This window comes from Buteo buteo, chromosome 1, assembly GCF_964188355.1.
Source record: "Buteo buteo chromosome 1, bButBut1.hap1.1, whole genome shotgun sequence".
Taxonomy (NCBI): Eukaryota; Metazoa; Chordata; class Aves; order Accipitriformes; family Accipitridae; genus Buteo; species Buteo buteo.
This window is the reverse complement of record NC_134171.1, coordinates 34,664,379-34,736,467: the sequence shown is the minus strand read 5'-3', so window position 1 is coordinate 34,736,467 and position 72,089 is coordinate 34,664,379. Positions and strand designations below refer to the sequence as shown.

The following is a 72,089-nucleotide window of genomic DNA, read 5'->3' as shown; positions in this document are numbered from 1 at the left end:
AGAAGAAATCCCCAGAAAACTGTGCAAGCACTGAAGAGCAGATGCCCGTGCTAGCAAGGAGTTAACCCACAGCCAGGAGACAACAGGACAGCTAGCAACAAGCCAAAGCTGTCAACAACTTAGTTTTTCTGTTCATGTGCTGGTTTTGGCTGGGATAGAGTTAATTTTCTTCATAGTAGCTAGTATGGGGCTGTTTTGGATTTGTGCTGAAAACAGTGTTGGTAACACAGGGATCTTTTCGTTACTGCCGAGAGTGCTTACACAGAGCCAAGGCCTTTTCTGCTTCTCCCACCACCCCACTAGCAAGGAGGCTGGGGGGGCACAAGAAGTTGAGAGGGGACACAGCTGGGACAGCTGACCCCAACTGACCAAAGGGATATTCCAGACCATATGACGTCATGCTCAGCGCACAAAGCTGGGGGAAAGAGAAGGAAGGGGGGACATTTGGAGTGATGGCGTTTGTCTTCCCAAGTAACCATTAGACTTGATGGAGCCCTGGTTTCCTGGAGATGGCTGAACACCTGCCTGCCCATGGGAAGCGGTGCTTGCTTGTGCAGCTTTTGTGTTACCTATTAAATTGTCTTTATCTCAACCCATGAGTTTTCTCACTTCTACTCTTCCAATTCTCTCCCCCATCCCACCGAGGGGGAGTGAGAGAGTGGCTGGGTGGTGCTTAGCTGCCAGCTGGAGTTAAATCGTGACAGTTCATTAAGAGGGTTGTGTCCAAATCATGCAACATCTAAATATTTAGTAACAGCCTTGAAAAATGTCAACTATACTGTACAAAAATGCATGAGAGAGCGTGATCTAATTAGCCAAGATTTTTCTGATTTTACTGCCTTCTTGATAAAGGAATATAATCAATGTTTGAGTATATTGTGACCACAGCTATAAAATGACCAATGTAATCTTGAAGGCTAGTTCTTCTGACAAACCTGAAAACTTCAAAGGCATGGAGCTGGCATGAAGACTTGAGCCATTCCCGTATTTAAGATGCTTCAGATCCGTGTTTACGTGTAGGGGTCGGCGTTCGGAAGATCTCGCGTTGTCACGGAAAGTTAGAGGGTTAGTCGCAGCCTTGTGATGTACCTGTAACCCCACCTCCCCTTGTTAGTATAAAAGGAATTAACTGTGCAATAAAAGGCAGAAGTTGGCGCTCACACTGCGTGTGTTATCTGTCTCTTTCCCTGGTCCGGGCCGACCAGTGATCTAAGCGTGGCACCTTGATATGTAGCGAATGCTACATAGTGGTGACCCCGACGTGATCGGTTGCCATGGCGACGATGGAACTTGCGCAAGTGATTAGGGGGTTGAAAGAGTTGGCTAATGAGGTGGGTGCCCGCAGAACGATTAGGAGGGGCCCCACGGGCGAATGCATCCAGTGGGTGCTGCGCCGGGGAGGGATGAGTTCTCCCACAGAAGTCTTTAGTCCCCCAAATTGGGGAGTGGTTCGGGAGATGTTGCTTCAGTCGGCGCTCGAGGGTGAGCACGGAGCTGCGGAACGATTACGAGCTTGGGACATGGTGGAGGGGGTAGTTACGGTAGGACTAAAGGCTAGGGAGTGCAGGTCGGCGGTGCGAGCTATCCTGTTTGCGGATGAAGCGCTGGTTCAAAAACGACGGGGGATAGTGCCCCCAGGGACGGTGGGACAAGATCAGATGGAGTGGGTGGTTGTGGAGCGGGGCTCACGGAGCTGTTCCTCTCTGACTGATAGCGTGGACTCAGAGGGTGCGGCGGAGCTGGGGGTTTTTCCGGTAGAGATGGTACCAGCGAGACTGGATGGGCCCTCTCTGCGGCGGGCATGGGAGGAGTTACGGCAGGATCTTCTGAAGGAGTTGCGGGAATGCCTCCTGGACTGGGTTCCCGGCAGGGATGTTAAGGGGGAATTGTACTGTCAGGTGAAGGAATGGGAGGAAAGAACGCCCCCGGAGGGGGAGCTCAGGAAGCTGAGAGAGTTAAAAACTGTAGTAGCGGGGGAACCACCCCCCGGCAAGGGAAACCAGGCGCCTTTGCCGGAAGAGCAGGCTGAGTTTTTGCCTGCCGAGCCTATGCAGGTTGAGCCTTTGCCTGTGGCGGCCGAGCCTTTGCCTGCGCAGGCTGCGCCAGTGCCTGTGGCAGCTGAGCCTATGCCTGCGGCGGTCGGGCCCGTGCCTGTACGGGCCGAGCCTTTGCCTGTGAGGGCCGGGCCCGTGCCTGTACGGGCCGGGCCGTTGCCTGTGCGGGCCGAGCCTTTGCCTGTGCGGGCCGGGCCTACTGAGCCTGTGCTGGCTGCGCCTTTGCCTGCGGGGCCTGGCCCTGTTGTGCCTATTCTTGCTGCGCCATCAACTGCGCCATCTGCCGCTCCTGGGCCGGAACGGGTTAATCCTTCGGCTGGGCCCTTCCGAAACTGGCGCGCGGTACCAGCAGCTATAGACTCCGATTATTCCGATGAGGAGAGGATGGATAGCGTGATACGGCAGCCATCGAGAAGCGCGCCACAGAGACAGGCAAGGGAGGGACAGGACGCCTTACAGAGGCATTGGAGGGGAGTAAAAAAAAAAAAAAAAAAAAAAAAATGAGGGAGAGAGGCGTTTCACTGGAAAGTCCTTGAGAACTTAAGGAATGCTGTGAGTCAGTGCGGAATCCACTTATTGATACAGCCAGTACTTGTATGTAGTACTTGCTTTAGGTAAAAAGTGTGTTAAGCATACTTTGATTAAACATAGCGCGGGCGAGGGTATGCCTGTTTACAGACACCTGAAGGGGTCCTGAAATGGGCTCCTAGTCGTATGATGCGTCCTGCTTTAACCTCGTAGTGTTTGAGTTTTCTTACAGATTGCTGTTATCCTGTCCTGGCTTATGACACCTTGGGTATCCGGATGACATCCCTCTCAGAGTCCGTCAATACGTGCCTTTATGGGATCTGACTGTCGGAACTCGCGGCCAGGAATCTAGGTGCCTTGGACATTAAGCCTTAACATCAGCACACCAACGATAAGCCTTATAGAGTAATAGAAGTAACTCTTTCCAAGTCTTAACTTTCAATCTACCTCTTGTGTGAATTTCTATAAAGGAGCTTTTTGCTCTGCAGGGTAAATGGGATATTTACGGGTGTTTAAGATAGAGTGTTTTAAAGTAGTTGTAGAGATATGTTTCTGCTCATGGCACTTTATATAGTTATTTCTTTGTGTGGAATTGTTCATAACAATAGAAGCCAACTCATCATGGGGAGGGGAGAGATGTAGGGGTCGGCGTTCGGAAGATCTCGCGTTGTCATGGAAAGTTAGAGGGTTAGTCGCAGCCTTGTGATGTACCTGTAACCCCACCTCCCCTTGTTAGTATAAAAGGAATTAACTGTGCAATAAAAGGCGGAAGTTGGCGCTCACACTGCGTGTGTTATCTGTCTCTTTCCCTGGTCCGGGCCGACCAGTGATCTAAGCGTGGCACCTTGATATGTAGCGAATGCTACATTTATGCTTTACACTTATTAATAAAAAAGTTTTGTTTCCCTTAAATAGATGCACTTGTGATTGCCAAAATCTGTCAAAATCAAAGTTTCATGAAAACTGAAGCAGGGGGGCAGCTAATGGAATGACCATAAAGAAGGATTTCCTGGTTCTGTGCTGCTTTTTTTTTCCTTTAATTTGAAAACTATTTTTGTGCAGCATTTCAAATAACAAAATCAATATTCACATTCACTGGAATAGCTAACTTGTAAGAGATATGTATTGTTTGTATACCTTTTTGTGTGAGGTCAATAGGTTAATTACACAAGTAAAAACTCTAAATTGTCTAGAGACTACTGAACTGTATAAATAAACAAAGTATTCTGCAAAGTGTATTTAACATCCCTGCAATTTATTCTGTTTCATTCAGTGGTATTGTTGAAAGAGCAGTGGGGATTTTTCTAGCAATTTTCTGTGCTTTCTGCTTGAGAAAGTCTGCAGCCTCAGTCATTTGTATTTGAAGTTGATTAGGATGAAGTCAGAGTGCTCGCATTTTTTTAACCGCTTCTGAGAGTTTTTAGCTCAGGGGCAGGAAGAAGAAAAACAAATATTCCTTACAAATATTTTGTCTTGAAAGCATTTCCCTAAAAGTACAACTGTGTGTGTGGTCAGATGGAAAAGGCATACTCAAGTCTACTGACAGACACATCTTTAGACACCCGGTAGTGAATGCAGTCCTTGATAGAAGTTGCTCTGATCAAAGCATCACTTAAAAAGTCTACCTGAGAATTTAGATTAAACTTCTGTAGAAGCTTATAATTTGTGCTAAAAAGGTTAGAAAATTACTAAGTAATGCAGATATTAACTGAATGAGGAGAAACTAAGTTTAAAAATTATATAAAAACATCACTGATTTCCAGGGGGAGGGTTGTCCATTTAAACAAAATGTATTCTCAAATCACAGTATAACATAGACTGTATTTTCTTATTGGTAGCAGCAGTGATGCTTAAAATATGCTTGCACTGACAGTAATTGTAGTTTCAGTTTGCCATAGGAATTACCTTAACTAAACTCAGGTCATCTGTGTGCAGGACTGTGATCTTAAAGCAAAACTTGAAACTGAGTTCATTTGGTATACATGAAGCCCGCAGTTAAGCAACTGCTTATTCAACAAATGCCATACTTGTTTTTTGTCTTCAAAAAGATCATGCGTGGAAACACAAAGTTTTCAGGCAAGAGAATAGAAACCCATGGCCAGTTCATGCAAAGAATGTATGAACTCCTGCATTAACAGACTCTAAAATGAAAATGTCCAGGCCAGGACAACAAGGGTTGTCTGCACAGAGAAACTCAAGAAAATCATTACATTTAGCTTCTCTCCAGTTAATTCTTTACCTTATGTATATTCAAAATGTCTCGGTGGAGGAAGACATTTTCATTTCTAAGAAATGTAAAAAACCATTGCTCTAGGAAATTAGATTTGTTATTGTAAGCGCTTTAATTCTGAAAATTCCCCCCCCTCTTTTTTTTTATTTTGTGGGATGATATTGAAAATCATAGCTTTATTTTTTGTCCAGCATCTGTTATGACTCCTGTGTCACAAGGGTAAACTGTAGTCATCATTAAACTTACAGTAACTTGCAATTTTTATTTGAATATATATGATGACTGTTATTTTAGAGGCTGTGTTTTGGTAAGACTGATCTCCACCTGAATTGTTACTTCACCTATGTTTGCAATTGTTACTTTATCAGAAAGACAAAAAGTGAAATTTCACTTTAAAAAAAAGTCTGACCAGTGGCAACGTGGTGTCCCTCATGTATAGTGTCTTTCTTGTTTTATTCATCAAAGATGGAACAACAGTATTTCACAAATAAATTACATTCTGAGGAACACAGAATCTATACTGGAATATAACAATATAACCCACCATTAAAAAAAGTCTTCCCTCCCCCTTATATTTTTTTACCTGTATGACTTTATCGTAGTGCATTTTCATTTTCTACACTTGATACATTTTCAGCAATCTGATACCTGTCATGACTGATAACTATGCAATTTTGAAGATTTAGTGCTTATGAAACTAAAAACTAGGTAGTCTACTGGACTGGTTTGTGGCAATACAAGCCAGGAGAGAAGGCAATCTCTGGGTCTTCTGACAGCGTGAGCACAATGAGGTTAAATACCATATTTTTTACACATGCATTAAAAACTTAACTGAAGTAGAATGAGTACTATAAATCTGAACATACCCAACTGATGTGTTGAAAGTGGTCACTTTTCAAAACAAATGACACTCAAGAATTTGTAAATTTTCACTTTCCTAGTTTAAACTTCTGTTGCATTTATTACTCAAACAAGGGACTCTTGTTAATTACTGTGATATATGTAGATTGGCACCAGACGCATATGCATGTTCCCCAGCTTCTCATAGACATTTATTGTTATATGTCTACTAATTGCACAGCTGTCACTCTCTTTTATGGTTTGAGCCATATTGTTTGTGCTATTTATATCAAGTAAGCATCTTGTCTTGTTCAAAGGGAAACAGTGAAATCTTTTGTGCTAAGATACCACATCTTCAAAGCTCTGTGTTTGCATATGGAAATTATCCAAACTAGGACTGCAATGATTACGGGCAAGTCCAGTAGCATGCTAAGGCACCTAACCAAAACTTAAAAAAACCTGAAGCACATCAGCCTGAAGTTGTGACCTTAACCAAACACGCATGTCACAAGTGCACATATACATCTCTTCTGCCTTCACTTCCTACACAACTTCCTCTCACACTACCTCTCCCTTTTACACAAAGTGTTGCAAGTACTTGGAGTCCTGCTCCTTTGCAGGTGTAAGACACCCCCGCCTTAGGCAAGTCCACACATTTCTCCTACAAAAGTCCTATTTGGATCCTGGAAAGAGGCATGATTCTGCTGAAGTCATCAGGTGCATTTAACAAGTGTTTTTTAAAACATTTTACAGCTGTAAAATTGGCCTGACTGCAATCACAGCAGTAGCTGTTTAAAATTAAAACCAGGAAGACTGTGTGTACCTTTTAAATGCTTAGGATTGAAAGCCTTTCCTATGAGAAAGCTGAATTCATTGTTTCTTTTGGCCTGAATGTCTCCTGGAAGATTGTCCTGGTTAGCAGGACAGCAATATTTCAGTTCAGTTCTCCTCTTGAATCTTAGAAAATGGACAGCTTTGTCTGATCAAAGTTACTTAAATCACTTTTAAAACTATAAAGAACATAAAACAAGGCTTTGCTTTGAAAAATTGAAATCAGCAACAAAAAAATTAAAAATGTAATTTACTTCATATATTACAGTTGACAATTTGGTTTTGCAAAATGATTTTTTTTTTCCGTCTAAGGTCGTTGCATGAGGTACTGAAAGATGAAATTGAATAATTGCTTTTTGTTGGCTTTGTAATCAAACTGAATTACTAAAGAATAATTAATAGTACCTGTGTAATCTGAACATATCAATTGACACCTAAAATCCTGTATTATCATCATGATGGTGTTATTGAACCTGTACAAAACCTTGAAAAACTTATTGTAATTTCCACTTCAATAAAATAACAGTGAATCATTAATTTAATTTGATTTCTATCTCCCTTATCATAGATTTTAGTATGTTAAGCCTCTTGTAACAAAATTAGAAAAATCCACAATTGCAATAATCACTTTTATTAGTACAATGATAAAGAAACAGCAGTTGAGTTTGCCTTATTTGGAACTAGTCAAATGCTAAACTTTGCCCAGTATCATCAGTTGTCCTTTAATCAGGAGTCTTCTGTTCTTTAAATAGATCTGACTAAATGCCTTGATTCTACTGCCAAGAAAACTCAGTCTATATTTTTTTTCTTTTCTTGAAAAACTACTGATTTTACTTTTCAAAATCCATTTATTTTATTGTCTGTACAAAATACTGCAAAGATATTCTCATTAATAATATTGTAATTTCATGCAGATGACAGAAAATAGGGTAGTCATAATGAGTCTTATTATAAAAGAACAAGTGGGGTACTCTATGTTTCCTTTAATATCATGTGGGGGATGTTCCTTTTCCCCTCGCTCAGCTTAAAAAAAAGTCCAATTACTTTCTTTCTTCTTCCCACAGCAAAACAAATGATATAGTATACAGCAGCCTCCCCTGTCATAGCCATCACCAGCTGATAGGCATTCCTCCTTGATACTGACTTTGATCCTCTATCACTAAGCAGCTGGTGTCATAGGAGTGGTATCTGGCAAGCTTCACTCTGGAAGTATCTTCTCTGATTTGTTTCTGTGCGTGTTCTTCCTCTGCCATGAATATTTCTCCCACCTTGTACAACAGAAATATACCTAGTATACCTTCCCCTGACTCCCTATTTGGTCACTTATGAGCAAACTTTCTGATTCACCAGCTGAAACACTCATCAAGTCTTTTCCACATATGATATCAACAATGTTTTTGCCATCTTGCTTTTGAGATTCCTGTTCCACGCAGATTTAGAGAATATATTGGCCCCTTCACACTTCTTAATGTCAATTTTTGTATGCTCCCATTGGATACCAGCAGCCACTTTTGTTTCACTGAAATCTTCTGTCAGATGCTTCCAAAACTTAACCTCATATATATTCTTTGTACTGAAAAACCTTTTCCTGGAAACCTTCCTTGAAATTAAAAAAAAAAAACAACTAGTTATGTCTATTTATGATTTTTCAGTTTGTTCACCATATGTAATCATTCAGGAAATATTTTTTCCAAGAAAAGCAGTTAGTGAATTGATTTAAAATTGTTCACTTACTGTTTTTCGAAGTAGCTGGCCATCTAAAGCACCTGAAAATTTCTCTTCAAGTGAGTGATACAACACTTACATTAAACTCAATTAAATGCAGAAACAAAGTGAATTTCATTCATGGTAGAAGTTTCTAATTATGCTTTATCTTTTTCAGAGCACATATTTGTGGGTGGAGAGATTGAAAGATCATTAATTTTATAGTTTCACAACTTTCATTCCCAAAGGATACTGTGCTGACCTGCAGGTAAACTAGGATAGCTCAGTGAACCACTTTTGCCATACACACTTCTTCACTTAGACTTGAGTTCATGAAAAGTCTGATCTACTGAAACAAATATTCCTGTTGCAGAGTATAGATATAAATCACAGGCTATTGTGACTGTTCCTTATTTTGAGATTGGACTAACAGTATTTCTGAAAGTAGAGGAACCAAAACCAGTACGGGACTCTAGCAGTTCACTCAGAACCAATGCATTTCTCAGCCAGGAAAAAGCATATGAAGCAATAGAATCATATCTAAATGCTGGTAATATTCAGACTAAATAGTGTACTGCTGCTATATTTACATGTAAGGTAATCTAGAATATTAATTGTTTCTAACTGTATTAAAAAAAAAAAAAGCTATAAAGTTAACGTCATTTGGAAAATTAACAACAATTTAAAGGGCCATTTCCTAAGAGTACCTGCATGAGTAAAGAAATGCAGTGACCTTTGCATATGTATTTTGCTGCACTAGAACAATTAATTGCTGTCTCTCCATTCCCATTAATCTCCAGACTACATTCAAATACAATGATGATGAGACTGAATAAACACCCTGAAGCTGTAAATCATCTTAAAATTCCTGAATCAGTTGAATTACACAATGAAGTGTTAAATCTCCTATTTCAATTCCCAGCTACTTTTTATGAACATTCGGTTAAATGTCTTCAGTAGCAATCAATTAAACAGCACTTTTATCTTTGTAACGGTTGAGGATTAACATGAATTATGTAGATCTCAAAAATTAGATGCAAAGAATTAAGTATTTTTATGCTTAGTATTATCTTTAGCAGAAGTTAGAGCTATTCTAAAGAACCTGACAAATGACAGATACAACAAGATACAGAGCACACAAGGGATCATCGTGTTGGCTATGCAAATCAACATCAAAACTGATATTGCAAATGTCTTCAATATATATTTTCTCTTCTCTTTTCATTACTTTTTCAAGTCTGCATGACAAAGCTAGTATGTCAAAGTTAATTCCCAATATAATTTGTAACAGAGATATCAGGAAAACTGCTTCAAACTCTCTCAGCAACGCAAATCCCTAACTTGAAAATGCTTAAAAAAAACTTCCTGACAATGCACACACAAAGGTGTATAAGGGTATTCAGTGAGTGAAAAACATTTCAACAGGCCCAGTAGCTATGTCCACTGCAGACTAGAAAACCCCTTTGAGAGCCTACTGGCTACTCAATAAAAATCCCAGCAGGAGCCCAACTAATTTTAAAATTTGAAACATAGGTATGGAGTGTTTGACCAGGTTTCACAGGTATTTTCTTGTTCTTCTGTCACTTGGTCACGAATTTTTATACTTTCACAGCCCCCAAAGGATACTGCACTGACTGAAGGTAAACTAGGATAGCTCAGTGAAATACATTTGATGTACACACTCCATACTGAAGAAGTACATATATTGATTTTCTGTATCACACTTCCAGACAAAACATTCACTTCTTTTCCTCCACATTGTTTCACATGTGCTGACTCAAGCCAAAATGCAATAACAGAGACCTTGTGCAGGCAAAGGAATCTGTCATTTAGAGTATTAAAATCACATTATCTAAAGTCAAGTTCTGCTCTGGATCTCAGTGCTTGACTGCCTTAAAGAAAGGCTAACCCTTATACCAGTGGAGACTACAGCAAGAAGGACATGTTTTTACACTGCAAAAAATACCAGCCAGTCCACATTCCTCAGCAACATGTCTTGATGAGGGGAAAGGATTTGTCAAGAGTGAGAGAAATTGATCATTTCTGCTATCTTGTTGAATTTGTTTTGTTTTTACTGGATAGAAATGTTTCTTGCTGCTTCCAACTACTTAGCATGACACCTGATACTAAACTGACGGCATTTTTATCGTTTATTTCAACCTCACCAATACCTCTAGGACCAGAAAGAAGAAAATAATGAGGAATATATCTCAATAGATATTTTATATAAGGGTTCAACTAATTTTAGGCAAAGTGTTTGGTCTTTCTAACTTACATTCTTCCTCTTCCAATTCCGTTACCTCACCCTATTCTTACAAGATTTAGCCATTAAAAGTGCTTGTAAGTGACCATGCAGTAACTGTTGAAACATACTCCCAGATCCGAACTCCCTCCCAGCTACACACACACAAAATATTGAAGAAAGGTTCTGTCTGTGCCAGGGTGCCAATTTATTAAAATGTTAATGTCCAATTTTTAACCTGAGGGTGTGAAAAAGCAAATACCTGCTAATGTGCTGGTGAGTAGAGAGTGGCAGCTTTCCCAAGATATTTAATAATAACCACACGAAATCTAGGGGAAGAATGCAGACACAGATCTTTGATTTAAAGGTTTATTACCCTGCAAGAATGTTAGAGGTAATAAATCTCTCTTTTTTCTTTTTTTCTTTTTTTTTTGGCTTAAAATATGAATTTTCTTAATTTAAAGTTACAAGAAAACTAAACTTTTGAAAATACAATAATTCACAGTTCAAGTAACCATTCTAGCTTTTGTTCTACAGGGAAATCTGATCCTTTCTTTCTTGGAAAGATGGAAATGTGCACCACAAGACATTACTTGTACGTTTATGTTTCACCCAAACATTGCTCTGATACAGCTGATTAAGAACTTAGCGCTGCATGGGAATACTCAAAGTGATTCTTTTCTGCAGTCTTCTCTCTAGTATGCAGTAAGTCACCTCCATCTAGGTCATCCTTCTTCACTGAGACCAACTTGAAAAGACACACAAATGGAATTCTGGAGAAAATGGAAACAATTCAGCTCTAATACCCATTGTGCCGGAAACCTGCCATTGCTACTTTCAGAAATGATTGTAAGTGTGCTGTGTTCTTTTTCTAAGTGTTGTCAGGTCTAATCTCAGAGATGCCTTCTGAAAAAAAACATTTTCCAAAACCAAATTTTAATATATGCTAAAGAATTTCATTTTTAAAGAAAGCCTTGGAAAAGAATATCCTGAACAAGAGCTAAACAGAAGTATTGCTACATTTGCAAATTTTTTTGGTAAAATTTTGCTCAGATGTACATAAGAGAAGGACATTATTTGGATTGAAAGATCCTCATTATAAACACAATCCAAATCTAGTTTCTCATCTAAATTATGCTGCTAGCAACAAGAAGAAACATGTTTTAAGATATTTTCTAAACAAGCCTTATTTCTGAAGAATCTTCAAGCCACCTGGCCTAAGATAAATGCTATTGATCAGAGGCATTTTAATGAATGAAGGTTTAAATAGTATTTCCAAGATAACTTTACAATAAGTAACTGAAATAAGGGAGAATTCTATGAACATAGGCATCAATAAGGGAAGCATATAAAAGGAAATAACAATTCTGGACTGTTACTGTAAAGTAAGATAATCCTTTTCCTTGTGCAAACATTCAAAATAAATTAGGGAGTCTTCTTTATTCTTCCAAAAGAAGTGTTATTATCCCAGCAAGACTGTGAACTTAAAGACAAGAAAACAGAGCACTGGTACGCAACTCAGTGCTGGCCAGAAGTGGAGGAACAAGGGCACAATTAGCTGTTGTATCCCACATCCCAGCTGAAAGAGCAGAGATAGCTAAGTGCTTCCAAAGCTGAGATGCTCGCACTGTGCTCATGAGATCCTAAAATGGAGCCTTTTTATGAAGATAATAGTAGAAACTGGAGAACATACCAGACTTGCAATCTACATGAAAAGGCTTATTATCCACATGTATACAGTCAATGAACAAAGACCAACACTAGAAGCAGCATGCTAGTAAGCTTTTCACCTCACAAAGTAAAACTAAAAACAGACCTTACTGTTTTATAACAGAAAGCACTACACGGGTACCTTGTTTACAAAGCAAGTAGACCAAAAGGCACCTTCTGAAGATTTCACTGTACACTGACAGATTTGAGTCAAAGAAACCAAAAGGCAGCTCTGTTGCTCACTAGATTGTCATATCCATCAAAAAACCAAACTGAATTAGACAAAGCAGGTTTTTCTAGTCACTCTTAAGAGGGTGGGAGAATTGTAGAATCAGGCAAGGAAATCCAGGGTTTTCCACAAACCTTGTTTTCTTCATTTTCAAAACTGAGACTGTGTCCTCAGTAGAATTACTTTGTATTGACGTGGCTGTTTTCTGGCATCCCTGTTTTGACTAAGGTAGTGTTCAGGATAGTGCAACCCTGAAAGGAGAACTGGATACTAAATTCAGATGTTAAAAGCTTATTGCAGATAACTGAGAACCATGCAATTTGTCATTTCCATCAAACAAAATATGGCACTCAGAGGAAGATAAAACCTTATCAAAGCACTTGTCCATCCTGTAGTTGTGATGAGTGACAAGACTAGGGTCAATATTAAGGGAAGTTATTATGACACAGAAACTGTAACAAAGCTATTACATAGTGAGGGTTTACAACCAGGTTCTCAGATACTCAAAAGCAGGAACTGGGCAGGAATTTAGGGCTCTAGGAGAAAATATATCATTACCTTAGAAGCAAGAAGATATAAAAATCTGCAGGACTGATTAATTTATCTTCATGCAAATCAATGAGTACTTTATGCATTTTGTCGGTGATGTAGAGGAATGTATTTTTCATATCTGCAAAATCATCTCAAAATTGACAATAGTTCTGCTATCAAAGGCATGAGTGTGTCGAACTAACATAGGATTTAAGGAATACAGTGATATGTAATTCAGAATATTTAATTCAGAATAAGCAGAAGTGAAAGTAAGGTAATTTTTAAAAAGAATAGATCTGGTTCATATACGAGATTGTAATTCAGTGAGGCTTCTCTGGCAAAATGGATTGTCATTCCTTGGAGTTGAATGGGTTAATGTCACGGTTCAATTCGTAGGTTCAGAAGGAACATAACTGATGCAATAGCATCAAAATGTACAGAGGACAATGATCCTGTCAGAGACTATACTTGGTTTCCAGATGTATTAGAATTTATTATATTCTCCAGATTCTTCAGGAGATAACATCCTCCAAATTCAAGACTCCTAACATGTTGTTCAATAAGGAACCAGTGCTCTGCTTGCATACAACTGAAGTGCTAAAGTCCAGTTTCAGAGAACTGATGTCAACTCTCCTAATGGCAGGAAAGCACAACAAAATCATAATTTTCAGTGCATAAATTATTTTGAATAGGAAGTAGGATCATAGAACTAAAACAGTCACCTGGATGACTGAATGTAGTTGCCTAATATTCTAGGTAGGTATTAATTTAATAAGTGCACCAAACACCATGTACAGACATCAACATCATATTCACTCTCTAAAAACATCTAAGCTTTCTATTTGTATCCTTAATTTCCTTATGGCCATCTATACTCATTAGTTCTCATGCCAGCAATATTCCTTAGGTCCCTCCCTAGTGCTTTCTTCTTCATTGAGTTTACTGACAGCAATTATTCTAGTTGTCACCTCAGTTTTCATATCACTAGGCTAAATGTTAAAAATTTTCTCAATCCCTCCTCCCACTTCATTCAATCTTTTTCTGTATGTGTTCCAGACTGAATTAATTTTTGCTGAGTGTAGGGGGCAAGAGTTGTACACACGTAGGGAACAAGAATTACACAAATATTTTAATTCAGGAATTTAAATTCCCATTTCTATAAGTAGTCATCTAGAAATTACATTGTACTTATATTTTTTATTTCTTTTTTTCATGTGCAAGACAATGCACATTTAGAAAATTGTACCTATGCTTCAGTGGGACTGGATACCATGCTCTATATTCCATACACAAACCAAAATATGCTCATCGAAGGGGATAAATTCTGAAAGCAAGTCCAAAGGGAAACAAAGATGCAGAAGTGAAACTACTTAAAGCAGAATAAAGATTTGAAATTTTTTTTAACCAACTGAATACATGGTCCTATGGAATTCAAACTTCTTTTAGTATGGCCTACTGTAATTCTTAAGATTTAACTAACATTGGATAAGTAGTATTGTAGGTATCTGATGAGCAACAGCTGGGAGAATTTCTTTATTTCTGTTTTTCATCACTTCTGAAGCAAAAAAATCACAATCTATTTAATCAATGAAGCACTATCAAACAGGGTTAATAGAGCTCCTAAGTTTCACTTACAGTCTAGTCCTCTAAGATTGAGCTTTGTAGGTGAGATACTAAGCATCCTCGTCTCCTACAGACACTAGCAACTGCTTACCAGTTTTAGCACACTTCTTGTAGTCTCCTCTTACACTGTGACACATTTGCACATGTAGTTCTGACCTTGCAGTTGAACATATGGAATCAGTGAAATTGTGCTTCTGCTGTCACCAACGAGGGTAAGTACAGGTGAAGAAAGTAAAATGGTACCAAAGTGGGTTTTTTTGCATGAGGGTACACTCTTGTCATTGGCTTATAGCCAGAAAGTTAATTTTATTGCAACTTCACGTAGCTCTTGTGTTATTCCAGCACCTGGGACTGATGTGACCTCAAATACATTCCCTTTAAGTAGAATAATTTTTGTCTGTAAACTGCTTCTAGATTACTCTAGGAAACTGATATTAAACTAGTGTTAAGAGTTCACTGTTCCACTAAGAACATATGAATGGATTCAATATTTGTGTGGATTAGATGCAAATGACATCCAGAAACTACCTATATTTTACCTTGATTTGAGTAGACACAGTTCTGTAGAAGGTAAATGAACTTTTTGTTCAAACACTTCAGCAAACTATTTGGGCTCAAATTTTACAATAGGTCAGTCATTGTAGGAACATCAAAGGAAAAGGAAGAGCTATTTCCTCAGCAGGGAAATAATTTCGTCCAAGCTGAAGTGGGTTTACTTGATCCTCAGAGAGTGGGTTTACATTACTTGATCCTCAGAAAATGTATGCTTATCTCAGGCTTAATTTTCTGAATTAATAATTTTTTAAAATACACAATTAATGGGGATTACCTACATCACTTTCCAAACTACACATAGCATACAAGCACTCTGATGTGAAAAATAGATTAATCTTATTAAAAATATTTGTTCTGTCTAAAAATTAGTTATTATTCCTTAGGGTTAGATTCAGCACAGAGAAAGTATTGTTAGATAAGTACTTCAATATAGATCAAGAAAGTGAAGCTACGTTACAGAAATCTATATCAAGTAGTGGAATATTTATGTTGAAGTTCCAGCAGTTTGGATGCCTAAGTACAATGCTTCCAGACATTCTCTTCAAAGATCATTTTATAGTTAACATATACACTCTTACAATATCCAAACAAATAGGCTCTTTCCTTAAAACTTAGTTTTATCACATGTTTAGGGAACTTGCAAAACAACAGGGGGGAACAATTTCACACCTCATTTCCCCAAATAAGCTATTGATGAATCCAACTAAAGAACTGATGAAATGAATTCAGTTAAAAAAAATGCTTCTTTTTATACTGTGAACTGTATCCTTTTAACAGGAATTCTTGGAATGCAGATCTTTCCATTTTCTGTTACTGTAAAAATAACATAGCTATACCGTTACATTTCCTTTTAATTTCATGGACAAACAGAAGAACAAAAGCAAAACTCTTCTAAACTTTCAGAAATAATCTACCTAAAAATGTGATCTTTCACTTTGATAAAATTGGTATAATTACCTTAAAATTAGTAGAACATTTCAGTTTCAGTAGCCAAATTTCCTCTTTCTTTATCCTGATAAAGCCTTTATCATAACTTTTGCTCTTATAACGTCAAAGGAAAACACACAAATTTGATTCTGAGGTGAAAAATCTAACTTTATAAAGCTACTACTTTTTGGTCATAAGTAATCTTTTTCATTGCATAGTCAGAAATGGCAACTTTGAAAAGTCTTCATTAAAAGGCTGTATTTAGTTATTTTTTGATAAATAAGGGAGTGCCAATATAAACCATTTGAATTACCTGTTTTTCAACTAAGCTTTTGTCTGTCGGCATTGTCAAAGGTATTCATAAATGGCAATACTTTATGTATTGTTGCATACTTTTGTTAGGGTTCTTTAGTCAAAAGCTGACTGTTTGACTGTTCATCACACTAGAATTTCTGGTTATATTTGTTTAAAAAAATCCAATACTTATTACAATACTTAGTAATTTTTCTTTCTGGCAAATAAAAGGTGGACAATTGTTTCCTAAAAAATAAAAATTAAAAAAAAAATAAATCAAAAAAGTGCAAGATGACTTTTTAAGATGTGACTTAATTTTCACTTGAACTAGGTGCCTGTCATTCCCACTGGTATCAGTACTCATTGTTTTAAGGTTCCTGTAACATTAATGTAGGGAATGTTATCTAAGGATAGCAAAAACATTTAATTTTTTAGTGGTCTTATTGCTTCTGCAGTAAATACTGTTATTTGAATGCAGCATTTTGAGTATGGCAAACAGAATGAGACAACAACTGAAAGAACACTTCAGGAAGAGAAGTATTCAACAGATAGTCATTAATGTTATTCAGATAGAGACACAATTATCAGAAGAACTAGGAAAAGCAAGGAAACAGAGCTTACCGCAGGCTAAGAGCAGCAGGACTTGGATTACAAGAAAGAGAAGGGGGTGAAAAGTGTTGATGATAAAAACAGTACTCCTTTTACTCTGTTTTCCTCTTCCTTTAGTACTTGATGGAGCATTTTGTGGGCTAATAGGTAACATAAATAATGTACACTGGTCCTTGAACTGTCATACTTGTTTTAAAAATAGCAAAAACCTGTATAGTATAGTACAGACAATATTCAGGACGAGCACAATGACTTTTTTGGTGCTCAATGGAAGAGGCTTTTCCATTGCAGTCAGAAGACTTCTCGACAGGGGATGGTTCCTGTGATGGTCAAATCCTGCAGTCTTTGTGTTCACTGACCCATGGTTGAAATCTGCACCATGACTCCCCCCTAGTTTTGGGCTTCCTACATAGAAACCACAATAAGCAGATACAGAATGACATGTGCTAAAACTTTTGTTCCAGGAGGAGCTAGGATGCAGCCACACCTCAGGGTTTAAAGAACTATCAACAACTATCAAAACCATAGCACATCCATAATTTATATTTTACTATTAATTATACCCAAGCAATTCCATGTCATTGAGCAATATCTGCTACAGTAATATCTGCTACAACCAGACCTTGTTTGTCTACCAATATTACAAAAACTCTATTATCAAAGATAATATCCTTTTTACAGGTGCCATTCATAGGAGAATTTGGTCTTCTACACTATGCACACTCTTGTATTATTTACTGTCTGTATTCATATATGAACTTTATGCACTATATTGATTTCTGTGTTAATATACAAATTATACACACTTTAGTTCTGAGCCAATCTGTAGATAAAAATAGAATGCACATTTCCATATTTGCTATGACTGTTTTTCCCCTTACCCTAAACTTTATTTTTCTGTTCAAGGTTTAAAAAACCCCCAAATTTAGAAAAGGAACAGGAAACGTATGAGAAGAAAAAAAGGTATAAAAGGACAGGCAAATCTTCTTTTTTACATTGGTGGCCTGTCTACAGCTAAAAATGCTTTCATGATTAATTATCTAGGGAACTTGTTGCTTTGAACAGTACAAAAAGCACAGTTCTGCATAGTTTTGTATGTTTACTATGTCTAGTTTTCTCTGAGAATTTGCATATCGAACTTCTGTTTCATTGGCAGGCAAAAACCCAACATTATTTTGCAAAAAGTTGTGTATCTGGACATGTCCTCAGGTAGCTGATTAAAAAGTACTGTTCAGTGACAGTAAATTTTTCAAAATAGACAAAGGGACTTAGCTTCTTTTCAAAGTTTGTTGCCTCCCTTTGATTCTTTAAAAATACTAGTCTAGAAACTTTCTTTGTTTCTTTCTAGTTTCTGGGGCTCAGCTATTAGTCGTGGGACATCAGTCTTTTTCTATTCTGCTGATACAGGTAGCAAAGGTTCACGTTACAACTGATTTGCTACTGCAGCAGCTGTGAGAGGCATGTGGTCAGCTGCAAGGCATTCTCATATGACAGTAGCACTGATTAGACTTTAAGAAAAAAAGGAAAAAAGCTTTCCTGTCTTAAGTCAGGACAGTATACGTCCATCTCAGTTATGATGAATGAGTTTTAGTGTGCAGACTGAGAAGAGGTATCTCCCACAAATAGGTTTTAAAGAGTTTCATAAATTATTTATAAAATACTCAGATTTGCTGCTCCATTAGCCAGTAATGTTGCCTAATATGGAAACAAGTGCTCCTTCATCATACCCTTTTCTGGCAGCAGAGAAAGGTTAGCATTTAGCATTAAGCAGTAAGCTGAGGACAGAAGGGTACTCCAACTGTAAAAATTTCTCTTCTAAGTCTGGAACGATGCTTGCAACCTGCTCGTAGATGTAGGAAGGTTTCCATCAGGTACAAAGACCCAAACGTGCACAGGGCAGCAGTCTATGGAAGTGTATGGTGCACGCTGGAGTGCAGATATAATACAGCAGGTCTGCAGATGCTTTTAGTTTCAATCCTGGCACTATTCAATTCCACTCCACTGCACTGTGGAAGGCTATTCTTACTCTAAAATCTGCATTAACTTCAGATTTACCTTGTAAGACCCTATACAGGTTGAATCTGTATAAGAAAAGCTGTATTACTCAGATTATCAATAGATGTATTAATAGAGTTACCTTGAAATGACAGAAGCTTTTATACAATAACATGTGAACAGGAAAGAAGGAAAAAGACTCTTTCTCTGCCTACCCAATCCTAACTTGTACTTCTTCACTTTACATGAAGATGGCTTCATGTTATTTAAGTGACAATAGCTGATAGGTCATTTGTCAATCATTTTTCAGTTGTGTTCTCTCACTTGACATCCAGAATTGTCAGAACACCTTGATCCAGTAGAGATACTTGCATAATATCTAATCCATCATTGTAACATTTGTGGGTAACATGCGGAACATTTGAACTCTTAGTTGACTAACATACCATACATGATGCAGATAAAGTTTAACAGCCAGAGTGCTTGTTAAAATTTAATTTAGCTAGGTATCTACTTGAACCAAACAGGTGCTGTTGGCTTATAGAGCACTTTCAAGCTAAAGTGCAGATGACACAAGTGGAAGATGCATGATGTAGTGAAACATGTTGATTTTCCTCATTTTATAGGTCTGTGGGTATAAAAAAAAAAAATCCACTGTGTAGCGGGATAAAATTCTCTACCTCTCCATGTCAAATTTCAAGCCTTATCACTATTGCAGTAAAAAAAAAAAAAAAAGGTAGAGAGTGGTTTTTAAATGTAAATGCTGCAATAGTTTTTAAAAACCAAACCTGACTGTGTTCAGAAGTGATTTAGTCAGTTTGATTTCTCAATTATGGTATATATTCTTTAGAAACACTTATGCTGTGGGGTCTCAGAAAACTGAATAGCTTGGTGGTCAGAGCACAGGTGCTACAGCTGAGATATTCAGGGTTCTAACTCTAAATCTGACCTCAATTCATTCTGTGAATTTCAAGAAGCCACTTATAGAAAGACCTTTCATAGTACTGTAGGGAATAAATGCTGCTTGAACTCGAAGGGATTTGCACTGGCTATTGGTTTAGGCTTTATGTTGGGTTTGGCCTTTTTTTGTTGCATATCCAGTTCTCTTACACATATGATAAATTAATAAAGTTTCTAAGAAAGACTTTGAATATCAACACTAATAGTTCAATATGTGTAACATTATTCTCTGTTGTTGCTTTCTCAGACTATATGTATTTCTTACTGTCCAAAGCTGTTTTCAGTTATTACAGAACTATAATCTAAATATTGCCAGATAGTTTTCCTGAGTTTTACTCATTCATGGTGTGTTCTCCAAGCTTCCTGCCAATGCTGACCAATTTTCCTTCTCTGTTTTATCAGTGTTAGACGAGATGGTCCTGGTTTTAAGATTTATTGAGTTTGTAATGAACTTGGCTCTAAATTACCCAAGACCATTAATCACTAACTTCCTGATGTGATCCTATCTGGGACTGTGGACCTGCCTAGTATGTGACCAAAGTTTATCCATTGCATGTACCAATTCTAACTATCTAACTTAAATACAAATCTTTTTCTGTTTAACAACATGAAGTTCTCTGTTGTTCCCTTTTGAGATTCAGCTGAAGGTTTAATATTGAATCTTGACTATCCCACCTATTCAGGTCGCAAAGACAGGAAGTATCTAAGATATTGATTATGAACTTCAGTTGTATAGACTTTAAACCGTAGAGTTCTCTGTCTTTATTGACAGTGTTAAAAATCAATGAAAATTTAAGGTGTTAATCTCTAGAATTCACTTGAAATTTAAGTCTTAACAAACAGTCACATACACATATTTCAGTCTTCACCAGAGCTTGATGATTGTACTTGGCCCATTTTGTTTCTGTTCCTATACTATGGCGTCTGAATAAATCAGTTCAACATGATGGTCCCAACTTTAGCATTTGCCAGATAGTACAGACATCTTACACTTTATTATTCTTGTTTGCTGAGATACAGTATCTCTTCCTAAGATGTTATCAGAGCTCATAATCCTATTTTGATGTACGTAACAACACCTTAGTACTTCTCTTTTCATCAGTTCATCTCAGAGAACTTGTCTTTTTTCTCAGCTGTAAGAATTAATAGAGGGACTTTTTGCAACTTCATGTTTTGTTTTGGGGTTTTTTTTCTCATTACTATAAAAGTATGAAATTTTAGAGTTGCTAAGTATGAACTAAATAATTTTTGTCCAGAATAGGTATATATAGGTATAGGTATAATATAGGCATTAGAGCCTGCTACTAAAAAGGTGTTTGGAAAGAACTAGGCCACACCTAACTTACAGCCTTAATGCCTGTATCACAGTTAAAAAACGAAGTTGGTTGCTTCTAGCTTATAAATACCAGTCACCTAACTCATAATTGTGTTCCTCAAAACCAGTCAATATCATGCCTAAGTTATTATGTGGGCTGCATTTGGGTCATCAATCAAGTTCATATAAACTCAGAAAACACATTAAATCATTACTGAATAAAAGAGAGTGCTGAATTACTGTGTTGCTTATCTAGGGCAGCTTCAGTTCTTTCTTATGCATGTCCTAGGATAATAAAACAATTATTGCTCTGTGATGTCCCTTCTAGAAAAAGGAAACGTATATACAGATACATACACATTCGTATGCACCCAAAATGTAGCAGAGATTGCATGGCAGGCTTGGGTCTCCTGAACCTAAGAGAAAACAAAGCAGCTACTGCATTTTCCCCAGTTGTACTAGTTGTTTCAGGAAGAAACGAAACCATTTGAAAACAGCAATACACATTCAGGAAAACATGAGGAGTTCCTTATTGCAAAGCCAGAAAAGTGATCTAAGGTTTAGCAGAAGTGTGAGCCAGTGACTATTGTCTTTCACAAGAAAGATACCCACATGAATGTACCTCAAGCTCTTCTTGACACCAGGGAAGATCATCACATCTCAGAGGAGCTCTGGTCATGGCATATGAAATGTGGGAAGATTACCAAGGAGAGGACAGTTCGGTGGGAATTCGGTGATTGCTATTTGGTAAGACAAAGGATTGAGTAAAGGAGTCTGTAGGAGTCTGTGGAAAAATAATCCCTCAGATGTAAAAAAATTAATGAATATTCAAACAAACTCTGATTGATAGTTTTCAGAGAAGGATATATTTGTTCAACTAAATTTTATTATACTTTGCCTACCAAAAAGATAAATCTCTCCTTCTAATACTCTCAGAATATTTTTTCTACAAACTTTCTCTATATGCTACAGATATAATAAAATTCGCATGTTGTAATATTAATATGATAAACTCGAAACAAGGCGTTCCTGTGAATTAATTCTTGGGTCTTCTTTGCAATAACAATTTAAAACTTCCACAAAGGTTCACTATGAGACTTGTATAGTAGGTTGCTATATCAGGCCTTGCCTGTTCTGCCTTGTTGCCTGTCCTGGTTTCAGCTGGGATAGAGTCAATTGTCTTCCTAGTAGCTGGTACAGTGCTATGTTTTGAGTTAGGTATGAGAAGAATGTTGATAACACACTGATGTTTTCAGTTGTTGCTCAGTAGTGTTTAGTCTAAAGTCAAGGATTTTTCAGCTTCTCATGCTCAGCCAGCGAGAAAGCTGGAGGGGCACAAGAAGTTGGGAGGGGACACAGCCAGGGCAGCTGACCCAAAGTGGCCAAAGGGGTATTCCATACCATGGGACATCACGTCTAGTATATAAACTGGGGGGAGTGGGGACAGGGGATCGCCGCTCAAGGACTAGCTGGGTGTTGATCGGCAGGTAGTGAGCAATTGCCCTGCGCATCATTTGTACATTCCAATCCTTTCATTATTGCTGTTGTCATTTTATTAGTGTTATCATTATCATTATTAGTTTCTTCTTTTCTGTTCTATTAAACCGTTCTTATCTCAACCCACGAGTTTTACTTCTTTTCCCAATTTTCTCCCCCATCCCACTGGATGGGGGGGAGTGAGTGAGCAGCTGCATGGTGCTTAGTTGCTGGCTGGGGTTAAACCATGACATTGCCTGAATCAGCCCATGTGGTACCTTTCAGCATGATTTTGGCCCTATGTGCTAATAAAACAAATTAGAAAAATGACTTTTAAGGTAGCTAGATAAATTAACATGCCTGCGCTGTGTACAAGGAGGACAATTTTTTAATGGTTATTCCACTAATAAATAATTGATAACTTGATAATAGCTCACACTGCCTCCTAAAAAGAGCTAATATTAAACACTGCTGTACCTGTGCAAGAGAAGGCACTGCTGAACACAAATTAATCTCTTCTACCCTAGCAAGGTACTTCTGCATTTGGCTGTTTAGCTCCTGCCTTGTGGCAGGGCTGTTAATACAGTGAAATTATATAGCATAAAACCAGTGTTACAGAGCACAGATTCAAGTTTATATTGGATATAAACATATTTTTCACATATAGTACTGTACTTTGTATTTTCCATGGGGAAATGGTAAGGGACAAATTGGAATGTTAATGTTCTATAGCTATTATATGCTCATTTCACATTGATGCTAACTAAAAGTAACTGGGAGATCAGAGTGAAGACTCCCACAGAAATGCCCAGATCCTGAAGCATCGCAGTACCTGATGCGCTCTGTCTCCCAACAGAATATAGTCGTTTTGCTCCTTGGACCCATTCTCCCATACCTCTTTATATTCCTGCCACTCTGGGAAACTAAGCATAAACACCCTGCTATATCTTAGCAAGAAAGAGGTTATGTACAGCATAGAAGTCACTCTGCAATATCCCTGTATTCAAGATATTGAAAGAAAGTAGCTACCTTGTCTATGTACAGTCAGGGTGTGTTAAGGTTTCCAGTAGAAACTGTATGGCAATATTTATGGAACTATCTATAGGAAGCAATCTAGAGGAATCTAGATCTCTGACCAAAGCAAAATACTGAGTTACCATAATGATTAATACAAAATTATTTTTTTTCCTGTTAAAAGAAAGAATATCACCAATTTTCTTAAAAGAAGCTTACTTAGAAAAAAAAAAAAAAGATTAGAACCACATTTATAGATTAAAAAAAGAAGACATGGCTGATTCTTAATTAGCAACATTGTTACCATGTGAATTTTTAACTGGAAAATTGTAAAATGTTTTTCTCTAGAAAATGTCTGTTGTAGAAAAAGAACGTGCCAAGTTCCAAGCTAATCTACAAAACATTAACGTAACAGAAAACAGGTTTTGTTCTGGGTTTTAATAGTTTGTTTCCGATTGTTTTTCTTGCCTCTTTTTTCACATATGGATTCTAAAGACATCAACATATGTTCCTTTAGCAAATAACTATGTCCACTGAATTTCTTAAAACTTTCACTCTCCAACTCATCTCAGTTTTTTTGCATCTCCTTGCAATGTCTCCAAATCCAGAAGAAATCTGTATATAGCCCAAGAATTCTGAAGCAATTTAGAACAAGATACATTTTATGTCTTTATTGTTATTATGTTACAAAATAAATTATGAAGAAAAACAGATTCTCATTATCTTGACATTTGAACTGAAGGATTATGATTACTTTGTTTAGCATAAGAATTTTTTTTTCTGTCATTTGAAAATACTGTAATATACATAATGGCATTGTTTTCTGTATTTAAAAAACTGCACATATAAGAAATATTTTACTATATGTACTTAAGAACCGATGTTTTTCTTCTTTAAACTTAACATGATATTCTATAGCAGTTTCAAAATAGTGTTATAGGTGGAGTTAAAATATTTTCCTGTCATGGTAGTTAAAAATAACCAACCACCCCAGGAGCTCAAATTACTAAGGCAGAGACTTACTGGATATTACTTGATTTGGAATAATAAAACAAAACAAAACAAAACAAAATATAAATAAATAACCAAATGAGACAGAATGTTGCTGCCTGGAAAGAGCATATTCTGTGGGGATAGAAACTGCCTCTGGACTTATTATCTTATTTATAATCAGACTGGAAATAGACCAAACTCGGCATTCTGGTCAAAATGGTAACCAGTAACTTGTCAGAGCATGCCATTCATTTTCAGAGTTCCCTTTTGTTGCTTGATGTGTGTTATTTCTTTTTCTGTCATTGTTCATAAATGCTAAAGACACATACACATTGTAATTATAGATTTATCAAATTTCTACAATTGTGGGTGTGCACATTTCTCAAATAAGTAGTTAAATACTAGCTTCGCTGCCAGAAAACTCATTCAAAAGCTCAGTGTAGCAAACCACCAGTTAGGTTTGATTATACAGAATAATTACATGGCATGAGCATTGAAATTAGAAATGCATAATGTAAAATGTGATGATTATTTCTAACATGGGACTAAATTGGATAAAAAAGGCTTTACTGATCTAGAACAGATCTTAGTGTTGTATGATGTGGGTTGGCCTGATCTCTTTTCCATCTAGTAAAGCTTGAAAAAGCTAAGTCTGCTCACCTGTCTGCTAAAAATCAGCCATCAAGCCACTTTTTACACACCAGATGTTTCTTCTTTCAATGCCAATACATAGCTACACAAAGCAGAAGTAGATGGCACCGCAGTTGAGAGCTGAATTATCTAACAAATATCTTAGCACTACAAAATAGTAATATTCTTATTTGATGACAATATACAAACCAACACAAAATTTGATAAAGTAATTCCTGCACCTTACTACATTAGATTAGACATAGTTTAGATGAAAAAAACCACCAACAACAACAAATAAAACCCCCAAACCAAACGAAAAAATCCCCACACAACAGAATTAAGGTTCTGAAAGAAACTGAGAGGAGCTAGCAGGGGGTCCGTTTTACCTTTGGCACTTTGTCATTTTTTGACATTTTGTCACTCTGTCTGGAACTGTTATAAATAAAAGTAAAAAAAACCTTGAGTATAAGACCATTAATTATGAACACTTTTAGGCTTATTTCTGCCTGAAACTGATAATTTAAACTGAGAGGAAAGGATCAAACTTTTTTAGCAAAAAATGTATAAGAGTTCACCTAATTCTGATCAGCTGTTGCATTCTAATTCATTTTGTATAGATACTAATGCATTATCATTTTGTGTATCTTTTACTTCCTTTTAAGTAAAACGTAGTAACCGACAAGCTAATTCAACTCCTCTTGCTAAGTACGGGATATAGACTTAAGGCACAAACTTGAAAATATATATATATAGCTGTATATCCTTATTCTTGAGAATGCTCTATAGAAGTAAAACTGTACATAAATGCATTTGTAGGATGAGGCCCTTTGGAAGCTTTCCAATACTTTTTTTTCATAGACACAGCCAGTAGTGCCACCTACAGTTAAGGTTGCTTGAGGTTTTCCATATACAAGACTTCATTTTTTTGGTTAATTATAACTTTGCAAAGCTGATATTTTTGGTAGAAATTACCTTTATCTTAGACTACTTGTCAGTATGATTGGTTTCACCACAAACAGTTCAACCATTTCTGATAGTATGACAGGTGATGTATACACTTTCCTGCCATTGAGAAGAGGAAAAAAATGAAAAGACTGTAAACCCATAACACCATGTGCAACAATCTTGTTGAAAACCTCTGGCACTCCCCTGTTTCAGGTCAAATCTGAAGAGTCCAGCTATGGTGAAGCACCCTATGAGGGACAGAAGAGAACTGTAATGTGAGTTATGAAGTGGGAAGAGGAGGAAATTGAATGAAAACTCAGAAGGCAACTGTGACTGGAATAGAGGTTAGGCTGAGGGCTGAAACAAAGATGGAAGAGTAGACAACAACTAAGACAAAAGGGTCAGCCTTAGAGAAATTTTTTGTTACATAGTCTTCTCCCTGAAACCTGAAACGGAGCATACGCTTTCCAGTTTTTTTACTAAGACTTTAATTATTTCCTTTCAGCAAATACATGTGAAACCTAAAACAAACAAATATGCCTGATCCAGTCCTTTCCAGTTTCGGCCAACAGAAATGGGGACTTATACCTGTCTAATAATATGCAGTTATTTAAGGTGGTAGAACTTCATAGCGTTGGTGTAGATATTTAATTCCCACTGATAGAGTATGCTGGTTGGCTTTTCTTTAAAATTTACGAAATTACAACTGGAAATCGATAGCTGAAGGCTGTAAAATATCCAAACTAAATACTCAGTATGTGATGTCTGGTGTCCCTCCCTTGCTCCACACCTGCATGTGCATGTGTATTTCTCGAGGTTTACATTCCAAATATCCAAATAGGGATACAGACTACACTGCTTCTTAGTGTTGTGAAAACATTATTGCTGTTTCTCAAAACCGTGTGTACTACGGTGACTAGTGACAGAAAGCAAGCACCTTTGCTTTCAAAAGAAGGCTTGAAATTTTTAGCAAAATTTTAATTCACATTGAAAAGAGCCTCGTGACCATATTCCACTCTGTATTGAAAGGGACAAAGTTTGTGATTAGAGATTATATCATAATTCATGCAGTGATATTATTTCTTTATTTTTCTTTATTATTTTTCATGTTTGTGCTTATAAACATATTTAACTGTCTTACAAAAAAGATTTGGAGGACTCGATAAAAACTTAATTCCTCTGTAGCAATTTCAGAATTTCAGAATGACATATTGAGGTAAATGACAGGGAATATTTTTTGATCCATGCTAACATAAAGAATGCTTAACAAATGCCCAAAAGAAAATGTCCCACATTGAAATAAATGGTGAATTTGCTGACACAACACCAATTTACTTCAATTTGACTTTATGGAGCCAGTCTGTCACAATCTTACAGACAAGTTCAACCCTGGACATGCTTTGTCAGATGTATTCCTTTTAGCTGCTGTAAAGGACCTAATACAAAGTTGAGAATATTGTGAAATGGTGATACTTCCAGTCACCTCAAGTGATGCTGTTGTGTATTTGAAACAGTGACTGAAGTACATAGTCTCCCTTAACTGGCTGAACACCTTTTCCTCTCCTTCAGTCACTTGCAAATAGCCTGTGGGAGAGTGCTTACAAATAATAATTGCTATCCAGGATGTTAGCACAGGTATGCAGAAGTAAGGATGTGTGGTTTGTTCTCTCTCATTACACTTGTTCACTCCATGTCTACTTAACTATGCAAAAGGAAAATACCAGCAGTAAAAGGCATAAAGTGCAGCTGCCTAAAGTTACATGCAGGCTTGGACAGTCAGTTAAGAGAAAAAAAACTCCGAAAGAAACTGATCAAAAGGCTGTTCACTACTGAACTCCTTCTTTGCTTTACTTCTAACTGACAGACAGGATTATTTTGTACTAACGTAGATTTTTTTTTTTTTTTAACACATCAAAACCAAATGAGCTTTGGATCATACCTTCTTTTTCAATTTTACCCCCATTCAGAGTTTTCCTAAGAGACAAAAGCAGTGTACGGGTGGATCACTATGAACACTAACCATAGGCTACCAGAGGACTAACAGCAGACAGGACAGTCAGAGCCAAATTTTGTCTTCTTCGCCAGTTGCTAATGACTGTATTTTCCTTTGAAACAAACGAAGACAGAAACCAGTAGCTCACGTATTTCTTTTATTAACAGAAATGAAGGCAATGTCAGTTGTCTTCAAACTTCTGACAGCTAACTTTAATGAATAAGTTATAACTGAGGTGCCAAGAATCAAAATAAGATGTTAATTTAAAGGTTGAAATAATTTGTCCTAAACACAGGAAGTTTATACAATATTCAACACATCTTTGTGGTAGGGACATCTTTCCATAAGGGATACAAAGTAAATATTCTGTATTCTCAATTCCAAATCATTATTTTCCCTGCTTAAGCTTCCCTAATGTATCAATCATTAGACCATTGACTTAAACGTTGCTTCAGATACTTCCCTGGTTAAAAAAAATTAGATTGTCTGTTCACATTTGTCTATCCTTTCCTCCTGTGACATAAAAATTAAAAAAAAAATAAAAATAAAAATAAAAATAAAACCTCCTTGTCAAGTTGAAATGGTTGGTATTTTTCATAAAACTACTTTTATTTTATAAGTATTTATACACAGATACCCATCAAGCTATCAGAGTTTACACTCTATAATGATGTGGCAGTACACTCCCCCCGTCAAACCCCCCAGTCCTGCCAGCAGGAAACAAAGCTTCTCCAGGCAGGGAGAAGGGGAAGGAAACCCTGGAGGCTGCAGGTTGAAATTTGAACTGGCCAATTGAGATGTGCCGGGTACACCGAGGTGACCCTCTTGGCCAATAGAATTAAATGACCACAGGTCAGATTCGACAGGGGTACAAACGGGGTCCCACCAGAGGCCATGTGGGAATCAGTCCTCCTCCTCGGAGCAGCGGGTCTGCAGTCGGGGACTCCCCCTTGGGTTGGGGCACTGCCCGAGGCAACTCCTCAAGGGACAGAGCCCTCAGCTCTTAGGGGAGTGATATGTGCATTTTGAGTCATCACTTTAAATCTTGGGGATTCTTAAATCGGCCGTGTAGGATTAATTCTCTTCACATCATTGAGCCTGTGGTTTTATAAAATGTAACCAGACTTCTAACTAACTTTTACTAAAGAATAAATCCGAGTTTTAACACCTGTTGGATTTGGTTATGCGTGCATCCGTAACAAATGAACAAAACAATATATTCCCTAATAAATGAGCAACATGATGGCCTATCACTCAAAAAAGCCCAACTCAAAAATTAAACATGACAACAGTAGCATTGATTCAAAGGAAATATCATGTACAGTATAATTAAGTAAGACCTTATGTTTTGTTTGAGACATTATCGTCAGAGAGTATTGGAGAACTGTTTGAAAATCTGTACTATTATTTCTTTTTAATTTTAAGGTTTTTAATATTTTTTCAAGTATATGGTAAAAAAAGTCTTTTAAATTCCTAGACAACACGTGACTTTTGTTTAAAGTTACTAAAATTTATCTAGCTAACAAATAAAGAGACACATTTTAAAATTGATCTGTTTCTTCATACTTCTAGAGTATTTGTAAACTTATCTGAATCTTGGAAGACATGTTTTCTTTCCTTTAAGTTTAGTAACTCATTTATTAACTATGATTAGTGCACAGATTTTAAAAAAGAGCATGTACACAATGAACAGTGGCAAGTTCCGTTACAATCTCTATGTGCTTTTTCCTTTATAAGGATCTTTTCAAAGAAGTTGCATTTTTGAGACCGGGTCTATCCCAAAGGAAGCCATTATAACTTTATTAGCAGAAAATGTCAAATGTGAAAACCAGAAAGGATAAATAGTGCATATATTTGTACTGTATAAAAGCTTAGAAATGGAGAACCAAAAATCTTCATGAGTTAACTATTTCTGGTTTATTTATCATGGATAAGTTTAACAATTTATAAATGGTCAATAACAGAAATCATAACTAAGCCAAAAGAGAAGAATGTTCATTACTTCAGAGATTATCAAAAAGGAATAGTCTTGACGTGCAGATCAACTACTATAAATAATCTAAAACAAGTCTTATGTCCAATTTTTCCCTTGGTATGATAAATAGGTAATACTTGGTCTTCAGGAATACCTAATCTAAAAATTAACAGAAGAAGCTGGAAGATTGTTTAAATTACAGTGGAACACTACTAGACATTCAAGTGATTACAGAGAAAGGTTACATTTAATTCTTTAACAACAATTTAGAATTTACTTCATCTGAGTTGATATATTTACAGTTATTTACTCTAGATTCAGGTGCTGAACTGAAAAATTCCCTAATCTTTTGTGCTGTGCTGTAATGCCTATGTGTTTTTCAGCTATGTATGGTGCAGAGGTGAATATGATTGTCTGTGGTATTTGGTATATGAAGGAAGAGTTGGAATGAGACAGTGTTTATAACCGATTCTTTCTGTAAACACGGAAAACAAAATGTTTGTTTTTCCTTTTTGCTCTAGTACCTTTTACAAGTTGGTCTTAATAACATCTTCAGCTCATTTCACCTTATTTAAATATAATAATATTATTGTTGGTTAAGTGGCCATAGGCATCTAGAATTACACTCTGTCTTTGACAGTATATTTCTAACTTGCAGTTATAGATCTCTTAACTATTTTATGTGTGGAGATATCAGCTCAGATCACAGCAATTTATTATTATATATCTCTTTTAGAAAATAACATAAAGGAGAAGAGTACAAGAAGATTGAAACTATGAAACTGCCTTCCAGAGTTTGTACTTTACAGAAGAGTGGGTCCCAGCCTTTGCCTTTCATAGCTTTGCTATTACTCCCCAAATTCCTGGAAATTGTCTGAATACCTCTGTTAGTAACTGCTAAATATACTTTATGATATATTAATAAATGTAGAAGGCTACATTCTTCCCAGCTATAATATAACCTTCTTAGTATTTGTATACAGGTTTGTATTTGTATCCATACTGGTAAGAACTTTTAACATCTATTTATCTTAAGATCTATTAAGAGGTATTAAGAACCATGCTTGTGGTCTTACTTTTTTATTTACACTTAAGGCTGACCAGATAACTGAAGGTGTATTCTTTTTTTTTCCCCTAGAGTGACCTATTTCTTCATCTTTCCTAAACTACTTTGCAACAGATAGGCAATGCCAGGCAGCCAGAAATGTGACTTCAAGGAAACAAAGCTTCCATTCCTTGCAAGTATCTGCCGATAACAGCTTCCAGGATATATCTCCCTTTTCCACTTGTCTGTGCAGGAAACGGTCCCTTGGCTGACTTGCTCAGAATTTCAAGGGATTCCAAACAATAACCACTTCACTTCTTCATCCACGACCCATCAAGTCTAAGTGAGCATATGTTGCACAGATGCTTTATGCATGCACTGTAAATCTGATGTATCTAAAATATATCTAAACCTCAGCACTTTTGGACCCATTGTGCTTGCTGAACTCTAAGCCAAAGCAAATTTTTGGACATGCATTTTAACATGTATTGTGGCAGCAAAAAAAGCTAAGAAAAAAAATAGCAACTGCTCTGTATAGACATAAGTATAGACACTATGCACATCTGAAAAAATACTGAAACCAAAATAAAAAAAAATTTTGAAATGTATTCTTGGTTATTACTATTTTTGGAATATAATGTGTGGTTAACAGCTATTTGTTCAGAACATCTGTATAACCATAGGAAACAAAACAAAATGTGAAAGGGGAAGACAGATAGTCTGTAAATTATGCTGGTCTTAAGGCAACCTTTCCTCAATCCTTTAGGTCACTGTTTGTCTGAAAGACTGATGACCAGTTGAGACACTTTTGTTAAAAAAACCCAACAACCTACCTTAAAAATATCCAAAAGATAAATAAATAAATGAAACGCTATTTTTCTTAGGTTGGTCAAAATGCCAAATTTGGATCAGTGAACGTATTCTTGCCTCAACTAAATGCAATGTTTACTGAGCCCTCTAGCAGGAACACTCTGGAAACTCAATTATTAACGAGATGTGGTAAATCTTATATGCCTGAAAAGTCTCCATATTTAATTTACTGGTGCCTTCCTAATCCGTCTTGCTATACTAGCAAGGGAATAAATCCAATGATCTAAATGGTGTTTCTTCCCTATCTCTGATTTCTGTGAATCTGTGTTCTTCATGCTGACGATCACTAAAGGGATTATCCATGAATCAGGACCATATAGATATGCACAGATATAAATATTTATAAATGATAGGCTTATTTTTTCATAATGTATAATATTTAGTTCCTAATCAGTCAGTGAATAGGGAGGTTCACTAAAATTTAAACATGAACAGAAGTAAGATCAGCGTAAGGTATTTCTTTTTATTTGTTTGTTCATTCTTTCTAATAACCCTAAAATCAATTTGTAAGTTGACCATATTTCTTTACTGAAACAAAGTAACAATTACAGGAAGCTTACAGTGCTATGAGAAGGTATAAAGTTGCTGAACATTTCAGCATATATTGAATAAAACTGTGAAATTGTTAATAGAGGATATATAAAGAACATTAATTTTTTCATGTCACGTGTGAATCATATTTTTAGTCTATCTCATTAACTTTAAGGCTGATCAATGCAATACTACTCTACATTACCCTTAATTGACTGTAATCACTCATTTATAAATAAGATTTGAGATTCGAAGGACTTATTTTGTTCATAGATAAACCACATTGAGCTGAAATACCTTTGCTCCCTATCACCACATCCTTCCTTTTGAAACTCTGTCCCAGTCAAAATTTTCTACTTCAGCTGGAGTCATTCCTCTGTTTAACTGTGTCATGGTCACCTTGGGAAAGACTATTGCCATTCGTGGATAGACCACTGAGGTATCAAAAGCTGCAATAATTTGCATTAAGAGGCAATTTTTGTGAGACACTTATAAACACATGGTTTTCCAGAAGTGTTCTGGTTAATTACTGTCTCCTAGGCAAAACTGTTTTCTGATATATGTACTGAAACACAAGTGGGGTGAGATCAGACAGTACACATAACTTTTCCAGCATGTATTACCACACTTGGGATAGGCTGGGACACTTAGGTGGGCTTGTCTCGGTGTATAAAATGAACAGAGCTGCAAGTTGAGTATTTTCAGTCAGGGTTCCTATTTCTGTAAATAGATTCTTCTGCCTACTTTTAATCATTAGAAGCTCATTCATCAAGACTTTCTGGTTTGTGGACACATTTGAAAAAAATTTGGGTAAGGATTGTGGTATGCCCAAAAAAATACAGATACTTTTTTTTTTTTGTCCTAAAGGAATTTGTTGGGAGAAAAAACATGAAGTGCTTGAATTTTTTCTGTATTGCAAATCTGGCATACAAAATGTTATTCTCATTAAAGTGGACCTTTAAAACCTGGGAAATGTTTTGAAAATGTATATTTTCTTTCTAAGTCACTTCCATGCTAGATAAAGTGGATGGTTCTCCTTGAGCTTACTGTAAGAAAATATTTTTTTCATACGCTTATACATCTGTGGCCATTTTATGCCACCAATGCTGGTTAAAAGAGAAGTCGCTTACAGGCAAGGAATGAGGCATGGAAAATTGGTGGTAAGGGCACAGCACCTTTCACAAGAAAGAAAGAAAAAGGAAAGAGCAATGCGAAATATTTACTAAAGGAGATTCCATTGTTGTACAGCTAAAGCCACTGCAGTAAAAGTCATTTAAAATTGTATTCTGAGAGATACTTTCAATTCTTATACAACAGAATCCAATTTTGACAAACTCAGAAGTGAAACAATATTATAATGGAATATTGGTTTCTATAAGCTATATGTGACACAGAATCTAGAAAATCTTGTCAAAGCTAACTTAAAGGCTCATAAGTACGAAATGGTAGTATCACAAAATATCTAATGCTTACTGTTCTTTATGGGTAAGTACCTAACTGCACAACTAAGAAAAAACTTTGCCATTCTGTGTAACTCAAGACTACAAGAAAAGCATATTACATTTTCTTTCATGTGATAAATCTAGGATCCTAACTACAGCTCTTCCAATATTGTTGAGTAGAAGACACACAAAACTGGAGACCACAGATTTAGTGAGATGATTGAAAAAGCTTGAAAAATATTCTCAGAAAGCTACTATGCTACACTTAATGTATATCTTTTCCTAAAAATTCTCTACTTGATGAAAAGAATAAAGAATTCAATTTCGACAACTCCAGGTAATCATACCACTGCTTTGTGGTTGTCAATGAGTTCACTTAAACTTCCAAAACAACGTAAAAAGACAAGTTCTGCAGTACCAAGCTAAAAGCTACATGAGAAGGCAAACAACACAAGACAAAATAAGAAAAGTCATAGTTCCTCATAAGGAAGAAAAGGACACCCATTGTTTTAGGTGACTAAGGGGAGTCTAAGGGGACTTAAGCATCTAAAGTGGTTTTGTACCGAACCTTAAGGAAGTTACAGTCATTGCTCTAGAAGTGTCAGGAACAGATCAGAATAGGAAGGAAATGTGACTATTTTTTTAACATGTGTAATCAGCTGGGGAATTAAGATTTTACTATAGAACCAACTTACATTTCAGTCCTATAAATTATTTTTTCCCCTGATTGTTCTACATAAGGGAACCTCAACAAAAGTGATCCCCTATTTGATGTAATATTATCATAAGCAGAGAAACAAATGGTTAAAACAGGATGGTAGTTAAAAACTATAATATTGGAGTTTTAAAGGGCTACTGAAAACATGGTCCAGTTTAAAATGTACATTCTTTATAGTTACTGTTTGATATTACACAAAATGTTATTCTATTGAATGAGACAGTATTGCCCTTAATGATGAGTACATATTGTTTAATGGCACTTTTTTGTATTTATATGAAGCTGTGGGCTTGACATGGCATCTTTGTTCTGCTTACATTTTAGGTTGCCAACAGATAGGCAACACAACAGAGTTATTTTTTGGATCTAAGTCTGAATTATCTGAAATTTCAAGCAAAATATCATGGAACACTGTCAGCTCAATCACTGAGATTCCAAAATCCTTGCAATGGTGGTACACTTGAGTCGCTACATAACTTTCCTGTATCTTTTGCAGAATTTGAAGAGTGTAATGCCATATTGAGTACAAGCATGAAAATACCTGATTGAGCATTATACAAGGAGAATCATTGAAACATTTATATATAATGAAGTTTTGTTTCTAATGCATAATGATCTGCCCCTCAGACAACTGGCAATTCAAAACTCATTGTTCTTTTCAAGTGCTGTGCAGATTTTTTAAAGTGCATTTTAAATCAATCACCACAGTTTTCACATGAACTGCACTAAATCCTTTCCTCCTAGTCAGTCTGTCTCATTCCTCACAAATAGCTTAAACTGTAGAAAGTACTTTGCACCTGCTGTTAGGCAGAGTGTGTCTTGCAAATAAAACCTTCTAAAATTATATTGTAATAGCCTGCTCTGTAAATTAAGGTAGTTCTGTTGGGCCCAGTGAAGTTTTACTGATTTACAGCTGCTAAGGTTCTGGCCCTGTGGTTTCTCCAATAACTACTGAGATGTTCAGTCTGCAGAGACAGAGATCTTGTTCTGTTTTTCGAGAGTTTATTTGAATGTCTTATCTTCTTGTCATTTCAGAGTGTTCTTGACACATGAACCACTGAGAAACACAGCAATGCAAAATTCAGTGAAAACTGGTGACTGTCTCCTATTTCACAATAATATCAAACAATGAACCAGTACAAATTCACTAATATCTCTCAATTTGCATTTTTTTTCTTTAACTAATCTGTTCTCTACATGTAGGACTAGCCAGTGGCAAATGCCTTAATAAGATCATATTTCCAGAGAAATGTTATTAGGCCAACAGATATCATTGGAAAAACAGACATACAAGGTTTTGTGAAGTAGAAGGTATGTTTAGAAAACTAAATGTAGGGGAGTTATTTGACTGGAATTTGGGGGGGGGGGGTCCTGCCTATTTTCTCATTCTTCATTTTTCTTCCATTTCTTCTTTGATGATAAGGCCAAATGAAAAGAAGCTTTGTGGTTCTACCAGTCTTCAGCTTACCTACAATGGTCACTGTCTAGTTAGTCTTTCAGCTGAATACTAATGAGCATTTTCTGCCATTTTAAAGGTTTCAAGTATTCTCATTCTTTAGCATTCTGAGAAAGAAATAACCAAGAAAAGATGCAAAACTAAAAAACATGAAAGAACCAGTCCAGGGTTAATTATATGACAGAACTGAGGTGGCTGACTTCTGTGTAGTCTGTAAGCAAATAGACCAATGTATTTTTTCAGTTTGCCCTATGTAGAAGAAGTCATCTTGTCCTTGCAGGAGATTTTCTCAGGAACTAAACCTAATCTGACAATTACAGATAAAAATGAAATAGTGAATGAAATGGAAGATGATATGGCAAAAGAGTATTTTTGTTGCTATGCTGAAAATACATTTCTTCTCATTAACATGAGATTTTTTTACTATGTTTATAATTCAGTTTACTCTCCTGTTAGGACTACAGCTATTAGATCAGGGTACATGGAAGTAAGGAGAGCTATAAAAAGAGATTCCATATAAAAACACATTAACATATAAACTTCAAGAATAATTAGTACATTATGCTATTACCCTTTTATTTTTAGGATAAGAAAACTTTATGCTTAAGAAGACACAAACTTCTCTAATCTCAAAAGACTAATAAATCATTGTTTAAAGTACACTGAGGAGTCTCATTTTGGCATCTGAAAAGAAGAAAAATGGCTTTGATTTTTTTATCCCTTTTGATCTTTTATTTCTGCTGGTATTTTTCATATGCATTAAACAAACTCCTATTTCTCAGTGAAATGACAGTAACAAAATGTCCAGCCATTTTTCAAAAGTAACACTGTTTCTATTACACCTATCATCGATAATAAGTGTATTGAGAATAGCAGGCAGGCAGAGCGTTAAACTAGCTTAAAGATATATTAAGAAGATGTCAAAGAGAATACAGGGGAGATAAGCTTTCTGAGGCTATACACTAATAAACTCTTGAAAAGAAATGAAAGTAGGGGAAAAAAATCATTATTACAAAATTCATCTTAACAAAGGAGGAAATAAAGAGATTGGAATTTAGTAAGTACTAATAAATTGCTATGGGTGTAATTTGCCCATCAGAATAAGAATTGTGAAAGCCTCACCAGTCCCCTGACACAGATGTCTGGGTAAGAAATAAGGAATGGAGTTTTATAACCATGAAATGCTGTTGAACTGAATTCTTCACAGTACATCTTTGGGAAGGGTCACTTCAAAGAGAGTATCGGTTTTGGCATACAAAAAATTTGCAAAATATCCTGTGCTCCCTTTTACCTCAGGGGAACTGAAGAAGAGCTGCAGTATCTAAGAGCCCAAAATCTGATTCCTCTTGGTATTTCTTTGCATGGAATTATCTTTATTCAGGCTTTGCATATGTTTTAGAGAGAATGTCTCTGAGATCAGCTTAGAAACACAAGTCTGAGAAATCAAGCTTTCAGGAGCAGAGTACATGGTAGCGTCTCCACACCAGACCTGAGAGATGCCAGAATGCTGATGTGGAAGCAGGAAGGCAGTCAACACAAAGAGTGTAGCCCCAGAAGTCCAAAACCAGTGGCAGACTGTGCTTCTGCTACTCTGAAGCTTTAGCAGGTCTGATTTTCCCCTACACTGTAAGGTTCCAATGCCTAAAACATTTTATGTCGCCCTTTTCACACTGGGACGGGGTGGAGAAAGAGGAAATAAGGTTGTTACTAAGCCACTGTAAAACATTACTTTTTGATTTTAGTTCTTTGCTACAAATAATTTCCCAGCTGATCATTAGAAGATTGCTATGCATAAAAACAAAAACAAAAACAAAAGAGAAGGCGACCAGGAAACTAAAACACAACAGACTTCTTTGCAGACCTCTTTTAAAAATTAAATTGAAAAGGAATATAAATTTACAGGACGTTTCTCTGTCACTTTGATTAATAATGTTTGTGCCTGTATGTACTACCAATTCATCTGCTGAGGTCAGAGTGTCTATGAGGATGGTATTGTGCATACAGAAAACATCTGCTCAAAAGCTTGCTGATGTTTAGAAAACATTTACAAAGATTTGCTCCCCATGGACTTCTGTACCTAATTCCTTATGCATATTTGCAATCCATACTGCAAGATAGTCAGTCCAGTCTGACAGAACCAAAAGGAGTGTGGGAGTCAAATTACGTATGTTCTGTGTAATTATAAAATTTCAGAGCAATTGTTACAGTATTGCCAGCTCAGATGATTCAGAATTTCTTTCAGGCCATCCCCCATATTGTGTAGGTCTCAAAAACCTACAATCCCAGTGCTTTCAATATTGCATCTACAAATAATCTTCCTTTCAAAAAGGGCTGCACTACTGCAACTGTGATTTTTATACAAAACTGCTTTTGAAAAATTTTCAAGCATGAACTAATAATACTTTTATTATTTGCTATTTAATATTGAAGGATATAAATTGATAGAATAAATCATCAGATCACATAGATCTAGACTTCTTAGCTTTGCTAATGAATTTACTGTAAGTAAGCAGCACTAAAATAGGGAAAAAAAAGAATGAGGTGGTAATACCAGATATGGGTTAAAATTCTGAATCTGGTCTTAGTCATAACAAAAATCTGGTGCTCTACTGTTATTTTGGAAATGTAGGTAAATTGCTAAAATAGCCACCCTACATCCAATATCCATGAGTAAAAGCAGAACCTGCCACAGGATTTCTAAAATAGAAAATCTTTATTGTATCTGGAAGCAGTATGGCAAATCTCAGCCTCCTTTGACTTCCACTTTCTTTTACAAGACTGAACTTTGAAGTCACAATACAGAGAAGAATTAGAAAGCTCTCTTTAAAACTTCTAAAGGGTTAAATTACAATTTATTTCCTTTTTAGTTTGAGAGTCAAATGGCATACAAACAATTTGTCTGCCTTCCTCCATTACCAAACTAAATTTCCATTGTTTCTTCAACAGGATCATTTTCAGTCACATGTTAAAATAATTATAATCAAAATCTCCCATTTTTAACTTGCTCATCTTCATTAATTTATGTCCTGAAAAGATAATTGAAGTAACTATATGAAGTTCACAAAGCTTTGAGATAGACCCAGACAGAAGCCCATATCTGAGCAGTATAGAACATTTTTCTTTCAATGGTCTTAGGAGTGCTTGAGCATTAATATTTCCTGTCTTATTTAATCACTGCCTTTAAAGATCCCTAAACTCATATTACATAGGCAAGAAATGTTCTCTGCTAAAATCTTTTATAAGTTCTTATTTTAAATCTCAGTTCACAGAACATAGAATAAAGAATATTTTAGTTCAACCTTTCATACAGACAATTTAATAGCCCTTCTGTCACCAACTTTGTAAAATTGCCTTCCTATGGAGATACCAGTACATAGGTATACTACTCATTATACCTAGAAAATTATTAGTCATGAGTATTTAAGTGTTCTCCATTATATAATTATTTTTATTAGTGTAATATCAAGGTCTTGACATTAAAGAGAAAAACAGTGCTTCCTAAAAATAAGCTCATTCTTTAGTGTCATCCTTACTACTGTATCCGGATGGAGCCAGTGTGTGTAGGATATTATGAGCAATAAAACATCTTTTATGTTGATAAAGTTTATTTTGAGTTACATAGCTTTGTGTTTTCACTTGACTCACCACCATGGACTAATAGGATGTAAAAGTTATTAGCATTTTAGTGGAGCTATGCACTCAATTTGATAATAAATCCTATCATTTTTACTCCAGACTGTCCTTGGCATCACAGTTATTATACCTTTCTGAAAAAATACACAAGACAATATTAAAAAAAAAAAAAAAAAGAAAAAGAAAAAAGAAAAGCAAATGTAAACAGATTTTTTAAAGACTTATTATTTATCCACTTCTGTAAATTTGCACATCCTATTAGGTATTGCAGTCATGCATATATATGGATGCGTATTTCAGCGTTTGTTATAACTCATGCAGGTGAGATCCTTTTAGAAAGTATGTAGGTTTAGATTCTGAGGTCAGGAGTTTCCAGTCAGAACTGGGTTCCACTTATTCTCAGACATTTCACTGTTTCAGCAAAGCCAAAATATTTTGCAGTAAAGTACACATATAGACAAAGATTGTAAGGAGCAGGTTTGTGAAGTCACATACCTCTAAGTCAGAGACACAGAGAAAGGAACAGAGGAATGAAGGAAGGAAAAAAACCCCAGATTTTGAAACTTGAAAGCTATCATGAAGAAGAAAAATCATTCTTAAGTCCTTTCTGCCCATAAAAAAAGCAGTAAAGTATGTAATTAGACCTAAGTGTTTTTGTAGACTGAGCTTTGTTATGTAGAGAGTGGACATATAGAACCACATTGAATGCTGATATCAAAAAAGTAGTCAAGGACAGCTTAAAACTACATCTGAATTATTTCCCATGGTCACATAAGTGTCAGGGAGGTAAGATAAGTTCATTTATAGCACATCAAAATTGTTCATTCTGAATCATTATCTAATTAAGTTAATTACTTAAGATTTTAATTCAACTCCTCTAACATTTTCTGCCAGTTATAGTTTTATTGATTCTTAACTGAATCATTCAAAATATCTTACATGCAATGAAATTTGCCCAGAATTACACCAATTTACTTCCATTCATGCCCTACATTTTATTTCAGTGGAATACTGAGATCCCAAGAATTTAGAGCCAAGGCCAGCTAAAGCTAAGATTCCCCAGAGCTTCAAATTAGAAAGAGAAAACTGCACACAGTTTGTGACCCTGGAGGCACAAGATCATGTCTCCTTATTCCTGATAGTGAATCATTTTGCTGATAATTAATATCTGACCTACTGTTTTCTTATATTTGACATATCTAGCTCATTGACTACCTACCAAACTACCACCGCAGAAAGATTTGCCATACTACAGTGAGAACAAAAAGCAAATTCTTTTCATTTCAAATATTCCATTGGAGAAAAATATATTTTGCTTGCAAATTCACACCAAGTTTTGCCAGGAATTGTGTGGGGTTATACAAGAACAAATTACCAAGCATTTTTTTGAAAATATTTCAATACTTTGTAGTAAGTCCATACCAACTAGTTTATATTTGTATGGTAGCTATTACTATCTACATGACAAATACCAGAAAAGAGACTGCAAATTTATTAACCCTTTGAAGATCGATGTATTAAAAATACGGGAAAGGGCAGACAAAAAGTGCATTCAGCACATCTGAGAGCTTTTTTGCAGTTGTGATACTGTAAGGTCATTCAGCCCCCTAAGGTAAGGATCTCCCTGTACCTCACCGTTCATTTACCCCTCCTTGCATTTATGTAATGTCTCTGTTACTCAGTTCTCACTCCTACAAGCTTTTGTTCTGTAGAGTTACAGGTTTCCAGCCTCATGTAAACACCATTCATTTAGTGACCCCAGACAAATGCCTTCTCCCACTGCCTTTGTAATGGCATTCAGTACTTTCACTATGAGCTCATTTGCTTAGATTACTAGGTACAAACTTAGAAGCCTATACCTAGCCATTAAAAGAAAAAAATCTGATGAAAATTAATTTGCTTCTTGGCTGATTTAATTTTGCAATGATTTATGCTCACAGTACTTTCATTTACCCCTTAGCTATGAAAGACAATCTAAATAATAGAAAAGTCTCCCTCTCGTAGCAAGTATACATGTCTATTATACACAGACATATGCAAGGCAGCCCACTTACTGAGATAAATATGTAAGTGCTTCACAATGAAAATTTTCTGAAGACCTGTCTGAGCATCAGTAAGAGTCACAGAAAAAGAAGACTCTGTGCTAAAACAGTGCAACTCTTCAAGGGCAAATAAGCATATTTCTATGCCCATGAGCGGGAATCAGAGGTGTGGGTATTACTGGTGTAATTGCAGTTGAGCTGGACTAGGAGACTATTTTTCTAGGCCCTCACAGTCCTTGTTCTACTGCTATAACAAAAGAATCTATTGCTTTGCCAAAATAACTGTATATACGCAGTGAATCCCTCTGCCAGTTCTGTCAAACTGATTCATCAGGCTAGTGTGAATATTTTAACAGTATGGATGTTCTGGTTTGGCTTTAAAATGTTATCATTTTGATAGAACTAGATCAGGCAGCAATTACATGGACAGTTATGCTGAGGTGGGGTCAGATCTGGATAAAGGACAGCAACAATCTGAGGGTAAATAGGGGTGGTAACTTTTTAACACATTTTGGCTGTAGCCACTCCAGAACAATACAGCTGATCAAGTATTAACACGCAGCTCTGCCAGAACAGTTCACCAGTATTATTAATGCTATGAAGCAAAGTCCATTTTATCAACCTATTAATCAAAAACTTTACCCTTCACAAACAAGTAGCTAATTTATACATGAGCCCTGGAGTAAATTTAAGTCCAAAATTGCCTATATAACCCAGTAAGCCACAAATCCATGTAATTATCCAAAGTGCAAAAACATAAACCTTTAAGGAAAATAACAGCCTTTGAACTTCATGCAACACTGCAAAATGAGTAATAGTCTCATGCTAATCTCAAATTCAGCTACTGTTTTACACTCCTCAGGATTTAAAAAAAGAAGCATTTTCATGGCAGGATGGATCTGTTAGGAGGAAGTTTGTGTTTGTCTGATTATCGTCTATATAAATATATTGATACTGTCTTCCGTCTAGTCCTATCACAATCTACAGACATGGAAGACTCATCAAAATCATCCTCCTAGCAAGATGTGGCCATAATTGAGTTTTTAAAGCCAAAAGCTAAGACCAACTCCTTTCCATTAAAAACAAGATCAGGAATACTATTTAGCTATAAATGATCAATATGTAAATGTAGGTGTCAAATGGTAGGTAGATGAAGAAATTATTATTTTTTTTAAAAAAGATGTGCTTATACTTTGTGAATTAGCTCTAAGAGGTTCATGAAGTAATTTGTCTCATTTTGTTGCACTTCTATTTGTTATTTTCTAGTAATTTTTAACAAACACATTTAATTGCACTTTCATCTAGCCACCTCATAGATTATAGGGCAGAGAAAGGTCTAACCAGCTACAGAGCATATGATTATTTTTTTTTTAGGAAACTTTTTTAAGAAACCTGTGAATTTTGGAGTAATTTGTATTTCTGATTTTATCATGAATATGTAACGATAATATCTTTCTTTTTTTACATAATAGGGGTTTCTACATGAATCTAGCACACATGAAATCAAACCACTGTTCTGATTTGGATTACGTTTTTCACCTAATATAAATCACCCAGAAAAAAAGTAACTATAAGAAGCCTCTGAAGTAGAGCATGAACCTGAGATACTTTTAATTTCCTGTAGTGCTGAACATCTGTAGCCATTAACCTAAGATTAAGTTGTGGATGTTCAGCTATTCAGTAACTCTGTGGTATAAGTTCAATTATCTGTATTGAGGTATGCTGGATAAAATGCTGCAGCTGACAATGTTGACTTCCTTCTTTCTGCATCAATAACATTAATAAAATATATTTATTGCAGAAGAACATAATAATATATTTCTTGATACCACTGAAGTGCTTTGGTAATAAAATGTGCAATATACAAATGCTATCTAGGGAATATATTTTTATCAATAATAATATACAGTCATTGCACAGTGTAATCAATTTTTATTCCATTTAAAATCATTTATTGTCTTCTGTCTGTTTTTAACAAAAAAAGAAATTGATTCATTAAGTTAGTGTCAAAATTTGAAAAGAGCTGAAACCTTCCTTTTCTTAGCAAGATAATGAGTGTCCATGGCTCTTATTAGCATGATCACAGCCTTTACATTTATTTCCTTTGAGGTATATTTCATGTAAGATGAAGGCTGTCCACTGACCACATTCAAAACCTATGATATAGTGGAAGTGGCTGAGCATGTAAATTTTCAAGACTAGCTACCATCGCAGGTCTGTCAATTCCGCAGTATGGGTTTGGCACTCCAACAGAGAGAGCAGAAATGTTAGTTGGAGGTCGGGGAGGCAAGAGGTGGCTTCCCAAATCTTTTCCAAATTTAAGCTTTCATACAGTAGTGATTATTTCTCCAAATCAGTTCAGCTAGCCATAGTGGTTTCCATGTGATTAAAATATAAGGAAGAAATTTTTTTTTAAAGAAAAATTTCTGTTGAAATTTAGTTAAGCCATGATGTCCTATTTTTTAGCTTCAGACACAGCAAACTCTTTATTTCTCCCTTGTTTCCTACTCCTGTCACTGATAAATGATCCCACTAGATTAATTTCTGGGTCCTTGACCTTGTTTTAATTGATAACATGGAAAATTCCCTCTGCTGCTGACTTGCCACTGGCTTTGTGTGTGACTTCTTCATTTTATCCATTCCCAATCGTATTTCATTATTAATATAATTTTGTTTATTACAACTTATCAGCTATTTACAATGCTGTCCATTGACTAGGAGTGGCATAAAGAGTTACAACTTTGAAACAGGTTAGGGAAATAAACAAGACTTGTTTGCCTACATTAACAGGAAAAAGTAAAGAGGATTAAGAAAGAGACTTCGTCAATTTATGAAAGTGGATGGAAATTGTTCTTGATCTGTGAACAACCTCTCTTATCCCAGCATAACAAGGTACCTGTCTTCTCAGAAGTAAGTTCCTAAATATGATTTCAAAGACAGGAGTTCAAAGGGAGTTAAATTTATTTCTGAACTGTGTATAAAACAAAACCCTGTCAGGGTGAGATATAGCTCTGGAGTCCATGTTAAAGAAAATGCCATAGCATGTGGTACTAGTGGGGCAAGCACAGCCAGCAGCTCCATTTTCAGTGAGATCCTATACTCTCCAATATTTGTGGCGCAGATGAGGTGAATGCAAGGAATGGCTCATTTCTCATATTCACCAAGAGGTGGTTTTCCAGCCTTTCACGTAGCACTGCTAAGTAATCTTCAAACTGGTTTCTGAAGCTGCCAAGTTAATGACATTTCATATGGCTTTTTGGTGGCAAAGATACCTTTTTCTTAATCTGGAAGCATCAACACTTGATTTTTTTCATCAGTATTCTCCAAGCATCCTCCTCAGTAATCAGTTTCCATGAAAGCATCTGTTAAACATTGAAACAGAAGTTTCTGGCACCATCCATTTTCTTTCATGACAAGACTATGTAGTCTGCTGTAAACTATGTGGTACAGCCTGAGAGTAAATAAAAATAAGTGTCTTTCTAGCACACTTAGACACTACTGCTTTGTAAAGGCATATTAAAATACACAGACCAAAGGCAACTTTGCAAAACAGTACATTTTTTTCAAGACTTCTTCTTTTTTGTTTTGTAGTCAGTAGATCATCCACATCTGAGCGAGTGAAGGTGAGGGTGTTTTCTTTTGCTTTCATCTAACCATTTTGTTTTCTACCCTGTACCTGCGTGGGTTTTTTTAATTAGGGCATCAGTAATGCTCATCCCAAGGAGTGGTTTTAATGGTTGAATGCTACTATATGCTTTATAGTTAAAATCACTGATAAGTTAAGACTGACAACCTTCTCTCTCTTTTTTAATGTCAGTTTAGTATTAAAAAAGATCTAATTAAAAGTGGTAATGCATCATTAACATGCTTCTCTTTAACTAGAGCCTGTGATTTGAAGCTGAAATTTGATTTTGAAGCTGTTTGTCTTTTAAATAATTCCTCTTCTTTCCTCTTTTCCCAGTTTGTGGTAGGAAACAGAAATGCATCTGAACCTAAAATAATTCTACCACACCGTATTTTCAGATAGACTGTGATATGAAGCCTCTCAAATTTAATTGTGTGTAGAAGTCATCATGCGGTGATCCTTTACTCCAGGTGAAATTAATGAAATGCAGGCTGCCTACAGCCACTGCCCAAAGGAGATGCTCCTGCAATGCCTGTGGAGGTGCTGGGAAACCAGAGCCACTGGGTTACAGCTGATGGTTCAGGAGAACCTTGCTCTGGGGAGTTGGGGCCCTGTGCAAGGCAAGAGGGCTCTGGGATCTGCTGATGGAGGGATTTGATAAGCAACGGCCTGATCCTGCTGCTCCAGCAAGGAAGGTGATAATCCCACGGAGAGAAGAAGATTTGACTTTGTAATGGATGAATATTCAAACTGCTGTAATGTTTTCAGCTGTGTGTTGGGCTGGGACAAGACCTGAAAGTACCTCTGCTCAAACTTTTTTTCAGAAAAGGCAGTAGACATACATAGGCAGGCACAAAGGAGAAATGTGGAAAGGGATGTTGTGGGGAAACAGCTGGAGACACAGTCATGGAAAAAGATTTCACCGCCTCTGGAGGACTGCAGCCCTTGGAGGACCCACACCAGAGCAGGGGAGCAGTAAGAAGCGAGGATCAATGGAGGAAAGTTGGTAAGAAGCAGGGAAGGGAAGAAATAAACCATCACACCCTGACCTCAACCTCCTACGCTGTCCATCACTGCACCAAGGGAACTGGGAGGGATGGAGAGTAGCGTGGTGAACGAGTGAAGCTGAGACATGGAAGAGGGGATGAAAGGTGTTTCCTTAAATGTTTTTTTTTTTAATTGTTTGTCTTCTTTTTTTTTCCCCAATACGTGAATCAGTAATTAAAAATATATGTTAATAGACAATAACTTCTATTAAACTAAATTCCCTGGGTTGAGGTTCAACACTCAACAGATGTACAAATACAGACTAAATATTATCCCCAGCTATAAAAGCAATTAACACAACATATGCAGTGCCCTTGGTGTTAGACTAAAATTTTCAGAAGAGATCAGCCTCTCTCATATCAACTTTCCATTTTGTCTTTTCTAACTCAGCTTCAATTTGACTTTTCAAAAGTTACCTAAAATTCTCACTTATTCACTCTTTCATTTTAATGCATATTACTTTCAAGCAACCACACATTACTTAAGAATTTCAAACCTCTTAAGTGGATAACTTGTGGTAATGTTGATTGGAATTCCTTTATTGCATTATCAGAGAGATTAATTTATCCAAGAGAGCTAGCCTAAGGGAGGAAAACAAAGAAAAAGAAAGGAAAAAAATGGTAAGACAAACCAGATAACTTCATAGTAAGTGACCTGAAAAGTTCAATTTTTAAGCCAAATCCAAAATAATTTTGTAACAGAAGCAAATATTTCTTTTCATTACATAGAAATGTTCTTTTTGAGGGGCACTTATACAACCTTTTGGAGTTAATAAAATTCCTTTAACTGTTTGACTATTACACCATCAGAGAATGTAAAGAACATCTCTAAAGCAGTATGGAAAAATATAGACAGAAGAGGACTTACTGTGTCTACAGAGAAGTGGCCTAAATGAAACCTTCATTCCAATTGGCCTAATTCTTGAGTGGAAAATTTGCATTACAGAAATGCATTTCCCTAAAGCTCAGGGTAATTCAAATCAAAGGATTAAAATTTACCATATCAAGCAGGACATTTAGGTAATTGGACTTTACACAGTGAGTCAGTGCTCTGTGTTCAAACTTAACTATCTTCAAAGGGGCATTATAAAGATTAACAGATAATTTTTGTACAATGCTTAGTAATGTGTTGGTGACGAGAAACATTAGTTAGTGCTATTTTGCCTAAGTAAATGGCTAAATTAAAATATGTCAGTTACACCACAGATGTAGTTTTAGAGTCTTGACAGACCTGTACATATTTGCACAAGATAACATGCGATTTTGCTCCTCAGAATCACCCTCATGGAAGAACAGTCACGGACTCCCTGTAAAGAGACTCAGTTTTCTTTCTGGCTCTAAGCCCAAGCTGCTTATAAAAGGGCCAGGATATAAGAAAACGAAAAGCTGGTGCCACAGTTCTCAGGCCTCTCACTTGTGACAGTGCTAGGCAGCCAACTATGACCTTATACTGAGAGCTAATAAAAACGACACAAATTACCCCAGGAATTTTTAGACATTAAGAGTCAGAAGACCTTAACATTTGCATGTTATATTCAATTTTAAGACATCAGGGTTAGAGTGCTGCACTATTTCATTGGCAAATTTCCATTAAAAATACGTATTTTAAGAACAGTTACCTTTTGGGTTTGTGCCTGATTTTTAACACTCAATAGCTACCCTTAAAAATACTGCAGGCGAAGCCTAAAGCTATTTATCCACTGATAGTTTTTAATTATTTTCTTTACCAATATGTATTAATGAGCAGGTTGTAAATAAAAGGAATTTTACTTTGTTTCAATTAAAAAAAAAACAAAGAAACCGAATAGCATGACAGGTATGCTTTACCATTTTGTTTTCTTGAAACATTTAAAAGGAAGACAAAGTCACACAATGCTTCATATTTGCTGAAAAGCCATCTATAAACAAGACATATCTTAGTGTTAAAACTTGGGTAATACTTATAAATCAACTCTGTTTCCCCTGTGATTCACAAGTATTGTCATTCTGGGCTCACCTTGAGGAACTTTTTGAAAACCCACTCAGCTACCCAAGAGTAGAAATGTTCTGCAGGGTTATTAAAACCTCCAAAAATAGGATGTGTTGAAATATTGAAATCTCTGGGGTTTTTCTAGGGTATGTGAACATTTCCCATGAATGTACTTTAATAGGATGGTCACAGTGATCCTCTGCTTAAAATCCAAGCATGGGTATTGTATCTTCAATTATGCAGTCAAAGAAGGTAACAGGGAAGAGAAGAACATATTTTCAATTAGAAACCGAGTATTTCATGCCGTCATGAATATCTGAATAAACTAGATGAAATTTATCTGTTGCAATCTAATTTTGTTCAAAGCAGTTGCTAATTATTTTAAAACCTATATTTTCTGTGCTTGGTAAAAATATTTTATCATTATTTGAGGCATCAAAGTGGCCTACAAAAGCCACTTCTACATAAAATATCAAGATTTAAAACAAAACAAAACAAAACAAAACAAACCCAAACAAAAAAAATCCAGAACAAATATGGAGTTTTTCTACAACGTTAGGCAGAGGCTTGGATTTAAAAAACAGAACCTCAATAGCTGGAAGATCCTATGGCAGTGTTTGCACAGTGGCATAGAACTATTCCCACGGCAGGTCCAGTGCTAAAGTAGCTACCCTTCCATACTGAGCTCTCCCCAGATAAAGCTCAGATGTCCCCAGTGTTTTGTTTTGAGCACACTTCAAAAGGTATTTAGCTGCCTCTGTTTGGGAGGTTTGGGACCTCCATGAATACCATTTGTCTTTGCGATGATTGCACCAAGCAGACAACAAAAGTAATTTGTAAGGGGAGCTCTGGCTGGCTTTGAAGTTTCCCCACACAAAGGCAGATAGCATTTGTAGGAATTAGTTTGCAGAAAGCAATCTGCACTTTGCAGTTGTAATGGATGGCAACGTTTCTGTGGAAAGCAGCCTGGCATTTGGAGAACTAGCAAGCAAAAACTGAAAATATGTAAAAGTCACTAATGCTCCATTAGTGAAGCACTCTGTAAATGGCAAGTGACATTCCTCAGCCCCAAAGTACTGTGGTCTAAATAGGTGAAGCAGTCAAAGGGTGCAAGAATGGAAACACTATTATCCTTACTTTAGATATTAGGAATTAAAGTACATAAAGACCAAGCAACCTGTCAAAGATCCAACAAAAATGGTCTAGCAAAGATATAAACTGGACAGGTTTCATATTCCTGGTCTAACCGTTTGTCGTGGTTTAACCCCAGCCAGCAACTAAGCACCACGCAGCCGCTCACTCACTCCCCCCCCATCCAGTGGGATGGGGGAGAAAATCAGGAAAAGAAGTAAAACTCCTGGGTTGAGATAAGAACGGTTTAATAGAACAGAAAAGAAGAAACTAATAATGATAATGATAACACTAATAAAATGACAACAGTAAGTAATAAAAGGATTGAAATGTACAAATGATGCGCAGGGCAATTGCTCACCACCCGCCGACCGACACCCAGCCAGTCCCCGAGCGGCGAATCCCTGCCCCCCCCTTCCCAGTTCCTAAACTAGATGGGACGTCACATGGTATGGAATACACCATTGGCCAGTTTGGGTCAGGTGCCCTGGCTGGGCATGAGAAGCTGAAAAATCCTTGACTATAGTCTAAACACTACTGAGCAACAACTGAAAACATCAGTGTTATCAACATTCTTCGCATACTGAACTCAAAACATAGCACTGTACCAGCTACTAGGAAGACAGTTAATTCTATCCCAGCTGAAACCAGGACACCGTTAACATATAAAGTCATTCTAACTTCTAAAATACTTTAACACAGTAAAGTCAGTTGTAATTGTTTGATTACTTTTTTTTTTTCTTAAAGGCAAAAGATCTTAAAAACTGTTAGACTTTTACATCATGCATGTAAGATCACAATATTTAGTGTTTATTATTATTATTACAAAAAAAAAAAGCTATGAGAAACAAAAGGAGTCAGGTGTCTGCTAGGTTGTGTGAAAAAAAGACTTAAGGAAACTGTATGAGTTTTACTCCACAGGTTGAACTGTTGCAATGGATAACTAGTGTAACGAGGTATGGAAGAAGTGTTCTGCAGGGAATACCGTCGCATAAATAATAACAAAGTATTTAATTAGTGTCTAATATGAAACAAACAAGAAAGAGATGAGATCTTGGCCTGACTTTCTGAGTGTAAATAACTTTGCTGATTAATTTATAACAGCTGATTAACCAATCACACTTTTTTTTTTACAGACTTAAACTAGGTTGTCTTTCTTTTGGCTCAGTCCCTTGTTTTAAAACTAGAAAATAGATTTGAAGAAAACTAGTTATTTCTTTCATTTTGTTGTGTATCATCAAGACCTGTTTTGATACATGCAGAAGAAGCATCATGAAGTTCCTTTATCTAACTCATGCAGGTGACATATTTCCAATTAGAGCCCTGGAGTTAAATAATATGGGAATAATTCCTGTTTGCACCACTGAAGTAACACTAACGCAAAGGAGCAGAACTACCATTCAGGCCTGGGTAAATATTACTCAGCTCTTTGCTTTGCAAAAGACCCAGTCTTGTATTTCTGTGCATTGTCTGCAATCTCCTCTACTTAAAAAATATGTTTCAACAGTCAAGGAGATGGAATAGTGAACATACTCTTTTACAGTTCAGAGTATAAAAATAATCTTGCAGTGTTAAAAAATAAATGTGTTCTGTAAGTATAACCTTGCCCTTTTTTACAAAGCAACTTCTCATTTCTCATAACAGACTCCAAGAGGAATGTAATAGCATTGACTGAATTAAATATTGCCTAGCCCTGAGAAGAGAGCAGCACAGGATGCCTTCTCCATTCCTGCAGGCTATAGCACATCATGGCTTGTGGGTTGTTAACATCTCACAGATTCAATCTGTTGCAGAGTGTAGCAAGACACCTTTCTTCAAACTACTGCATGTTTTCTTTTGTCCACCTTCTATTCACTGAACGTTGGGCAGTGAATAACGAAGTTTTCTACTGACATGGAAAAACACAAAACAAATTCTCTGTTTAAGACAAGTCTATTCAGCAGTGCAGTGGATATAAGTCTGAACTAATTTGAATAAAATAAATTGAAAAGCAGACAGATTCGGGTACTACTCACAAAAGCATGCTACTCCAAATGAACTAATTTATTGTCTGGAATGTAGAGTCACCCTGAGATGCTGTTTTAGGTTCACTTAAAGCATCTAGCAAGCAGCATGGCAAAGTCACAATGTTGTCTGGCATTACAAAGCTTATGGCCTTGCAATAAAAATCTTGCTCTGATTTCTTCACACCAGAGCCTGCGTGGTGCCTTTGGTGATTTGTAGTAACACCGGTCTTGTTCTGTGGGTTTCTTGCTTCTGCCACCCTGTTCACATAAACACAGAGTGAGACTTTTAGATTCATATTAATAATGAAACAGCAGAATACTGGAGGAAAGAAGCATTCTCTAGACACAGTGTCCCACACCAACACTAGGAAGGATGAATTATGATCAAAGTGTAAAAATGAAAGAGAACAATAACCAGGTAGTGAACATTGTTTCCCACTAATTACAGTCATAAGCAATCTGTGATGTGCCAGGGCAGGAAAATGTCTTCCATGGGACATGTATACTTGTTAGCAAGCAAGCGTTAATCCAGTATAATGAGTCTCGCTCGAAGCTGTTGTGGGAAGCCCCATGCTGTTATCCATATGCTGGATGCCTCCCAGAAAAATGTTGATTGTGAACTTAGTGTTCCAGGAACATTCAGGATTTTACAGTTTTCTCAGCTATAAGGCACCACTTGGCCTCACTATGGAATTTTCTGAAGCAGACACAAAAGAAGAAGCAACTAAGGACTAAGCCCCAGTGTAATTTTCACAAATGTACATTCAGAGTCATTCCATTGACTTCACTGGGCTTATCTTGGCTAAAACTGGAATTTTATTAGTAGCTTTTGCAGACACAGCAATTACTAGTATCTGCAGCACAGATCCTAGTTACAGAGACTAAGATCTACTTCTAGAACACCCCTCTGTTGGTGAAAAATTGGGGTAAATGCTTGATCCAGTCAAGCCAATAGGCTCTATGCCAGTGGTTTTAGGGGAGCCAAGTTTTTACTTCTGGACTGTAATAAACATTAACATGATTTTAGTTTGCAAAGGAGTAAGACGTTATTCCATTGAAGTGTTATTATTTTCAAAATGAGATTCTTAACTGTCAGGTCACATTTTATTATTTCTCTGTATTTCATTTAACATTATTATTCTTATGTTATCATGTAAATAAGGCATTTATTTTTTTGCTTTTCATTCCCTTCAGGTGATATTTGTTCTTTTCTCTAATCACCTACCATCTTTCCTCATCAGTCACCACCTCTGTCATATACACATACCATCAGTTCTCTGAACTTCCTGTGTAGTTAAAATGCATGTGCCATAAGAAGACAGCAAAATTTGACTGTAATGTAATATTTTTTCTTGAAATTAAACACATTGTCACTCTGTTCTCTATTCTATAGTCGTAGAATGCACTGTGTTCATCTTAGTTTAGCTTTTTTCTTACTTTTTTTTTCTTACTTATTTTCACTCAGCTGGCTTTTAATGTACTTGGCAACACTGAGATCCAGGAAAAAATTTAAACCCAAAGCTGGTTGGTATGCACCTGTTGTAAAATGTTTCTGATTTTCTGCATTTAATCTCACGTTATGTATCATGATAATAATGTCCATAGCTATGCAGCAAGTCCACTCAAAGAGAGATTCTGATATTTAACAGGCTTCAGATCCTGAGAAGTTTTATGTCTTTGTCAGATTAATCAAGTTCAAGTGTGTTTAAATTACTCATTTAAGTATTTGTTGAGAGTAGTTTCTCTTTTTCTATATGAGTACATGTGTAATAATTCTTAACTGTAAAACATTTATCAATTTATGAAAAAAAAAGTGCATAGTTTTAACAGTCTATGGACTCTTTGTGGTACATTTAATAGCTGGCCAATTGCCCAATATTGTTCTTCGAGAAACTTTTAAGTGTGAGAATAGCAGCTGGTAGCAAGCAAAACTTGTATATCTAGAACTCCTATAGGGAAAACAACAAGTTCAAAAAAATTCTGGTGATGTTGAACTGTTTATAATCAATGTTAATTTCAGAAGCAATGTAAGTTACGCTTACTCTTTAATTATTTAGAAAACATGAACCAGACAAACATGTAAAATAAAAACTTTAATTCAATGTTGTGTTTTCTGCTAGTGTAGGAATTCCTGTGCTTTTAAACTACTTCCATCTACTTGTTGCCAACCTGAAAAAATGCTTTAGTGGTGAGATGAAGACTACAGTGAGTGTGAAAAAATATTATTTTTACAGAAATATTGCTATAATTTCTATCTTTATTTTTTCCCAGAAAGGCGCACAAGTTTGTGCTGATCTCTTCATACGAAAACAATTATATTGCCAGGCTGGGCACAACACTGATTTCTATGTTCCAAAAAAATCTCTGTGAGTAACTGGTTTTGCATCAAGTATAAATGGACATAATGAAGTGAACAATTAAATAACTTTTCCAGACTGACTGGTAACTCTCTGGTACACAGAAGTTGTCCCATTTCATGTGTTGGTTCAAAGCTAAAGGGAATTCTTAAATATATTGTTTCACAAAGGTGTTTTCAGAGAGCTGATGGTTTACCCTGGTACAGTATAAATTGTACCAACCTTTCTGGTTGTACAGGGAGTGTTGTTCTGTCTAGCTCAGTCACCAAGAGACAGATGTCTTGACTCTGTTTCCCTTGGCTTCTCACTCCAAGCACGTGGCTAAAGCAGAATGCTTATTTACCCAAAACCTTCAGCTTTTTGCCTGGCAAGCCCCAGCAGGCTGCTGCTCTAGATTCACACGTCTGGAGGAATGGGCTGGCCACTAACTTTCTCTCCATGCAGATAAGAAGAGATGATTTTGTCACTTCACAACTCCCCCTTAAAACCCAAACTGTGAGGTTTCCATCTAGATCCATCAATAACCTACAAAATACACATTTTTGGTATATAATGCCAACAACACACACCTATCGGATTACATAGCCTAATAAATAATGCCTGATGATGTTTCATCACCAGTCAAATCTTCTGTAGGATCCAGGTGAGCCCCACATTTTTCAAAATTTCACTGCTGAGAGAGCACAGCAGAAAAATACATCACTTCTGTTACAAGAAGCAGCGGATTAATGTGCCTCCATTGGCCTTACTGACCATGATATCCATCCAAGATCCAGGTTTATTAGGCTTCTTGAGGGTGCCTGTTTCACCATAACAATGTAACAAAGATTTTAAATTTAATCCAGTAAAAGAGTCTGAGATGGAGTAGGAATGCATAATCCAATAGGGAATGTATTTCACCCATAAAGCCTCCCACACTGTTTCTATATTTTAGCCAATACATTTATTCATTTTATGTAAGACCTTCTAGTAACATGGGTCAAAATCTAGAACTCTTTCCTTCTAGGAAGTTTTCTCATAGAGTAACAAAATCTTTTCTTATTTGTTTTTTTCTTTTTCCCTGAAGCTGTGTAGAAAACAATGCAACAGGAATTGACTTTCTCTTTTCATAGCTCGGGAAGCCAGAGAAATGAGCTTAATTATCTTGCTGAGGAAAGCACAGAAGTCAGCAACCCAACTTTTTGGATGTTAACAGCAAATGTTTGCCTTTTACATATGAGATATTACACAGCCCCCCATCTCCAGCTACGTTTTAACAAAATAAAATAAGGGAAATACTAGGGCAGTGTAGCAGGAAATGCAGTAAACTATGTTGATCTTTGATTTGCAGTTTTACCTAAGCACTAAACCACTCTTTAAAGAGGCACTGTGTCACATCACCGTATCTTAAAACACTGAACAGCACTAAAGCAACACATTTTAAGGGGGAAAAAAAATGGCATTCTGAATGCAAGTAGGATTTTTAAAAGGCAGCCTGTGTCTCTGAAAAAGACAAGCTGTTCATCTTGGGACAAGCAACCCTCCAACGATGCTATGGAGGTGAGGTGAAGTCCAGTGAAAGGTGGTTTTCAGGCATGTCTTCCCTCAGGCATCCCCTATGCACCTTTCCCTGGTGTCAGAAAACTGGTGCCTTGGCTTCTAGGAAACCCATTCCTAAGTGTTAACTCCCTCCTCTGTGTTCAGGGAACTGAGCTACCCAGCTCTATTCAGTGTATCCACTTCAAAGCCAGCATATGTTATCCTCTTTCTGCATATGAACTCAAGTAAATTTAAAAAAAAAAAAGTACAGATGCAGAAGCACAACCATGGTGTTGGTTTCGGGGTGTTTTTTTAGTATTGAAGTTTTAAATTCATGTCTTTTTTATGATAACAAACATAAAATAACTTGCTAATTGAAAGAATAAAACAGTTTCCTCCCTGGTGTCTATGTACTTATAGCACATCCTGACCATTGAATTGAGACACAAAAAAGGACAAAAAGGCTTACGAAATAAAATGAAAGAAGATAGCAAAAATAAAATAAAAGTTTCTGCATTTTGCCTGAAGGACTATATTCTCTGTGCCAGTAAGAGCACTTAGGGGGTCATAGACTATAAATCTTTTTACTTCAGGGAAAGATCCATCTTGAAGTTAACAAGCTCTCTCTATTTTAGAAAGACCTTTGCAAATAGATTCTTCTTGTTCAGTGCTGCAGGGAAGAGAGCATGTTAGTTAGCTATAAAGTCCTCAGGGCTGGGACAGTATTTGTCTTGTGTCTGTGTAATGCCTAGCACTATGGTATTCTGGTGCTTGATGGCAGTTTATGTTTTCTACCATAACTACTGGTTACTAACTCTGCTTTAGCTTCAACAAGACTGAAAATAAAGAGCTTTTCACTCAGAATGGGATGTTTGAATAACATTCTCTGAGTGATAGACTGCCTGGAGTCTGTTACTATCCTACACACTTTTGTCAGGCGTTGAAAGTTTTACGGAGATGTTCCTTAATACTAGTGTGAGTTGTGACATAGACACAGTGAACAGGTATTTGCATAGCAAAGGTAAGACAAGCAGATGGATGCAGAGTGATGGACAATGCAAAGAAACAGCAAGTCATTGTTAGTCAGCAGTGTAGGCAATGGGCTCTGTCACTGAATCTTAACCACTGTCAAGTTCACACATTGTTTACTATTGCTCAAATGACACCAATATAAGCAGGTGTAGTACTGAAAAAATTAATCGGTTATACTATGAAAAAAACACCCACATACACTTATCAAATAGATTTTAACATTTCCCCCATGCTGTGCTTTCTGTTAAAAAAGAATAATTAGATACATCTAAAATTGTACATTCTGTAGAGTTTATATTTGCATATTTATAGTATATATTTACACATTATTGTTGATATATTAATATAAATAAAGTTATAAATTCCGTATAAACATTATTACAGTTATCCTGAGCATTATCCAGAAGGAAAACTTTATCTTCTACAGTCATTATTTAAATCTTTTAAACATTATTAAATGTTGCTTAATGGTAAATCTGAAGATTACTAGTTGTATTTAATGGTATCTTTGAAAGTAATTTTACTCAATTGGAGAGATAGTGTTAAACTCCTGTAGAGGAGCTGGATCTTTCATCAGGGATTGACAGATGTTGCACTTTCTTAAAGATATTGAGCCTATTTATATTCCACCCTCATATAAAATAGAGATATTTATTGTTATAATCTTCACAAAATGTAGCATTAAGAAAATGATACATATTGCAGCCTACTGCATCTGCACTTCAAAACGCTGGTGTTTTGAACAGTATAAGAACCAGGACGAGGACATGTGAATTTGTGTTTGCAAAATCACATTACTTTGGTTTGCTTGTATCTAAGATGGGCTTATGGTGTACAAAGTATTTTAATAAAGAGAGCTGAGCTTTTCTAAACAGACACTTGTTTACTCATGGAAGTGTACTGCAGATAAAGCATAACTTAAAAAAGGTTCCTCTACTACAATCACACTTGGGATGTTTATCTCTTACCCACCAATATATCTGGTGCAACACAAAGACCAGCTTCCTTCAAATGTATTCTGGTCATGCAACACTTGTTTTCAGAGCCTCATGCTGCTGTGGAACAAGTACTTGTGTACACAAGATACAGAATACGCTGATTGAAGCTATGAATTTATAGATAGGTTTTTCAAATTGTTACATAAGGTGATATTAAATCTGTAGACAAATCCCCTTTACATGAAATAAATGCTGTAAAAAGCATCTATTAATAATTCAATTTTTAAATGGATTTCTTTGGTGATGTTTTCAGGTTTTCTTAGAAGTGCTTCTGTCTATCTTAAAGCAATTTTTAAAAAATTATTTCAATTTTTTGCTACAAGAAAGATCTGTTTCACACACAGAGACGTTCGATTAATGATCATATACAACCTTTGCTTCATACTTTAAATCAAGCTAATTTTTTTTTAATCACTATACATTGGCTTTTTAAAAGAACCTTCACTTTATTCAAATTAAAGCACATATGTACAACCACTAGTTATTCATTAACAGTTGTAGAGGCTATTTGGCATTTTACTTCAAGACTAGATTTGCAAAAACTTAGAATATATACAAAAGGAAATTTCATTAACCTTTTCAAAAATATGTAATTCACACCCCCAATTTCAAAATTCAAAATGAATTTGATATTGGGTGTGAGTCACATAATTAAATGCATGTTTCTCTCTGCTGTCTTGTGCTGGAAAACTAACAAAATAATCACTGATGAGAATCACAGCAGAGATCTGTCACTAAAGACCAAGACCAAGCAAGAAAAAGTAACTTAGAGACCACTTGTGGGACAAATATTTAACATCCAGCACAGTTAGTGCTTTGACTAGTGAGAAACATTTTATGGTAGCTTCCAAGGAACTGTAAATTGCCCTGGTCCTGCCTCAAGGATGGTGATGAAAAGTGTAGCATAGCTGGCTCTATAGCAAGAAGCCGAGAGGTGCAGCCTCCAGTAAGCCTGGTAGGTCAATTCCACAGCCCATCTGAGACTACGGCCAGCCAAAGGCAGACAAGTACACACACAGCTGAAACACCTGGTACAACTGCGTTGTCTGAAGGTGAATCCAATGGATAGAAGAATTAAAGCATATTCATATGCTTAAGTGGGAATGATGCGTTGATCATTTTAGAAATGCTGTCTCAGGAAACATGTCGTTACTGGAAACTGGCATGCCCACTAACTTGCTTGGGAGATTTTTTTTCTCCTATATCTGATATACCACATCTTTCTGTGTCAACACACTGTACTATTCTACCTATCTGGACTTGTACCTTCTTACCAACACACCCTAGGGCTAAATCATCTAGCTCTACAGTGTTTTTCAGCTCCTCCCACCCGGCCCCAGGAGCCCACTTCCTCCCCCCTCATGTCACCAGGGCTCTAGAAAGGACCCTCAGGGAAGCTGCATCATGGTCTGGACAGGTCCCCAGCCAGGACAATCAGGAGCACAAGGACCAGGCATGTCATGCTGTTCAGCTACTTGGTAATCAAACCTGCCATGGTTTAACCCCAGCCAGCAACTACACACCATGCTGCCGCTCGCTCACTTCACCCCCACCCAGTGGGATGGGGGAAAGAATCAGGAAAAAAACTGTAAAACTCATGGGCTGAGATAAAGACAGTTTAACAGGACAGAAAGGAAGAAAATAATAATGATAATGATAAGGATAATAATTAATAATAGAATTGGAATATACAAAACAAGTGGTGCACAATGCAAATGCTTGCCATTTGCCGACCAATGCCCAGTTAGTGCTGGAGCAGTCATCCCCCCACGTCACTTCCCCCCAGTTTAGATACTGGGCATGATGTCACATGGTATGGAACACCCCGTTGGCCAGTTTGGGTCAGCTGCCCTGGTTGTGTCCCTTCCCAACTTCTTGTGCTCCTCCAGCCTTCTTGCTGTCTGGGCATGAGAAGCTGAAAAATCCTTGACTTAATGTAAAAACTAAGCAACAATGGAAAACATCAGTGTGCTATCAACATTCTTCTCTTACTAAATCCAAAACATAACCTATCCCAGCTGAAACCAGGACAACCTTACCGGGTTTACCAGACACTGGCGTGTACGCAGTCTGTTAAATTCTTAATTTTCCTTTTCTGGTCTACCTGTATCTTCCAGGGATAACCAGAAAGTCAAGAGAAACCATTCACATCTTTTCTTGATACGGAGGGATATTGCAGATGGATAAAATATCTTAGTTTGGTACTATTGTGGTTTTCCTGCTGAAGGCATTTGGGCAATATTTTCACCTTATACCACAGTCACCCTGTGTGTGTTGGATTATATGCCAACGTAACATCTGTTTGACTCAGTTAATCTGCAAAAAATAGAAAAGGAAAAGAAACATCTCCTTCCTTCAGACAAACGAGAGACCTTTGATTAAGTGCAATCTCCAAAAGCCTATATCTAATCTCTAATTTCCTAAATCTTTCTAATAGTGGGTAGGTATATGGGATATAAAATAGGATCATTCATGAGAAATAGGCAAAACCAAAATAATCATGTTCAGAGAGAGCCAGACTGAATTTTCTTTCTCTGAATTTATATCAGCTCATGCTTATCTTCCTGATAATGGGGCTCCTGTGGATCTACAAGACACATGCTTTTCACACGTCAGCTCTGTAGGATGACAGCACAATATATGGTTTTCATATTGTACAATCACCAGCAGGAAGACTGAAGCTATTCCAGCCTTCCATTTAATCTCTTCCCAAAACATTACTTGGGAACACAAAACATGAGATCCTCTGCTAGGGTTGCAGATCAGTCAAGACAGCATCAACATTTAATTTTATCTCCTTTTCCTTCTCTTTTCCAACATTTATGTAAACCACTTAACAAAAAGCATCTGGACAAGGTCTTGATGCTTCCTTCTCCCTCGTGGATACTCCTACTCAGCCCAGCACTCTACCTTTAAAGTAACTCAACTAATGTTAGTTAGTTGTATTTAGTCTAAATAACTCAAGTAACAAATTCATTTTGTGAGACAGAGCAATTTCCTTAGCAACAAAGCAAGGGAAAGTTATCAGTGAGTGCTCCCCAGATGATGACCCTATAGCTGTCAGCTTCTCTATGTGCTGACATTTCACAAAATTGCAGCAGATTTTGTTCAAATGTATTTAATTTGAAACTGCCTTAGTAGAACAAATGACTGGAGCTCTGGGATGCTTTCTACAGCAAGGCACTGAGTTTGACCACCTGATTTCAAATGCTGCATGACTCACACCTCTGTGGAATAGACTGAAAATGTGATGTTACTCTTGAGTGTTTAATACTGCAGGAAGGAACATGGTGACAAGCAGTAGCCTGATCTGAAACTAGAAGATGTTAAGCTCTGAAAATCCTTATTCCCCCCCTGTGCATTCTTTTATCTGGTCTCCTATTTTGTTTGTGTTTTCCTCTTTTTAACTGCCTTGTCAAGTGTATAGAATCTCTCAAGCGCATCTGCTTTCTTTGCCATCAAAGAGAAAAGGAACTGAAACATATTCATAACAGAGAAAGAATAATAACTACATGCATTATTATCAAAGTGGTGACACTGTTCAGAGCTGTACCGTTGCATGAGGCACTCAGAGGATGCCTACATCAGATGGCAGAGCACAGTACAAAAGCACTCCGCGCTGCTCTGCCAGCCCAGGACGACACGCGCAGCAGCTCTCTGCTGAGCGACTGCGGTTGATGCTCTGTACGTTCATCAGGCTGCGTGACAGGTGAGCCCCTGTGTTCCATTACTCAGGTGGTCCTTTCAGGATTGGGCTCAAACCCCTTCTGATTCTTAAGCAGAGTCAGCCCATGTTACTCCATTCTGCAGCACAATTACATCTATTGTCCCTGCCCAAGACAGTAAAAATTTAAGCGAACAAAACTGAACCGATAAGGGGAAGCAGGTAAAAAAAATTCTGTTGCGACCTGGGGCTATGAAAGGAAACCAGATAGCGTGTCATTCAGACTTTTTCTTTCTGTAAGTCTTCTGTGTCTTCAAGACTGCAGCACTTTCAAGGGCCATGTCTGCATGACCCAGTGTGGTGATGTATACAGTTACCTTCACAAGCTACCTCTACTACAAAAAACATTGCAGTCATGTCAATAAGGCAGCCAGATCACCCTCAGTAGCCCTGCTCAGTAGCAGTTCCTATTAGCCTCTGCAACATGGCTGTCTTATCACAGATGTAGGGGTTAACACAGTTAGAGCTGGATCACATACTTCTAGCCAGCACTGTGGCCTTCTCCATAGAGGCAGCGATACTAGCAAAATTCCTCCTGTATCTGAGAAGGAATATATACATACACTACCATAGATTTTCTGTAATTGTAATTCTATTTATAGTCATATATTATCTATGTTATAGTCAGCAAAACCAGTTAACCAATAAAAACAAAAAATCATACTCTAAACACAAATGAAAAATCAGATAATATCTGTCTTCATTCATTAAAATCTCATTAGTTTTTCAGTATATTAAAGGTAAAATATTGCCTCATCAGAATGATGTTAATGTTTCCTTTAATAGGCTCCCTGACAGGGCTGTAACAGCAAGAGTATCAAAACTGGCCTTTTTGCAGTGTCACATTTTTAGGAAAAAAAACTTGTCAAAACTAATTTTGTCAATCGGAGTAGATTTATTAACCATTAACAAAATACTTTGATTTGGACTGCTTTTATAAGTACCAAAATAGCAATGTGTCCCTCTTACACTGTGACTAAGGTGTTAGCCTTCACACAGAGGTACCAACAGTACTCTAAGAATTTCAACCATAATAGCCATGAATTCCCACATATCTATTTCTCCCACATGCATTTTTATCAAAGCCTGGCTTTATGTTAGAGTTTTAAAATCATTATGTTTTCTCACCTTTCTTCAAATCTGTCTTTAAGAACTACTTCTGCTATGAATCCCATAAAATCCGGCATTTGCTAAGCATTCGCTTTGGAATTACTTTATATTATGCTAAAGTGCACTCATGTTATCATTTTCTAAAGCTCCGATTCCCTTTTTATTCTCCTTAATTTCCCTACGTGCAACCCTTTTGGACATTTTGTCAGTACCAAGAAGAACAAAATTCAGTTATTATTCATGTATCACTCTAGTCCAGATATAAAATACTTTGCAGGCATGAGTACTAGCCAGTGATTTTTATCTTGAAAATCCATTGTACAGACAGAAAACGTCACAGGTTATAGAATAAACTTGGGAAAGCCAGTAACTCACATTACTATTAATTGGGACTCCTATCTTGCATGGGTGACTTGGCAACTTGGCAGCAGTTCTAGGGCTCAGAAGTACAACCTAATTCCAACGAGTTACCACTGCATGTCAGCAGAAGGTTGGAACTGCCACTGCACAGGTAGAGCTCATGCATTTCCCCTGTTTGTGATGGCCAACAAGTGCATGCACAGTCTGTTACCATAGCTGGGATGGAGCAACCGCAGAGCCTTTACGCTGACTTCTCCACGCAGCTCTCAGGAAGCAATCTGCTGTCCTCCTTTCCCTTTCCTTTCCTTGCCACCTCTTGAGCACTCACACTTTGAAATGATCCAAGGAAAGAGAGAGAAAACTTTAAACTAAAGGAGTTTAAAAGGAGAAAGAAAGAGCTACAAGTCTTCTGAACTTTCAGTCTGAATGGAAATAGTCACTTCTGTTTCAGCAAAACTGAGAAAACATACATAAATACATTTTTATACACATGATTATAATTTTATATGTAGTATACATTTATATTGCCAAAATTGTAGCCTCAAAACAGTGAGAGAGGAATCATGTGCATACACTTTGACAAATAGTCAGCAGTGAGCGTTAAATACATTGTGATGTGATGTAGAGTCACTTTGTTCATCTGTAGACGAGCAGAGTGCCCGTGATATACCTTTGGGTGCACAGTAGCTGTGCAGGCATTTGGAAGAGCCATTGCAAAAAAAAATAGAGAGTGAAATGTAGAATTTGGGTGTGGAATTTGACCATACAGAATCAGACCTTGCATATTGTATCTGGCAATCCTATGTGATGCACTGCCAAGGAATCACAGGAAGAAGACCATATGTTCACTGCACAGAGAAGGATACATGGTAAAAGGACACAGTAAGCAAAACTGGGTAAAGACATTTAACACTAGGCTTCTCTATGGTTCTATCTGTGCAGAGAAATTCAGAAAGCTCAGTAGAAGAGAACCAGAGGGCTTATAACAAAATATGAACCTCTAACTTTTCTCTTCCACACTGTGACATCCTTGCATTCTCCCCCACATCAGTTTTGTACCCCAAAGTACTGAAAGTCGATATCATACTCTCCATTATCCTGAATCTCTACCACTTTATAAAAAATTATGATAAAAATTTTCCTATATCTTTTCTGTGTTTCAGACGTATCAAAAATAAAAATCTTCTCTTTTTATTTCAGAATAAAGACAGTGAAACAAATGTGGAGGCATTGAAGTACTTTACAGGCACAGAATCTGGAGTTATACACTTGTTTACAGAAAAAACAGATGACCAATGCCCTTAAAATAAATACAATCAGCAGTTTCAATAGAACTTGCATGTTAAACTGATTCATAGCTTTGCATGGTATAATGACTTGATTGCCATTTGTTACAGAGGGACATGAGATAACAAGAGATGCTTTATCTTTTCTGTATTTTTTTCAGACAATAGCATTATTTGTTAACAGGGTTTGATGATAGAAACAGCAAAGTCAGCTACAGCATGGATTAACATGAACAATAAACACTTCCTGAATGTTTCACTCAAAGCCAAAAGATAACAATCATGGTTTTGAACCGAGGGATGGAGGTTTATAATCAGTTGGAGGGATAATTTCCAGAATGCCTAGAAAATGCCAGTCCATGATAGTTTAAATTAATTATAAATAACAAGTGATAGATTGTTTGTTTGTTTTCAAAAAATAAAGAAGTATTTTGCAGGTGATTGATAAGTTTAGCTTAACTTGAATGTGAAAAACTACAATGCCTATTGAAGTCTAGATAATGATTAAATTTTACTGGAAAGAATTCAGATGTGCCATTGTTTTTGTGTATAGGTAGAAAACAATGTAAAAAAGTCACAAATATAAAAGAAATTGATGTAAACTAAGTAACTCCTGAAAATACATTCATTCAGTTAGCGACATTTAACCTTCTCAAAACCGGCTGTATACATACAAGCTGAGTGAAATGCTCCAAGTCCCAGCAAAAATAAAAAATATTTTCTCATGTGTTTTTTCCCAGTAAACGAGACATGCTTACAGTTAAACCTTATCCCATTATGGTCACAGACATGTGGGAAGGAGCCACAACTGGTGACTTTACTTCTAATGCCAAGGGCCCAGACCCGGTACACTGAAACGTGACTGTAATTGTTACCACAAGGAGTTTCTGGTCATAGTTACAGATCATCTCTCAGAAAAAGAGGTGGATACAGGTAAAGCAAAAAAGTGTGCTCATGATACATGCTGCTCCAACATTAGACCAGCAATGCAGCAGGCACCAATGTGGGACCTTGCAGGAGGGGAAGATGTTTTTTTTTTTTAAAGTAAAAGCTAAAATAAAACAGATTTTCCTCATTGCTTTCTTGCAGTCTCACAGTCACAAGCACCAGAAAAGTGTGGTGTTCAGTAAGTCTGTCCAGCTATCGGGCACCAGGGCAGGGATGGGTGTTTAAACGTCCAGCCAGCCATTGGGTTCTGCAATGCTTGTGCCGAGCTGTTAGGTACTTTGCGATGCCCTGGAGGACATGGGAAGCCAGCTGCCAAGTCCTCCTCACCTCCCCAGGCTATTCTTAGGCTGGCAACCATGTGCAGGTTTCAGGTGTGCCTTTTTGGACCCTCTAGGAGGTGACAGTGACCTGTGTCTCCACTGTGTCTCACCTCTGTGGATCACCAGGGTTTGTTCACTGCTCTTTGTCTCCAGATCTGTCCGTCCTGGGAAACTGCAGGTAGATGGGCTGGGATCTTGATGACATGCTAATGTGGATGCCAGTGATGCAGGCTGTGCTGAGACCCCTGTCCCTGCTGTGTGTGTCCCTTCTGCTGCCTCCCACACCCAAATCTTCCCCTTCATTCTCCATTCCCGCTATCTTAGTCTTTCTGTTACAATTAGCCACATGCTGGGCTTACACCTAGTCAGTACAAACATTATGCAAAACAACAAGTATTTGCAGCATCATTATCAAGTGGTGCTGTAAATTTTGCCATTTTTCTGGAATATCACACAAGGTGCACCAGAACACCTACTATACAGGCAGATTCTCCCACACATTGCAGTCCTTTTGCACTCATGTTGAAAAAAATCTGATTGGAAATACACTAAGAAACACATTTCAAAAGAAATATACTTTTTCAGGAGAACTTTCATGTGATGTGGTGATCCCTCTGTCCCATTCTTTACTGTTTGTGGATATGGGACACCACAGCACAGTTTAGACTTCTCTGCTTCTAGGCCCTTCAGAACAACTGAAAGCAAGGGAGAAAACCATCTGGGCTGCTTTAAAACCCTCAAATTGGCAACATGGTAAGAATAACATTTATGCAACCTTATGCCCTTCAGTCTCTTTCTAATTACCCTGCTGGGCAATACTGTTTTCTTCTTCTGATGAACTTACCCAGAGAATTTACTTAGGAAGAACTATAAAGACCCATATGTACTACAGAGTAAAATTACATTCAATTACTGTTGGAAACATTTTACACTTACTGCTTTTTACAGCAACTAACAGTAGTATTCTATCCCATAGTGACTCAGTAATTGTGCTTTATCACCTTCCAAATGCAGTTCACTAGGGTGGGGCATTCTGTATACATCGAATCTCTACAAAAACTTCCTTACTTATTGATATGTCTTCTAAAAGATAAGCGCAAAGACAGTTACAGATGTTTTTGTGCTTACAGAGAAATGTTACAGCAAGCAATTCCTCAATCTTGTGTGATGACAAAAAGATAAGTGGACTCCAAAATGTCTTTATTGCCCTTATTTCCAGGAGTCAATCTGCCCCAGATATTAGGAATCTGTGCAAGACCATTCACCAATATATCTGGCTGAGATTAAGATGCTCTCAAAGATTATCTGTGTATAGCAAAATCTGAGACTCTCTAGATGAAAAGAGTTTGCAAGTATGGCAAAGAAGAACATAGTTGAACATGCAATATAAAAGAAATTGTTGCTGTTCAAAAATAGATATATTTCTCTAACATCAGCTTGCCTCATATTTAAAATAGCTCAATATGTAGGCAAAGCTTAGGTAGCTGTAACTATTTTGGGCTTTCCTTTCTTTTCATTTATTATTTCCCTATTCCCATCTGATTGTATACAGTAAGCTTATCAACAGAAACACATCATTTCTACTGTCATTTCTAATGCTTTGTGAAAAGATGCATTCATTCTTAGCCTTGCTGTCTATGGAAATGAGCTTAATGAAATCTGTCTGACAGCTTTTGAGCCCACCGGCATATGTGTATCAGCCAAACCTTACACAGAAATAGAGACCCGAAGGAGTTACATTCCTGCAAGTGAAATGAACAGGAGTGCCAGGATGTTTCAGAGAAAGGTTTTGAGAGTAGTTTTTCCAGGTGCCTTCAGAGGTGTAAAAGCAACAGCATGAACTTTTTTCTTGTTAGAGACCAGAGTGTACATAACAAAATCGGTCTGAACTTTCAATCAATCTTCCCCTGAAAGAGGATAGGGATAGCAGGCTTCATTAATCCCATTGCTTACAGGACTTGATAGTTATGCTGAGGAAATTTTTCCTAGCATCCTATTATACCTCTGTTTATTTTCTAGGCCAAAACAAGTAAGAGAGATTCCTCCTGGTAGTACTATAGTAATGGTCCAATCCAACAGGAATGCAAGATATTCGCTAGGCAATTTTCTTTTTGATGGCTTGTGACCTTTAAAATAGTCCAAACAAGGATTTCTTTACACATCTTTGGAGACTGCTATGAAGCCTGATACAATTTGGTTTTGAGAGGAAGCTTTCTGTTATTTTTTATTACAATATTATATCATTATTCCTACTCACTAAGTAAATGAAAATTTTCAAGAAATTTCTAAGGGCACCACACTCAAACAGCTAGTATACTATCCTTTTTAAGGGTTTGTTATATTAAAGAAACTTAATGTCCTGGTCTCAGCTGGGATAGAGTTAATTGTCTTCCTAGTAGCTGGTACAGTGCTATGTTTTTGAGTTAGGTATGAGAAGAATGATAATAACACACTGATGTTTTCAGTTGTTGCTAAGTAATGTTTAGTCTAAAGTCAAGGATTTTTCAACTTCTCATGCCCAGCCAGCAAGAAGGCTGGAGGGGCACAAGAAGTTGGGAGGGGACACAGCCAGGGCAGCTGACCCAAAGTGGCCAAAGGGGTATTCCATACCATGGGACATCATGCCCAGTATATAAACTGGGGGGAGTGGGGGCTGGGGCATTGCAGTTCTGGGGGTAACGGGGCGTCGATCCGTGGTGGTGAGCAATTCCATTGTGCATCATTTGTACATTCCAATCCTTTTATTATTACTGTTGTCATTTTATTAGTGTTATCATTATCATTATTGGTTTCTTCTTTTCTGTTCTATTAAACCATTCTTATCTCAACCCACAAGTTTTACTTCTTTTCCCAATTTTCTCCCCTATCCCACTGGGTGGGGGGAAGTGAGTGAGCGGCTGCGTGGTGCTTAGTTGCTGGCTGGGGTTAAACCATGACACTTAAGTTCACAAAAATTATTAATGACAGGTTGTGCAGGCTATGAACTTGCTTGTCAGAGATTTTTTTTAATTAAAAAAAGTATGGAAGACTTCACGGCCAGCAAGTTGAGTTATCTGAATTTTATACTCTGTTTAGGCAGTTTTACTGAGAATTAGTTGTATCAGTAGTGCAACTGGGACTGATCCTTAGAAGGTAATTTCCACTTGAGATGCAGTCTTGCCAAAGCAATCATAATAATATTTATTTCAGCTTCTTTACAATATTGTGATATCATGTAAGACTACAAAATTTTTCAGTGGCTGTGATACGTACTGCACTATAAGAAACAGAAGACTGCAGGATATAGCAACACCACACCTAAACTAAAGTCTTGCTTTTGAAAGTAAAGGCAATATTTGACTGCAATTACAGACTGAAAAGATTTTTTAAAACAGATATTCAAACATTGATTTTTTTTCCTGTGTTTTTGTTGTGGTTTCTTTTTTTGTTTTAAACTGGCTTCTTGCTCTTACATTACTTATAAAAAATACCTGGAAATAAAGTGGCAGAAATGAGGAAATGAAAATGGTAACTTCTCGTCAAATGAAATGATTTGCCCAAAATTACACAAGTGATCAGTATCAGATTCGGAAGCACAGATCCCCTTAGTGGGGTTCTCCTGGCAACCAAAGCAGTGTTAGCAAACCACACCTCCTCTCCAGTTACCTAAATAACAATCTCAACCCTTTCAGTCTCATATGTTAGAAAGCTCTTCTGTAAGTTTTCATATCTTTTGGAAGGTTTTGCTGTGTTTGAAATATCACAAGAAGATAGTTCTAATAAAGTTCTGACAAGAGAAGTGGGAAATATAAAGACATGGAAGTGTAATTCCAGCAGTATATAGTCAAAAAATATATTTGCTCTGGGAATGCCCAATGTTCTAGCTCATCCTTTTTTCATCTGCACCTTTTCACTTGTCTTTGATATAAGTAATCAAAGTTTGATGTAAACAAATCTCCACAATAAAGTGTTTTCTGGATGTTCCACTGTTCTATGGCTCTTCCTTAACTTGTTTATTGACTTTACAAATAGTTTCAAACCACAAAGATTTCCCTTTAAAAAATAAAACACCATCGCAGTAACATTCTCACTCATGTGGTGAAAAGAATCACTAAGTGCATTTAAAACTAATGGAAAGCATTTTAAAATCTCTTCATGAACCCCAAACTATCAACAGCAAACTCATAATTGTACTACTTTTGAAAAAAATACTGATTGTACTGCTCATAAAATCTCCGCCATGGATCTATTAACCAGTCACTGGTTCTCTCCACTAGTATTCAGATAAGATGACGGATGATACATACACTCTGTATCTATAAGTATTTTTGATTAAAAAAAAAACCCAAAACAATCATTCCTACTTTCCATTCACTAGTTTGCTCAGCAGCTCTGGTACCCACAAACTAGGGTTCCTTCAGAGGAAACTAAACCAGAAGCTCTCCTCTGGCTATATCCAAATGCACGGCATGGGCCTCATGACTAGTGGGAATATAAAAGGGGGAGTTTTCAATGGGTTTGAAACACGTGATTAGTGGAGATGCTCAGTCCAGGGATTGGGCTAAATCTGAAAGTCAAAATCACAGCACCATATAGCGTAAGTGTAGAGGTCTCAGACACAAGTGCATCTACCTGCAGAACTGCTGCTGTTGAGCCAGGTTACTATTTAATGCTTACACAGCCACATAGGACAATAACGTAAAGCCACAGTAAAAATTCTGAGTGTGGTCCAGCTTTGGAAATAATAATGACACCTATCTTTATTGTAGCTCTTTTCAATATTTTTCTGCAATTGCTTCACAGAGGATGACAATGTCACACTCCTTACTCTAACAATGTAAAAAACGAAGCACACAAACGAGGAGAGCCAGCAGTCCAGGGCAAAAGTGGCAGAACTGAAATTTGAGTCCACAGCTAATTCTAAATCTCCTGGGCTCATACCAGAAATAGTAAATTGAACTTGAAAATTACAATTTCAGGCATAACAGTGTGGTGCAACAACTATGTTACTGGAAAGTATATGGGGATTTTGGACAAATTTTCACTAAAATAGTATATAAGATAAGGAGAAACTCTTCTACAAGTCATCCAAACCAGTTCACAAAAAAAAAAAATAATCTGTACATTGTCAGAATAACCTCAATTTAAATTCAAACCTTAAAGATTTCCTTTTAATCTTACAGGGGAATTTGCATGTGAACTTAGAAAATATCTTTTTTATTTTAACATAAAGTCACCAAGAATTATAGTGTTTTAATAAAATACACTTACTTTAAGATATTCTTTTTATAATTATTTTACACATTGTTAGTGTGGGTTTTTTCATCTCTAGTACTGTCCTTCTTTGTTTAATCCCATATTTGTTATCCATGTAAACACAGTGTACAGCTATCTCCAGGACTACCAAACGGTCAAGAAATTTGGCCTGTTAGCATGTCATCCAACAGATTTATGATAGAGCAGTGGTAATCCCTTTACAACATGTATATTCTGCAAACTGACAAGCCATTTAATTTGTCAGCACACCATATCATTATTGATGGCTTTGTACATCTGTAGTTACTGGGTCATATAATGTAAATGTACGTCAAATTATTTTGTGACATTACTTTCTTCAAATATGATTTTGCAAACTGACTGTTCAATTAGAATTATCTTCTGAATTAATTATAATAATTATATAAGAGCTTTTGCTTTTATAAATCAAATACTTTTCATCAATATTATAATCTTTCCAAAGAGATTGCATTTAACTGTCATAATTCCTTAAGATATTATATTCCTTTTTTTTACACTATGAAACAGACAAAACCAAAAGTATTTTGATATCCATATTTCTATTTTACCTATTAACAAAAGAGGAACTCAAAATGTGAGATACATGATTGTGTTATAAGCCAACAGCAAAGGTTGTATTCCTGAAAAAAGGGACCCTTGAAGACATATAGGAACTGATCTTAATGGTAGCAAATGATGATATTTATTTTTGCAGGATTTCTCTAGAGTGCCTGTTGCTTCATAAGTAAGTTGCTTTGGAATTCATATTATACTGAATAATGAAAGTGTTCATATTAATATAAGCTGAATAAATGGTGTAATAGACAACAGTAAATTCCTACTGGAAAACTAGCTTACAAGTATATGACTGATGAATTGTTTAGTTTTGTTAAAATTAAGGAACAGATGGAAGTGGGAAAATCTGGAAATAAAATTATTTCTTAGCACACATTATTTATATTACCTTCGTCTATTCTTCTCTGCAAAAGTGATCTTTTATGTAAAATATTCCTCTGAATACTAGGAAAAGTAGTAGTGGGAAAAAAGTCACAGAAAAGTTGAGGTGGGAAGGGCCTCTGGAAATGGCCTAGTCCAAACTCCCTGCTCAGAGCAGGGTGAGCTACAGTAGATTGCTCAGGGTCTTGTCCACCCAGGGTTTGAATATATCCAAGGATGGAAACTTCATAACCTTTCTGGGCAACCTATGAATCCTTACCCATAGAGTAAATCCAAAAATTCATTGTCCTTGAATTTCAATCACAGAAGATGTTATTCATTTCTCATCTAAATATCTGTGACTTCCCAATCAGTGCCTTTCAAAGCCACAGTCTGATGTAAAAATCAGTTTACCAATGTGTCAATAGCCAGCATGAAATCAGATAGGGAAGTTGTATTCAAGGTTTCTCAATCAAATAAGCAGGAGGAATTTGTTTTTCATTCATGAGAGAAAGTAAGTAAGT

At 36.7% G+C, this 72,089-nt stretch overlaps 1 long non-coding RNA gene across 1 annotated transcript; it reads left to right on the top strand.

Annotated features, from left to right (window-relative positions):
• Positions 1–14,657: 14,657 nt before the first annotated feature.
• On the top strand, positions 14,658–31,889 carry LOC142037306 (uncharacterized). Its single transcript, XR_012652339.1, has 3 exons — positions 14,658–14,734; positions 30,943–31,092; positions 31,345–31,889. It is a non-coding gene; the product is annotated as an uncharacterized LOC142037306 (long non-coding RNA).
• Positions 31,890–72,089: the final 40,200 nt, after the last annotated feature.